This window comes from Cololabis saira, chromosome 3 (assembly GCF_033807715.1).
Source record: "Cololabis saira isolate AMF1-May2022 chromosome 3, fColSai1.1, whole genome shotgun sequence".
NCBI lineage: Eukaryota > Metazoa > Chordata > Actinopteri > Beloniformes > Belonidae > Cololabis > Cololabis saira.
Genome location: NC_084589.1, coordinates 1,828,391 through 1,899,919, shown reverse-complemented (window position 1 = coordinate 1,899,919; position 71,529 = coordinate 1,828,391). Strand labels below are relative to the sequence as shown.

General features: G+C 42.7%; 3 protein-coding genes across 3 annotated transcripts in view; all 3 read right to left on the bottom strand.

Annotated features, from left to right (window-relative positions):
• Positions 1–7,115, bottom strand: part of LOC133424767 (microfibril-associated glycoprotein 4-like) — a 12,628-nt gene extending 5,513 nt beyond the window's left edge. The window contains exons 1-2 of the mRNA XM_061715337.1: positions 7,097–7,115; positions 660–815 (exon numbers count right to left, since the gene is read on the bottom strand). Coding sequence (XP_061571321.1) covers positions 660–815; positions 7,097–7,102 — 162 coding nt within the window. The 5' untranslated portion in view covers positions 7,103–7,115. The remainder of the gene's footprint in view (positions 1–659; positions 816–7,096) is intronic.
• Positions 7,116–19,541: 12,426 nt separating this feature from the next.
• On the bottom strand, positions 19,542–36,081 carry LOC133424705 (dysbindin-A-like). The gene is made up of 10 exons (XM_061715334.1): positions 35,934–36,081; positions 34,032–34,085; positions 32,833–32,883; positions 30,851–30,911; positions 28,533–28,665; positions 28,084–28,216; positions 25,660–25,682; positions 25,431–25,577; positions 24,268–24,396; positions 19,542–19,886 (listed from the first exon to the last, which is right to left on the bottom strand). Exons 1-10 carry the CDS (start codon positions 35,987–35,989, stop codon positions 19,591–19,593), a joined length of 1,083 nt encoding a protein of 360 aa, XP_061571318.1. The 5' UTR covers positions 35,990–36,081; the 3' UTR covers positions 19,542–19,590.
• A 1,522-nt stretch (positions 36,082–37,603) lies between these two features.
• LOC133424596 (pituitary tumor-transforming gene 1 protein-interacting protein-like) lies at positions 37,604–58,942 on the bottom strand. The gene is made up of 7 exons (XM_061715287.1): positions 58,696–58,942; positions 58,449–58,495; positions 56,509–56,617; positions 40,713–40,821; positions 39,157–39,222; positions 38,887–38,933; positions 37,604–38,020 (listed from the first exon to the last, which is right to left on the bottom strand). The coding sequence occupies exons 1-7, from the start codon at positions 58,793–58,795 to the stop codon at positions 37,971–37,973; spliced, it is 528 nt and encodes a 175-aa protein (XP_061571271.1). The 5' UTR covers positions 58,796–58,942; the 3' UTR covers positions 37,604–37,970.
• Positions 58,943–71,529: the final 12,587 nt, after the last annotated feature.

The following is a 71,529-nucleotide window of genomic DNA, read 5'->3' as shown; positions in this document are numbered from 1 at the left end:
TCTAGTTGAATTATTTAAATAAGTTAACTTTTACACCATATTCTAGTTGAATTATTTAAATAAGTTAACTTTTACACCATATTCTAGTTGAATTATTGAAATAAGTTAACTTTTACACCATATTCTAGTTGAATTATTGAAATAAGTTAACTTTTACACCATATTCTAGTTGAATTATTGAAATAGATTAACTTTTACACCATATTCTTCACCTGTAGGTTATATTCTACATCTGGGCTGATGTGGACATACGTAGCATACCGTAGGAGGATATTTCAGTTGCTAGTATGGTTGGCTGTCTGTACAGTCATGAAAGTTTAATGCTATTAAAGCACTTTAAACTTTAAATCAAAGCATTTTGTTTTTTCATAAAAAATAAACACATTTCTATGCAGTTTAGAAGTTTTGGGGCTTTTTTGTGTCTCCTGTGCTGCTGAAATCGGGTGTCCCTTATTTCTATTTCTGAAAGGTGGCAACCCTAATCACAAGGTAGCCTATGCTAATCCAGCCCAAATAGCTAGCTTGTGGTAACCGCAGTGTTACCACAAGCTGAGCAGTACGAAGATACCAGGCTTCAAAAGGAGAGGGACCTGTGGGACCACAAGTGTGAACCCCCCAGATAATAATGTAAAAGGTGCTCATGGGTGGTGTGGATGGACCTGGACAGCAGACGTGGCTCCGATGGGGTAGATGATGTACACTCCACTGAGTTGGGTGGCATCACTGTTGTAGATGTCGCTGCAGTCCACCGGGAGGATGAGCTCCTGGCCACTGGTCACCATGGGAACCAGGAGAAGGAGGAGGGCCGAAAGAGGCTGCAGAACAGGAGCAGATTTGATATTGTTTCAGGGTGAATGTGAACGTGTCTCTTGGTGTAGCATCAGAAATTCAATTCAGTTTCACACAGCATCTACTACAACACAAGTTGTCTCCAGGATGATTCCAGAGACCAGATCATGACCCGTCGACCAATAATTTCATAAGCAACAGCAGGTAAAAACTCCCCTTTAGGAGGGAAGAAACCTGCAGGTCAGGATGTTAGTAGGCATCTAGCAGACATCCACACAGACAGGTGGAAGCAATCAGTGGGATGATTAAAGGGGGGGGGCTGAAGGTCAGCATGCAGCTCCTGAAGCTCTGGCCTGCAAACATGCACAGAAGAGAAAAGGAGGAGGGGGGGAAGACCAGCACAACAAACTACAAGAACGATGGACAACAATGATGGCTACGTGATACTTATAATAAATAAAAATGGAAGAGGAGAAGAGAAGAAGGGTGAGAGGCACCTGTTAGGTTAAAAAGTCATCAACATACATTAATTAACTTAGAAAAAGACACCGGAGACTTATGGAATGATTTTCAATGGCCTTCTGCAGAAGGTTGGACAGAAGTCTGAGGAGCTGTAGGGCAACACGGCCCTCTCTTCGAACTCGTCGGCCTTCTGACAACTGGCTATCTGCAGAGCTGGCGCTTTTATTGGTAAAACTGACAGGAAACTTTGACCATATTTGGAACAGTGAATGTATAGATAGACAATTGACAAAAACAGGAAACAGATGGTCACACAGACATGGTATCAGATGACAGTTGAAAAAGTCACACCTTATGACTTTTCAGTTAGTAAGTAACTTATCTGTGGTGTGCAGAGCAACAGACATCCTTTTAGAATTGGTCAAGGGGGTTTTGTTGTCATGAGATGGTCTTAAACCCTTAAAGACAATGAGACGGCTGTCAGACGACCCCCCTGAGTCTCTCCAAGGAAGTTTATCTGTTTAGAGCATGTGATGGGGGTCTTGGAACAGATGTGCCTAAAAACAATGGTCCATTTGACCAACCAGGAAGTCAGCAGTTTTAACCTCCTGCGTGGCAGGCGAGAATTCTACCACTGAACCACCAATGCATGTCATGAGAATAAACAGGTAGTTTTCTAATTCTGATTCTGGCAGTTTTCACAATGTTAAACTTGGATTAATCTCACATTTCCCTCCTTTTTATCATTTTGAAACTTCAACAGTAAACAAAATAAAACACTCCAGTGTCATCATAAACATACAGGTAATGAAAACACAGAACAGTACAAAGACAGTAATAGTCAGAATCGAAATCGTAATTTCAGTCATTATGTCAGCATGACTCAGTAGTGAAAAAGTTTCTTCCATTCCTCGGACTCCTCTCCTAGTTTGTTGTCGCAAGTCAGTTTGACTAGTCTTCTTCTTCAGGCTGGGCTGGCGAGATAGGCATCAGTTGATTACTTCGGCGGGCAAAGGTTGTGGAACCGCCCGACTTCCTGCACTACTCGAGCCTGGCACGTTTCTCCGCTAGCTTTCACTGCAACTGGTGAACGCAGTAGATCGTTCAGCAGCCTTTACTGCTGCCGGTGTCCTGATCTGGACAGCAAAAAGGACCCGTCCTGACGGAGTGATGACGTTTCACCACTCGACTCAGGATCCGGTTACCCAGTTTCAGCAGTTCCTGCTTTAGGAGAGGGAGAGAGGAAGAAAACAGCAGCGTACAAGAAGACGATTCTCATGTACAGTTCGACTAATGGCCGTCATTCAGGCCATGGTTTTCCTTGAGCCTTAACTTAACAGGCCATTAGTTCACTCCAAGAATGAAATCCATATGAACAACTTCAAATGGATAGGTCCTTTCATGTTGTATCTGCAACATGTCGGAAAGCTCCTACTAAAAAAATTTTTAAAGGGTATTTAGTATTTAATCCTCATGATGTATCATATGTACCCCTACATATTCCCACTCCCTCCTGTTGAGCCATAGAAACTCCCTATGGCTCAACTTAGCCACCAGGGGGAACAACTTCCTTGGAAGCACTGGTCCGCTTCACAGCATTATTTTGTATGCCGACAGGGGTGGGGGTTTTGTTGTCATCAGACCCCCTCCTTGTTGACTTCTCCCCGGAAGAGTCAGGCTGCCAGAGTCAGGCTCCCCAGATAAGTGGCCCTCCCACTTCTTGACCTTCGCACCCTGGCAAGTCTGCAGGTCTGACTCAATGATTCTCTAGGGTTGGATATCTATGTCCCTCAGAGATCCCCCCTCCCATCACCAGATTAGAAGGGGCAAAAACCTGGTAAATTCTGTCTCCCACCGTAGATTAGACTACAGAATTTCTCATTGAAAAACGTTCTTATTTCAACCCAAGTAGGTTATGATCTTATTAAAGTAACACCACACAAAAACTGTCAGTGCAGCAACTCTTCTGCAACGTAAACAGTAGTCTTCAGTGAACTTATATATATATATATATATATATTGTATACATATATATAAACAATAATTCATTGTCACAAAACGTCGGACTGAAAGGAATCATTCTATCAAATAATGCCTTCTCAACTGTTGTTGAGCTATATTTTCCCCAAATCAAAAAAGAAATGCCAGAAAATTGTCAGAAAATTGTCAGAAAATTGTCAGAAAATTGTCAGAAAATTGTCTCCAGATTAATCATATAGTCTTCAGGAGATTCCTAATCTTCTGTTTGCATGCTGCAACGCAAATGCATGCCCTTCTATGAAAACTCATAGAAGTATTTAAGAAAATTGTGGGATAAATTCCCATGTGTAAACTACACATAGACAAAAACCCACTAACATTAAACACACACTTCAGATCATCTGCATGTGGGTTTGTGTATCACTGCAAATGTGTAAATTACTTCTCCTCAAACTACACTAACTAAGCTCAATTGGTGCATTTTAAATTAACTCACAACCTAGATGGTAGCAACACTGATCACAAATGTACACATTTTCAGTGTGAATAGCTAGTATGCACCCAGAAGTTCTTCTTTTCTAAAAAGATTGTACAACGGGTTTGTTTCTCCTCCACACACCCCTTTCTGTGTAAAATGTCACTGACATACAAATGAGAGTAGGCTCATGAACACACCCTTCCACTGTATTCTAAAAATATAGCGGTGCTCATTTTACGGGACGAAACCCATCCTCTGAAGCTGTCAATCATCAGTAGTGATTTCACAACAGACAGAGTAAGGACAAATGATTGATTTGTTTTACATTCATGTCACAAACAACCCAATCATTTTATCTCATGCTCGCAAATTGCAGGAATCCCATTTCCATACAATCCAAGTCAAATACAGTGTTACAAAAGTAATCTGCAAATTAAATGGTGAATTAACCCAATTTAAAACTTCTATGATTCTATGCCTTCATTCAGGGCTTAGAATGATAGAACAACCTATATTTCTCCATTTTTCTATGTTTTTTCCAAGAGGAGAGCTGAACACCCCCCTTCTTCCCAACAAACACAAAAAGTTCTCCCTCAGACACAGAGCCTTACAGCCGCTCGTAAAGCGCTGCACCCACTGCTGGAGCACGCTTTCACACACACACAGAGAGTCACACACAGACACAGAGCTTTGGGCAGCTGCAGCCTGCAGCTCTCTCCCCTCCTCAGTCTCTTCATCACAGGTTGTTACTTTCTTGTTTTTTTTCTTCTAGTCTTAAATTAGTCCATTTACTTCTTTTTAAGTTCCCTATATTATTATTTTGCAAGATTTGTCTCCATTTTCTTAAGTTTGAGGACGTCTCCCCATCAATTAAGCATCTTTTGAGATACTTTAAGCATACATTTTCAGCTTAACCACGCCTCTGCTATTTTTCGTCAGTTATTTTCTTTCTTAAGTTTCTCTCAAGACACAAATTTCCTTTTTCAACAGTTTGGTTTTAGCCTGATCTTTAGTGAACAACTTAATTTTTTCCTCTCAATTTTGGAAACCCCAAACATTGAACAGACATAAACATCAGACAAACATTAGACAAACATTAGACAAACATAAAACACAACCATTAAAAATCATTTCCAAGAAACCTCTCCTCGTTATCCTGTACTTTTAAAGTCCCAGACTTCAAAAGCCGGTCCCCGACCGAGTTAGATGTTGGTCTTACGCACTGCTCTTTAGGCAGTATTTTTAGAGGCCCCTATGCCTTCTGTAAAAATCGGGTCCCCGACCCGCCGCCAAACACCGTTTTCGCTAACCTCTTGTTAGTATACACAGAAATTTAACTCAAAAGAGGTCTCTCACCAGTCTCCTAGTGCCCTTCCCTGGCTGGGAAATCTCGTCGTCTGGACTCTGGAACAGCGCAAGATCAACCTGGCCCCGTCCCTGAAGTCGGAACGCTGTCGACAGATTTAGATCGCCTGTTGAATCTTACGCCACCCCAATCGTCGCAGCTCGAGAGATCCCGGGTTTCGGCACCAAAATGTTAGGTTAAAAAGTCATCAACATACATTAATTAACTTAGAAAAAGACACCGGAGACTTATGGAATGATTTTCAATGGCCTTCTGCAGAAGGTTGGACAGAAGTCTGAGGAGCTGTAGGGCAACACGGCCCTCTCTTCGAACTCGTCGGCCTTCTGACAACTGGCTATCTGCAGAGCTGGCGCTTTTATTGGTAAAACTGACAGGAAACTTTGACCATATTTGGAACAGTGAATGTATAGATAGACAATTGACAAAAACAGGAAACAGATGGTCACACAGACATGGTATCAGATGACAGTTGAAAAAGTCACACCTTATGACTTTTCAGTTAGTAAGTAACTTATCTGTGGTGTGCAGAGCAACAGACATCCTTTTAGAATTGGTCAAGGGGGTTTTGTTGTCATGAGATGGTCTTAAACCCTTAAAGACAATGAGACGGCTGTCAGACGACCCCCCTGAGTCTCTCCAAGGAAGTTTATCTGTTTAGAGCATGTGATGGGGGTCTTGGAACAGATGTGCCTAAAAACAATGGTCCATTTGACCAACCAGGAAGTCAGCAGTTTTAACCTCCTGCGTGGCAGGCGAGAATTCTACCACTGAACCACCAATGCATGTCATGAGAATAAACAGGTAGTTTTCTAATTCTGATTCTGGCAGTTTTCACAATGTTAAACTTGGATTAATCTCACACACCGCCCAGCGGATCATGTCGGTGCCACCCTGCAGCAGAGGCATATCTACCACAAAACTATATTTGAGACTAACTATTATAGTCTTGTTCCATAGCTGCAACTATGACTACTGACTCTAACACACTAGAGTTTACACTAACTAGAGGTTTACTAAACACTAACTAGAGGTTTACTAAACACTAACTATAGGCTTTACTAAACAGAAAGGTTTTAAAGGTGGAGGTGGTGCTTAACCCAGATTGGAAGTTGGTTCCATAGTAATGGTGCCTGATAGCAGAACGCCCGCCCTCCAAATATACATTTGGATACTCTAGGAACTACGAGTAAACCTGCACTCTGAGAACAGAGAGCTCTGTTAGGAACATAAGGCACTATCAGGTCTTGCAAATATTGGGGAGCTAAGCCGTTTTGGGCTTTATAAGGAGTAATAATATTTTGAATTGGATTCTGAATTTTACGGGTAGCCAATGGAGCAAAGCGACTTCTCATCACAACAGCAAATACAAACTATCATTGCCACATTATAAGCAGAAAAAGCTTTTCACAGGGTTAATTGGTAATTTCTCATTTCGAAAAAAAAAAAAAAATTGGCTTTGGGGAATCATTTATTAATTGGGTCAAAATCTTATACACAGTACCCTCAGCCACAGTAATCACGAATGGACTAACATCACCACCTTTCACACTGCACAGAGGGACTAGGCAATGATGCCCAATCTCTCCTTTCTTATTCACCATCTTCATTGAAACTCTAGCTGCAGCTATTCGCCAGAACAATAACATTAAAAGAATTCAAACACCAAATAACCAACATAAAATGAGTCTTTATGCCGATGACATCTTGCTCTTTCTAGAAAGCCCCACTCATCCCTACCTGAAACAATAAAGCTAATAGACTCCTTTTTTTTAAATCTCCAACTACTCCATAAACTGGCATAAATCCTCTATACTTCCATTGCACATAAACAGCTGTGATGTGGCAGCACGTACTCCACCTATTCCACTACGTACCAGTCGCATTACATATTTACATATGTCTAGAAACAGGTTTTTGAGTAAAAGTTTAATTACTACGACTTCAAAAACCTGCGACTGATTTCAGGTTGATGGTTGTTTTGCCAAGTTGGTAGACCGAGAGGTTAGAAGTCAGAAACTCACCTTCATCGTCAGAGTTCTGCTGAAGTGATCCGATAGCAGCCGGCTGTTTTTGACCTGTATTTATTTCCCCGTCGTTAATAAATGACCGGACAGCTGCTGAATTCTCACCGATAATACTTTTCACTTCTGGGAATATTTGGCCACAGGTTTGACCCGGTTTGATTTTTTTCTTTTCTTTTTTATTTGTATAGCGTCTAATACAACAGATGTTGTCTCTAGACGCTTTCCAGAGACCCAGAACATGAACATGAACCCCCGAGCAATTATTACATAAACAATGGCAGGTAAAAACTCCCCTAGTGGGAGAAAAACCTTAAGCCAAACAGTGGCAAGAAAAACTCCCCTTTAGGAGGGAAGAAACCTGGACCAGGACCTGGATCATAAGGGGGGACCCTCCTGCTGAAGACCAGACTGGGGGAGTCGGGGACGTCAGCAGTTCTCCAGTTTCGAAGTCTGCTTGGGGGTCAAGACGGCCTGCCCCCCGGGGTCCCAGGACCATGCTTCCTCAGAAGGACCAACTATATCAAATAGTTGTATTTATTCTATAACAAAGGAAAACACCGTAGTTGTCTCTTCACAATATTCATGTTATATTAAATGTCAGTCCTGATATTTGATATAGCCCTGAGCCCTGAGCTGTAGGAGCGCTTTGCCCCCCACCTCCCAGTGTTTACTGTCGTATTGTGGAAACACTTACCATAGCATTTTTTTCCCTCTGGGACGGAACCGGGACGGAACCGGAGTGTCTAAGTTACCAAGAATAAGACTTGAGATGATCCACTTTTCAGTAGATTTAATTAAGTAAATGGGTCAGAACTTCCATCAGGTTTCTCGGTGCAGGAATGAGACAGAAGAAAGGATTGTAGCACCCTATAATGTAATAATTTCCTGAAAATGTAATAACGCCTAAAATGTAATAAAATTTGCATTTAACTCATTCAAAAATGTAATAAAATCCAATAATGTAATAACTTCACCAATAATGTAATAAGATATCCTGACTGATATTGTAATAACATTTTTACCGATAATGTAATACCTTATTACATTATTGGGAATTTATTACATTTTCAGGTGGGTCTTTTTTTTTCAAAACTGATAATGTAATACAAATAATGTAATATATATGTTAATTTTCAGTCCAGAGTTTTACATCTTGTGTTTTAAGAATCTAAAAATGTTATATACGCTGGATTTGAAACACCAGAATGACTATTGGGTTAAATTGCAGACTTTGAGTACCTTGTAATAAATTCCCAATAATGTAATAATGTATTACATTTTGGTAAAAATGTTATTACAATATCCGTCAGGGTATTTTATTACATTTTTGGTGAAGTTATTCTTGGGTTTTATTACATTTTCGATTGAGTTAAGTGAAAATTTCATTACATTTTCAGGCGTTATTATATTTTCAAGAAATCATTACATTATAGGGTACTATTTTATTACATTATTGGTGAAGTTATAACATTATTGGGTTTTATTACATTTTCGATTGAGTTAAAGGAGCTTGAGGCTCCTTTTAAGAAATGAGACTCTCTAGCGCCACCCTTCACCACGACGGCCGTTGGGGGTACTGCAGCCAACAGTGAAGCCGGCACGGGAGAACGGGGAGAACGCACATGCAGCGTCATGTGACGTCACATCCGCAGCCCAGCGCGGGAAATTCGGGACCGAATTGCAGCACATTTTGCAGCACACAGCCTGTTCAAGGCAACGGAGAGATACACTAGAGGGCTCATTCTTTTGGGTTTGGAACGCTTCATCTGACATTATTACTAGAAAACTTAAAATGTATACAGACTTTTTTCATAAATCCTGCCACAATCCGGCCTCAAGCTCCTTTAAGTGCAAATTGTATTACATTTTCAGGAAATTATTACATTATAGGGTGCTACAAGGATGCATGAGGATTTTAAAACATCAATGATGATTCATCCTTACGATTCTGATGATCAGACGTTTGTAAGGTCAGAGCTGATCTTTTAGCTTATCAGTCTGCAAACTCTGTACTCGGGCCAAGGCCACGTGCTCATAACAGTAGACGTGGACCAGCAGACCAGCGGACAGACGGAGACCTGAGGGCGCTAGCTCAGGGTCAGTGAGCGGTCAGCAGCTCTGGACTCTGCTGCTGTCGCTGATCAGGTCTAACGTTTTAAATCCAATTCAATTCAATTTTATTTGTATAGCGTCTAATACAACAAATGTTGTCTCTAGGCGCTTTCCAGAGATCCAGAACATAAACCCCGAGCAATTATTACATAAACAGAGGACATTAAAGGGGACCTATTATGAAAAACATGTTTTTTCTTGTTTTAACATATATAAAGTGGTTTCCCCTCACCCTGCCAACACAGGAAAGATGAAAAGGCACGTTACGTAACGACGGTAGCAGATTTCCATAGGTCGGCCTCCGCTGCTGAAACCACGCCCACAACTAACTCCTCCGTCCGGAGCGTCCTCCATTGTTCAGAAGCGGTGACTGTTTCTACAGCGAGGGACAGTTTTTGCATCGACATTTACCCTCATAAAAGGATCAGTACCAACAGTACGGACCCGGCAACTGCACACGAGTCAGCGGTAAGTGACGTTATTTTTTTTATGTTATTTATATTTGTCTACAAGTATGATCTTTGCATGGGCTAAGTATTTAGCTCCGGAGCCCCGGAGCCCCGGACCGGACCGGTGAGTGGCTCCGGTGTTCCCTAACGGAGTGTTAGGTAACACCGGAGCTCTATTAGTAAAACATTTATCTTCTGTTCATGGTTTCAGATGTTCCAAGCACCTGAAGCTGTTCAACGACACCTTCAGAAGACGCACGGTCCTTCCTTGAGCCAGCAATAGTGCATACATGTTATTTATATACAACTTATGTTTTATTTTTTTAACAATAAAGTTGCCATTTGTAAAAATTCAGTGTTGTGATTTCTTGTAACATATGAAATGATGATGAATCTGAGTAACTGTGGTGTACCTGTTTAGAATTCAATTAAATCTTCCTGTGTGAATTAGTGTGAAGACGAGGTGACTAAAGGCTGATTTATGGTTCCGCAAGCTTTAGATTGTTTTTAAAAGGAACCCTGGCTATTAAGACATGTAGGTCTTAAAAGATAAATGTTGGTATCAATTATAACAATGTGTTATAAAAAACCTTTTTGATGTCTTCATTTTTATAAAATTTGAAAATATAATTTAACTCGTAGGTCGCCATTGTTGTTTACATTCTGGCTCCCGGGCCAGTGCCCTCAGCCTCTGGTCTGTCATCAAACCAGCACCGAAGCCAGTTTTAGGGGGGGGCAGGGGTGGGCTATGCCCACCCAAACGTGTGTCCTGTCCACCGGCGTCTCCATCCCGGCGGCGGCGGCGAGAGCGGAGAGTGGATGGCGGAGCGCTGCGGGCTCTAAAGCCCCGGCTACGCCGTCTACGGCGTAGGCTACGGCGTAGCTTACGCCGTCTACGCCGTGGGCTATGCCGTCTACGCAGGAGCCTAATGCACTGGTAAGATGCGCACGACATTGATCATTTTTGCAGATCTCCCGTGCATCACAGAACTTTGATCCAGTTTGCCTGAACCGAGACGTCTTATGGGCTCCCTCGTCAGCCTCCACGGCCGGGAGATGCTGCTCATCTATGTTTTAGATACCTGTCCCAGTTAAACTAACGCGGCTTATCTTCCCAGAGCCACCAGACTACGTCATCGCCCCCAGAATGCATTGTGCAGGTAAAACATGGCGCCTCCCGCAGGTCAAAATATGTGATAAACATTGTAGATTTTTAAAGCAATTAGATTATTTTATGTGTTTCTAACAACATATTTTAGTATAAGAGAACAATTGTGGCTTATTAGGGACTACATGTCTTAATAGCCAGGGTTCCTTTTAAGACATTCAAGGCCTGTTTAAAATATACATTAAATGCCATAATAGGTCCCCTTTAAGCAATATATGAATGATCTGGGTCTTTGCGATACATGGCGTTCTCTCCACCCAACCCTCAGGGACTACACTGTTTTCTCAGCTGTTCATCACTCATATTCTAGGTTAGATAATTTTTTCGTCAGTAGCTCTCTGATGAGAGACATCTCAGAATCCCAAATTCACCCAATCAATATTAGCAGGAAAAACAGTAATGCGAGGTAAAATAATCTCTTTTTCCTCAAATAAAAAAAGGAAAGATAACTTAAAAACAAAAGAATTAGAATGCGAAATTAAAACGCTAGAGGAGGCCTACCAGACCTCTGCAGACGAACATATCCTTAATAGAATAAGGAAAACTAAAATAGAATTAAATAAAATAATTGATGCAAAAACGCAGTTTTTAGTACAAAGGCTCCGCCTGGAAAACTTTGCACACGCTAACAGATCGGGAAAATATTTAGCCAATCAATTAAAAATAAACAAAGAAAAAACAACCATAACATCCATTAAGGACCAATCAGGGGAAGTTACGCATGATCCCTGTTTAATAAATTCAGTTTTTAGAGACTTTTAGTATAAACTATACTCATCACAAATTGAACCATCTGACCAATCCATCAACGAGTTTCTTGGGAAAATTAATCTGCCGAAGTTACATCAGGAACAGGTTACGAACTTAGACTCACCGCTTTCAATAGGAGAACTTCATGAAGCTCTCCAACATATGCCGAATAATAAAGCTCCGGGCCCAGATGGTTTCCAGCTGAATTCTATAAGGAATTCTGGAGCATATTAGCACCAACATTTTATAAAATGATCCTTAATGTTAGGGAGAATAAAAGCTTACCCTTAAATATGAACTCTGCTAATATTAGTCTTTTATTAAAACCGGATAAGGATCCCTTGCTCCCATCGAGCTATCGCCCAATATCATTGATAAATGTGGACCTTAAATAATTAGTAAGGCTCTTACCAAACGTCTGAAAAGAGTCACCCCTTCTATTATACATCCGGATCAAACAGGTTTCATTAAAGGTGGACATTCTTCTACTACTATTCGTAGATTACTAAATATAATAGACTATCCTTAAACGCTGAAAAAGCATTCGATCGGGTAAATTACAAGTTTCTATTGGCAACTTTACATAAATTTGGATTTGGCGAATCTTTCATTGACTGGATAAAAATATTATACAGCTCTCCCAAGGCACGTGGAAGGACAAATGATCAAATCTCCTCAAGCTTTCACTTGGAAAGAGGCACTAGACAGGGTTGTCCTCCCTCTCCCTCACTATTTGCAATATTTATTGAACCTTTAGCAGCAGCTATTAGACTAAATCAAAATATTAAAGGTATACAATGCAAAGTATTAGAGCACAAAATAAGTCTTTATGCGGATGACGTACTCCTCTTCCTCCAGAATTCACAAACTTCACTATCACAGACGATTGGACTTATAGAGGGATTTTCATCTCTGTCTGACTATTCTATTAATTGGTCTAAATCCACAGTTTTGTGTGTTAACTGTAATTTTAGGAATATAGCCAAAACTAAATTACAATCAGGGAACATTAGATATTTAGGCATAAACATCTCCCCTAGGCTGTCAGAGTTAATAAAATTAAATTATGTTCAGCTTTTAAAGAAAATAGAAGATTATCTTTCCAGATGGAGCTCTCTCCCCATTTCACTCATGGGAAGAATTGCCACCATTAAAATGATGGTTTTACCAAAAGTAAATTATTTTTTCTCAATGATACCATTCAAACCCCCTCTTTCCTGGTTTAAATCATTGGACTCATATGTATAATACATTTTGTGGAAGAATAAAACACCACGTATTAGTTTAAAGACATTGCAAAAATCCAAAGAATGTGGAGGTTTAGACTTACCTAATTTCCAGTATTACTTCATAGCCAATAAATTACAGTATATTGTAAAATGGTCAAAAAATCATCCTTTACATAGTCAATGGCTGGACTCAGAGCAAGTGTTTTGCAATGGGCTAGAAATCTCAGAGTTACCATTTATTAGTCAAAGCATTAAACATCATCAATGTTTCAAAAGTATTACTATTAGCACAACTCTGACAGCCTGGTGGGAATTTCTTAAAGTAGCTAAAATTTCACTTTTTCCATGTGACCGTACACCCATATGGAACAACCCAGACATCCTGAAAAATGATAAACACACACACACACACACACACACACACACACACACACACACACACACACACACATAGCCACATAGACATACACACACACACACACACTCATGCGCACATACACATATATACATATTCATACATGCCACATACACACATAGCCACACATATGCATACACACACACACACACACACAGACACATTTAGCCACACATACATATACACGCTCACACACACACACACACACATATAGCCACTCAGTCACATACGTATACACACACATACACAGCCACACAAACATATACATACACACACACAGACACACACACATAGCCACACAGACATGTACATACACACGCACGTATACACACACACGCACGTATACACACACACACACACACACACACACACACACACACACACACACACACACACACACACACACACACACACACACACACACACACACACACACACACACACGCATGATCATTTACATACACGCACACACACACATAGACATACGCACTGGCTTGTTCACCGGCATACTTGCTCTGTAGTTTTTGGGGTTAGTTAGCGGTAGCTTAGCTCAGACTGTGATCAGATCTCGAGATTTGGGTCGATTGCTGCTCGTGTTTTGGTCGGTTCTGTGTCGGTTTTGTGTTTTGTTTGTGGTTTTTGTTGCAGATTTCCAGTGCTTGACGTGTGCCTCCGTGTGTTCTTGCTTCCTGGATTGGCAGTGGATGTCAACTGTCTGCTGCTGGGGTTTCCCCACGCAGTGAGTGTGCCCCGCCCTGAGGCAGTCGAGGCACATATTTTTCGTTTTTCATTTATTTAGCCTTATTTAGCTCTCAGTAACAAGCTGATTTAATTCATCATTTGTGTGTGAACAATTTTGTAATAAACAGGCATAACTATAAAAAATATCTTGACTTGTCATGTCTTGTCAATGCAATGCTTCATAATGAAACGTGTGTATGTGTTTGTAACCAGTATTTTGCTAATTGGAGAGTTAAAATTGCGCATATAGACACCCGTTCTGACCCGAAAAACCCCAAAATTTTGCGCAAGGGGCACCCCCCCAGCCATTTCGCACAGGGCCTCGCAAATCTCTACTAGACGGCTCTGGTCCTAGGCCATAACGAACTGCTCAATAGTGACAAGAGGGCCTATACAGATCTAAGATATAGTTTTCTCCCAGAACTCAGAGAAGAATCCACGTAGATTCACAAAGGAAAACTATGAAATGATCATGAAAAATGGAGAGAAGATACAGCAAACAAGGCTTCTATACTCACTTAGCTCAGACTCAGTCTTCTGTTTTCCGTGCAAACTTTTTGGAAAACAGGACAATGCCCTTACCAAAGAAGGATTTAGAAATTGGAAGAATCTGGCTGGTCATTTAAAAGAACATGAGTATTCAAAGCCACACATTACCTGTATGACAAGTTGGCATGAACTCCAGATGAGGCTCAAAACCAAGACAGCCATTGATCAGATCAACCAGGATTTGATGCACCTTTGAGGTGCAGCACTGGAGGTGTCATAAGCAGAGTCATTTCCATAATATGTCACCTAGCTGAAAGAAACCACGCTTTGAGAAGGCATACAAATGTCCTATATGACCTACACAATGGCAATTTCTTGTCACAGGTGGAGTTGATGGCACAATTTGATCCAGTCATGAATGAACATTTGCGGAGGATTCAAAACAAAGAAACAAAGGTGCACTACCTCAGTAGTCAAATCCAAAATGAAATCGTGCAGTAAATGGAGACAAAGTAATTGACGAGATAGTCAAAAGGGTGAAAAAAGTACTTTTCTGTCATAATGGACTGTACTCCTGACATTAGCCACACTGAGCAACTTTCGGTTGTCTTGAGAGTGGTTAACTGCGAGCCATCAGTTGGTGCGTCGATCTCTGAACATTTCGTAGGATTTGTTGATGTTCAAGATACCACTGGCAAAGGTCTGTGTGACACACTGTTGGAGAAGCTGGACAAGTTCAGCTTGAGCATTGCAGACTGCCGTGGGCAATCCTATGATAATGGGAGCAACATGATCGGACACAAACAAGGGGTTCAAGCAACAATATTGCAAATGAATGAGAAGGCACTGTGTGTCCCATGCAGTAGTCATACCCTTAATCTGGTTGTAGCAGATGCTGCAAAATCTTCAGTACTCTCCATCTCCTTCTTTGGTGTTCTCCAGAGACTTTACAATCTTTTTAGCTCCTCTGTGCAATGCTGGGCAGTTTTAAAGGACCATGTTAAGCAGTTAACAGTGAAGTCTTTGTCAGTGACCAGATGACAGGATTGACAGTGTTAAAGTGGTGCGTTTCTACCCGCGCGAGGTCATAGACGCTTTGTCTGCTCTCCAAACCCTTTCAGTGCAGAAGAAGGACTCGGAGATGATGTCCACAGCAACCAGCATCAAGGATGAACCCATGACATGGAGTTTTGTGCTGTGCACTGTAATCTGGTACAACAGATTAACCACGTCAGCAAGATTCTGCAGAGCCCCGGTGTTTCTCTTGAAACACTTAAAAATGAAACAAGCGCAGTGAGAGTGTATCTGGACAACTTCAGGGAAAGTGGACTTGCTGCCGCTCAGACTGATGCTAGAGAGATAGCAGAGAAGCTAGAGATTGACATGGCATTTCCTGAAAAAGGAAAGCAGAAAACAACCCGGCAGTTTCTCTATGAGGGCAGAGAAGAAACGCAGTCCACTCCAGACGAGCACTTTAACAGAGAGTTCTTTCTGCCCCTAGTGGACACAGCCCTTAACAGTTTAAGTGACAGATTTTCAAAAATGGAGGATCTTTATGGCCTTTATGGTTTTATTTTCTCAAAGGAAAACATGTCAAAGACTATTCAGAGTGGCAAACTTGAAGGCAGATGTAAGAAACTGGAGGAAACTCTACATGACATAGAGTCTGACGATTTGGTTTTAGAGATCAGGGCTGCTGTCCATGCCTTTCCTGATCATGTATCTTCCTCCCCAAGAGAGATACTTGATTACATTTACAAGGAACAGCTTCTGGATCTTTAAGGAAACCTCAGCATTGCCCTCCGTCTGCTATTAACTCTTCCAGTCACTGTGGCCTCTGGAGAGAGAAGCTTCTCTGCTTTAAAACTCATCAAAACCTATCTCAGGTCCACCATGTCCCAGGAGAGACTTTCAGGACCAGCTCTTATTTCAATAGAGCGCAATGTGCGAAGGTCTTTGGATTTGGAGGATGTGGTGTCAGCATTTGCACTCGCCAAGGCCCGTAAGCAGCACTTGTAGAATCAGTGCTTAAAGGTGCTAATGAGCATTGGCCTAATGTGGGTATTTGTTGTACTAAGTTTATTGTATTTTAAAGGAGCTTGAGGCTGGATTTATGAAAAAAAATTGTATACGTTTTAAGTTTTCTAGTAATAATGTCAGATGAAGCGTTCCAAACCAAAAAGAATGAGCCCTCTAGTGTATCTCTCTGTTGCCTTGAACAGGCTGTGTGCGGATGTGACGTCACATGACGCTGCATGCACGTTCTCCCCGTTCTCCCGTGCCGGCTTCACTGTTGGCTGCAGTACCCCCGACGGCCGTCGTGGTGAAGGGTGGCGCTAGAGAGTCTCATTTCTTAAAAGGAGCCTCATGCTGCTTTAAGCTATCTACACTGTTATATTCTAGATATTCTATATGAATATAGATTTGGATTCGAGCACATACAGTAGTGTCAGCATTTGTACTAGCACTATTTTGTTCTGTTTATATTCTTTGTTACTTAAAGTATTTTTATTGTTATTTTTATTGCAGTATTGTTATTGTACTATGTTTATTGTATTTTTAAGCTATGTAAAGTATTTTATTCTATAAGTATATATATTTTGATTTGAGCACATACAAAAGTGTCAGCATTTGTACTAGCACTATTTTGTACTGTTTATATTCTTTATTTAAAGTATTTTTATTATTTTTATTGCAGTATTGTTATTATACTGTTTACTGTTTATATTCGTTGTTATTTAAAGTACTTAATTGTTATTTTTATAACAGTGTTGTTATTTACATAAACTTTACTGTGAACATTTGGAATAAAAAACGAAATTTCATAAAGTTTTTGTTGGTGTCAGTTTATTATAACATAACGGTGATGAACGCTGGTTTGAGGGGCCCCCTAGAAATCTTTGCCCAGGGCCCCAACAGACCCTAGAATCGCCGGGATGAGATCTTGGAGCCCCAGATGGAGGGAGATTATCAGTGTCTTGTATGTCTTCCATTTTCTAATAATTGCTCCCACAGTTGATTTCTTCACACCGAGCTGTTACCTGTTACAGATTCAGTCTTCCCAGCTGGTGCAGGTCTACAATTTAGTTCCTTTGACAGCTCTTTGGTCTTGGCCATAGTGGAGTTTGGAGTGGGACTGTTTGAGGTTGTGGACAGGTGTCTTTTTTACGGTGGCCGAGACCCGCCATTGCTGAAAATAAAAGTAACGCTGCAAACAGAAACAAACGCTGCTGCAAATTAAAGAAATGCTGCAAATAAAAAGAAACGCCGCTGGAAATAAAATAAACGCTTTGCAAATAAAATAAACGCTGCAAATAAAATAAACGCTGCTGCAAATAAAATTAACGCTGCAAATAAAATAAACGCTGCTGCAAATAAAATAAACGCCACTGCAAATAAATAAAAAAGACGCAAATAAAAAAGCCACAATGGATGTGAATTACCGGGGACTATTTTTGCTGATGCACCGGTGTTTTTTACGTGAGAGGAGAAGAAGAAGACGAAGAGGACATAAGTGAAAAGGAAGAAATAAGAAGAGCGAGGAATAAGAAGAACAACGAACGAGAAAATAAGTGAAAAGGTTAGTGTTCAACGTCGCTACGTGTCATTTTTAATGTGAAACACCGGTGCATCAGCAAAAATAGTCCCCAGTAATTAACTTCCGTTGTGGCTTTTTTATTTGCGTCGTTTTTTTATTGTATTTGCAGCGGGGTTTATTTATATTTGCAGCGTTTATTTTATTTGCAGCAGCATTTCTTTTTGTTTGCAGCGTTTATTTTATTTGCCAAGCATTTATTTTATTTGCAGCGGCGTTTGTTTCTGTTTGCAGCGTTACTTTTATTTTCAGCAATGGTGGGTCTCGGCCACCGTACTTTTATACTGATAACCAGTTAAAACAGGTGCCATTAATACAGGTAATGAGTGGAGGACAGAGGAGCCTCTTTAAGAATCTTTATTTAGATTTTTGAGATTTTATCATCTCAAAAACATCTCCAAAAGAGCAGTGATGATTCAAACTGTTTCCCATTGAGATCAATGCCAGTTCAAAGGTTTTCAGAGGCTCTTTATTGGACGTACCAGTTCAAGCTTCAGCTCAACTCGGTTGATCGCTGACATTCTTCTGACGCCAGGACGGCCCGCTCACTTGATTGACAGGTAGACTTTGTGTTGAGTCATGTTTACACAATAAACTACAGAAATGTTAAAGGACTCTCCCTCTGGTTTATATTATAGTTTTAACTGTTACTGTCTTTGGGTTAAAATGACATAATTCTCCTGTCCTTCTTTCCTCCTGCTCTCTCCTTCCTTCTTCCCTTCCTCTTTTCTTCCTTCCTTCTTTCTTTTAATGACTTGGATTTATATAGCGCCCTTCTAGGCACCCAGAGCGCTTTACAGAAATCATTATTCATTCATACACATTCTCTCTGGTGGTGGTAAGCTACGTTTGTAGCCACAGCTGCCTTGCAGACTGACAGAAGCGTGGCTGCCATATCGCGCCTAACGGCCCCTCCAACCACCTCCAACATTCACACACATTCAAACACATTCACACGAGGCAAGGTGGGTAAGGTGTCTTGCCCAAGGACACTACGACAGCAAACTGGGACGGAGCGGGATTCGAACCGCCGACCTTCGGATCATTGGACGACCCGCTCTACCACCTGAGCTACTGCCGCCCTTTTCTTCCCTCGTACATTCTTTCCTTGTTTTCTCCTTTCCTTCCTTCCTTCTTTCTTTCCTCCCTTCCTTCCTTTTTCCCTTCCTTCCTTCCTTCCTTCTTTTCTCCCTTCCTTTCTTCTTTCCTTCCTTCCTTCCTTCCTTCTTTCCTCCCTTCCTTCCTTCTTTTCTCCTTTCCTTCCTTCTTTTCTCCCTTCTTTTCTTCCTTCCTTCTTTTCTTTCCTCCCTTCCTCCCTTCCCTTCCTTGACCCGAAGACAGCACAAGGGTCCCAATTTCCTGAAGAGGTGAAAACCAACGGGTTTTGGTCTATTTTCTGATCCTTAACTGCCAGGTTGGATGGCTGATGAGGTTCTGTACCGTTTTGGGAGTAAAACAACTGAAGACAAACAAAGCAAACATATGAGAGGTTGTTTCTTTATTCAGGAGGAGGTTGGGGGGGGGGACAGAGGGGTTCCAGACTTCAGAGAGCCTCCAGGGCCCGGCGGTCCCGTCCCCCGGCAGGTCTCTCCCCCACACAGTCGCTCTCGTCGGACCCCCAGGTGGCGCCGTCGTCCTGCAGGCCGGCCAGGGACGTGTCCGCCGTGACGTCCTCCTCATCCGACTGCACCTGCAGCTCATCGCTCTCCTCGCTGGCCTCGTCCTGCTGCCAGGCCGGAGTCTGGCCGGACTCTGGACCGGACTCCAGACCAGACTCTGGAGCGCTGCTGGGGGGGGCCCGGCTCAGGGAGTCGGAGGAGGGGGAGTCCGGGTCTGGACCTGTTGGAGGAGAGGATTCATCAACTCCAGCTGACCCCCCACACGGGGCACAGGACAGAAACAAGACACGCCTTTATATACACACACAACAGCCAGTTACAGCAGCCACTCCCAGCTCCGGGCAGAGCCGGGGAGGTTATAGAACAAGTTAGTCTCAAACATAGCTTGGTGGTAGATATGCTGCTATAGGCTTATGCTGCAGGGGGGCACCGACATGATCCACTGGGCGGTGCCTCTCACCCCTCTTCTCCTCTTCCCTTCTCCATTTCCATTTTTATTTATTTAAGTATCTCATAGCCATCATTTTTGTCCATCGTCCCTGTAGTTTCTTGGGCTGGCCCCCCTTTTCTTTTCTTCTCTTTTTTCTCTTTTGTACATGGTGCAGCATCCTCTGCCGGTGGCGAAGAGCATCTCTGAATGCACAACACCGGATCTTGCAGCGTGGGAGTGAGAGGGGCAGGGTAACAGCCCGGTCAGGCAGGGGAGAGATTTGTCCGTCAAGACTCTCCCTGGCCCTGCCCCTTCTCAACCTTTCCCCGACCCTGAACCTAACCTGGGGCTTGCTGATTGGGCCGGAGCTTCGGGAGCTGCATGCTGGCCTGCTGTCCCCACCCCCGGTCATCCCGTTGCTGCTTCCACCTGCCTGCGGTCCCCACCCCCGGTCATCCCGCTGCTGTTTCCACCTGCCTACGGTCCCCACCCCCGGTCATCCCGTATCTGCTTCCACCTGCCTGCTGTCCCCACCCCCGGTCATCCCGCTGCTGCTTCCACCTGCCTGCGGTCCCCACCCCCGGTCATCCCGCTGCTGTTTCCACCTGCCTGCGGTCCCCACCCCCGGTCATCCCGTATCTGCTTCCATCTGCCTGCTGTCCCCACCCCCGGTCATCCCGCTGCTGCTTCCACCTGCCTGCTGTCCCCACCCCCGGTCATCCCGTTGCTGCTTCCACCTGCCTGCGGTCCCCACCCCCGGTCATCCCGCTGCTGTTTCCACCTGCCTGCGGTCCCCACTCCCGGTCATCCCGCTGCTGCTTCCACCTGCCTGCGGTGCTGTTGACGTCCCCGACCCCCAGTCTGGCCCTCGGCAGGAGGGTCCCCCCTTATGATCCAGGTCCTGGTCCAGGTTTCTTCCCTCCTAAAGGGGAGTTTTTCTTGCCACTGTTTGGCTTAAGGCTTTTCTCCCACTAGGGGAGTTTTTACCTGCCGTTGTTTATGTAATAATTGCTCGGGGGTTTATGTTCATGTTCTGGATCTCTGGAAAGCATCTGGAGACAACTTTTGTTGTATTAGACGCTATATAAATAAAATTGAATTGAATTGAGATTCACCCCTCCCTGTCCACCGTCTCCTGACCCTGTAACCGGCCCAGCTGAACTCAATAATAATGAATCAATTCTTAATTCACAAACCTAAGTCTTCTGGTGTTTAAGGGTTTTTTGACACCTGTCCCGTTTGGAGCAGTTGTTCCGGAACAGGGAGTGTTTCCTCCTAATGATCGGTTGGTTTTGGTATATGTGAACACAGCAATCACGCTGGGATGCGGCACAAAATAAAGCGAGCCGAGATCTCCTAGGAGAGGTGGTCTCTGCTCACTTCCATTCCAGACCTGGAGCAGTTCATTTTTTTTATTTGTAGTGAGAACATAATCCACACAGCAACCGATACAACTCCATTCATTGTGTATGTGCGACCGCGGTTCAAGGAGAAGAGTCGGCGGAGCCTCCACCCCCTTCTCTCCTATTGGACGTGCCGAGATGTCGTCCCAGTGCGGCACGGTGAAATTAAACAATGTTCAATTTGGGCAGGGTTTGCGCAGCAAAAACCCAGCGGCAGGCGGCCTCTCGTCCGCCGCTGAGCTCGACAGCAGAGCGGTCCGCTCTTGCGCCGGTAGCACATAAATGAATGGGAAAGCCGGCGGCGGTCTGCCCTTTGCGCCCTCTATGTGAAAGTGGTTATAACCATTGTTGTTTTTCCCGGGGTACGGAAGAGGAAACTCCTTCCACGTTCAGTTCTGACCAATGAGAGAACAGTTGGTTCATGACATTTGTTATCAGCTTTGAACCGCTACAGACAGTAGCCTTGTGAACACAAACACTACAAACGAGAAACTAAACAACTGTATCGATTTAGCCCCTGAATCGGAACAAAACAAACGGGCCACAGGTGTGAAAGCAGCCTAAGAGAGACGCAATAGAAACATTCCAATCCAGAGATGATGGAGTAATAGTGGGGAAACCAGCGAGAGAGTTCCTGAATATCAGCAGATTGATCGTCACGGTGACGGTAACCAGAAGTTAATCTCGTGACATTCCAATCATCTCCCCGGTCTCCCCGGTCTCCCCGGTCTCTCCGGTCTCTCTGGTCTCTCCGGTCTCTCTCTCAGGTCTCCCCGGTCTCTCAGGTCTCCCCGGTCTCTCCGGTCTCTCTCTCAGGTCTCCCCGGTCTCTCAGGTCTCCCCGGTCTCTCCGGTCTCTCTCTCAGGTCTCCCCGGTCTCTCAGGTCTCCCCGGTCTCTCAGGTCTCCCCGGTCTCTCCGGTCTCTCCGGTCTCTCCGGTCTCCCCGGTCTCTCCGGTCTCTCCGGTCTCTCCGGTCTCCCCGGTCTCTCCGGTCTCTCCGGTCTCTCCGGTCTCTCCGGTCTCCCCGGTCGGTCTCCCCGGTCTCTCAGGTCTCTCCGGTCTCCCCGGTCTCTCAGGTCTCTCCGGTCTCTCCGGTCTCCCAGGTCTCCCCGGTCTCTCAGGTCTCCCCGGTCTCTCAGGTCTCCCCGGTCTCTCCGGTCTCCCCGGTCTCTCCGGTCTCCCCGGTCTCTCCGGTCTCCCCGGTCTCTCCGGTCGGTCTCCCCGGCCTCTCCGGTCTCCCCGGTCTCTCCGGTCTCTCCGGTCTCCCCGGTCTCCCCGGTCTCTCAGGTCTCCCAGGTCTCCCAGGTCTCCCAGGTCTCCCAGGTCTCCCAGGTCTCCCTCTCCGGTCTCTCTCTCCGGTCTCCCCGGTCTCTCTCTCTCAGGTCTCCCCGGTCTCTCTCTCAGGTCTCTCCGGTCTCTCAGGTCTCCCCGGTCTCCCCGGTCTCTCCGGTCTCCCCGGTCTCTCCGGTCTCCCAGGTCTCCCCGGTCTCTCAGGTCTCCCCGGTCTCCCCGGTCTCTCCGGTCTCCCCGGTCTCTCTCTCAGGTCTCCCCGGTCTCTCTCTCAGGTCTCTCCGGTCTCTCCGGTCTCCCCGGTCTCTCTCTCAGGTCTCCCCGGTCTCCCCGGTCTCTCCGGTCTCTCCGGTCTCCCCGGTCTCCCCGGTCTCTCCGGTCTCCCCGGTCTCTCAGGTCTCCCAGGTCTCCCCGGTCTCTCTCTCAGGTCTCTCCGGTCTCTCCGGTCTCCCCGGTCTCCCCGGTCTCTCCGGTCTCTCCGGTCTCTCCGGTCTCCCCGGTCTCTCCGGTCTCTCAGGTCTCCCCGGTCTCCCCGGTCTCTCCGGTCTCCCCGGTCTCTCCGGTCTCTCAGGTCTCCCCGGTCTCTCCGGTCTCCCCGGTCTCTCTCTCAGGTCTCCCCGGTCTCCCCGGTCTCCCCGGTCTCCCCGGTCTCCCCGGTCTCCCCGGTCTCCCCGGTCTCTCCGGTCTCTCCGGTCTCTCCGGTCTCCCCGGTCTCTCCGGTCTCCCCGGTCTCTCCGGTCTCTCTCTCCGGTCTCTCAGGTCTCCCCGGTCTCTCTCTCCGGTCTCTCCGGTCTCCCCGGTCTCTCCGGTCTCTCCGGTCTCCCCGGTCTCCCCGGTCTCCCCGGTCTCCCCGGTCTCCCCGGTCTCTCCGGTCTCCCCGGTCTCTCCGGTCTCTCCGGTCTCCCCGGTCTCCCTCTCAGGTCTCTCCGGTCTCTCCGGTCTCCCCGGTCTCTCCGGTCTCTCCGGTCTCTCAGGTCTCCCCGGTCTCCCCGGTCTCCCCGGTCTCTCCGGTCTCTCCGGTCTCCCCGGTCTCCCCGGTCTCTCCGGTCTCCCCGGTCTCCCCGGTCTCCCCGGTCTCTCCGGTCTCTCCGGTCTCTCCGGTCTCTCTCTCAGGTCTCTCAGGTCTCTCCGGTCTCCCCGGTCTCTCCGGTCTCTCCGGTCTCCCCGGTCTCTCCGGTCTCTCTCTCAGGTCTCTCAGGTCTCTCAGGTCTCCCCGGTCTCCCCGGTCTCTCAGGTCTCCCCGGTCTCCCCGGTCTCTCCGGTCTCTCCGGTCTCTCCGGTCTCTCCGGTCTCCCCGGTCTCCCCGGTCTCCCCGGTCTCCCCGGTCTCCCCGGTCTCTCAGGTCTCTCAGGTCTCCCCGGTCTCTCCGGTCTCCCCGGTCTCCCCGGTCTCTCCGGTCTCCCCGGTCTCTCCGGTCTCCCCGGTCTCCCCGGTCTACAGTCCTGTCTCTAGTCCAGTAGTGAGACAGGTGGACGTACCTGAGGTCGGGGAGGATGCGGTGCTGATGTCACAGCTGCTGGAGTTGAGGAAGTTGTCCAGAGCCTCCAGGTCAGACGTGTTGGTGACCATCACCTGGTCCAGACTACACAGATCAGCTCCAGCCGACCCTGGAGAAACACAAACACTTCCTCCTTTACCATTTCAGAAGAAAGACGTATATAGAAATGTTTGAACTGATCATTTTGTGGCTCAGACACAGACATGAGACGACCACCGTGTTGGAACATGTTGGGACAACCAATCAACGTCCACTTCAAGGTGGGACTGACCGTTGTTTTCCACTCACAACTCAAGCACAAGAAGCCCACCACATAAACACAGATTTCACAATAAAGGCAACATCTCTTAAACTGGATGGTAGACTCACCACACCAGAACTTGTATCCCTTATTAGGGCCCGAGCACTTACAGTGTGAAGGCCCTATTGTATCTGTAGGAATTCTTCTTTCTTTCTTTATTTTTCCAACGAAATGAGGTTCTTTTTTTCCCCCTAAACATGCCCCAAAAGTCACCAAATTTTGCACCAAGCCAGGCCTGGCGAAAAATTTTATATTTAATGGTTTTCATTAATGGGCGTGGCCTAATGGCTCAACAGCGCCCCCTAGAAAACTTTGAGCCTCAAGCCCCACAATACGGTTTGACGTACATGCACGAAAATCGGTACACACCTGTATCATGTCGCAACTTAAAGAAAAGTCTCTTGGCGCCAAAGCCGAAACCAAACAGGAAGTCGGCCATTTTGAATTAATCTTGTCATTTTGGCGAAATATATGCCATTCCTTCGGCAGTTAATACGACCCGAACTGTAACGTGCACCCAGGTGTGTTATACATCAAAATGTGTGTCTCCATCCTGCGACGATGGGCATTACTTTTCTCAGTCAAAAGCGTTACCGTGGCGACGATAGACGCCAAAAACCACGCCCCCCCCTATCATATCTGATAGTTCCTACTTTCTGCCATAACTATTGAATGGTTTGATATAGAGAGTCGTGGGTGGTTTCATCCCCTAAATGTCCAGGCCTGAAGAATCTACATCAAGTCATTCAAGCTTCCACTGCAGCCTGAACTTGCACAAGGGTGGAGGACCGTTCATCGCTGCTTACAGCTTTAATTTTGAGCTGGTGTTTGTGTAAACGGACCTCTGTGCTGCAGCTGTCCGGTGGAGAGATACTGCTGCACGTCCTGGTTGAAGGCGTCCTCGTACACCTTCTGCCTCTCTCTCAGCTTCTGCTGCAGAACCTGCTCCAGCTCCGCCAGCCTCTGAGCGTGCTCCGTGTTCAGCTCCTCTGCAGACCCAGACACAGCCGTCAGACCTGGACGGAGCAGCCAACACTAGTACCACACGAGGACATGTGCAGAGAAACTCACCCTCCAGCGCATCCACCTCCTTCCTGCAGAAAAGCACAAACAAGTCCCATGATCCAGGCAGGAACAAAGATCTGAGCAAGCATTTGCTGCCATCTGTAGTACGAGTGTAGCACTGGTACAACTATGGTGAACACGGACCAACAAGTTCCCCCGGCAACCATGGGAAATAATCGGACCACAGTGAGTGCGTTTACATGGGAAGTTTAATTCCTCTATAATTCAGAATTAAAATTAAATCCGATTTAAAATGAGTAAAAATTACCATGTAAACACTTAATTCTGAATGAAAATTCTGAATGAAAATAGCCATTCCGAATTAAACTTAATTCCGAAGTAAGTGACTGGTTTATTCTGATTTTAAATCTGAATAGAATAATTCCACGATCATGTTTATACTCATTCCTCTTTAAATTAATCCCGGTCTTTCTTTCTGCTCGTTCCCTCCCCCGTCTGTCTCCATGATCTTATATTCCACGCTGGGCTGGTTTTCCAAACAAAGTTTCAAGATGCAGCAGCAGTAAACGCTGGTCAAGAGCAGAGACCATTTATTTAATAAATAGAAATCATTAAAAGAACAGATGGAAACAGGAAACTTCAAAATTGTGAGCTTTTCAAAGTTGTAGCAGCTAAGTTAGTTTTTCTTCCGGTAGTTTAACTTCCGGTCCCCCCCCATCCAATCAGAACCTTCCCAACCCCCAGACCTGGAGAGGAATTGGAGAAAGACCAGCAAACGTGTTTTCCATGTAAACCTCAATTTGCAATTACTATTTCCATGTAAACTCGAAGGAAAACAGTTTAATTCCGAATTATTTAATTCGGAATAATTAATTCCGAATTAAAAAACATCATGTAACCGTGGCCAGTGAAACGTCAAGCTATTTAAGGGGTTAAAAGTTGCCACAACCGTAGCAGCTAGGCCGGGGGTCGTCAACCCGCGGCTCTTCAGCGCCGCCCTAGTGGCTCCTGGAGCTTTTACAAAAATGTTTGAAAATGGAAATAGATGGGGGAGGGAAATATATTTTTTGTTTTAATATAGTTTCTGTAGGAGGACAAACATGACAAACATTCTTAATGTTTTTCAATGCTGTAAAAAATGCGTAGAATAAATATTAAATTTCAACATTTCTGTTAACAAAGATTTGCGTCGGAGCCTGCGACACATGTTTCTACCAGCAGGGGGCGCCAGGCAGGTGGCTGTTGGAAACAAACCGGTCAAAGGGATTGTTTCCAAAAGGAAAAAGAGAAAAATAACTGAGGAGAAAAGAGGATTCAACGTTTCTTGGACCGAATCATTTGCATTCATTGCCTGAATGTTTGCTCTGTAGCCAGACGTTGTCCAATAACAAAAAAGAGTAAAGTGGAGAGACATTTGTTTGCAGCCGAGTTCCCAGTTGGGAGTGAGAGAAAAAGTGTGATTGCATTACTTCTGGAGAAATTAGAGGGGGGCGCAAAAATAGTTTCAAGAAGTGGATTGCATCTTCAAACTCCACTACTGCTGCAAGTTTTGTTGCAACCGGGGAGATAATAAAGCCTGGAAAACCGTTTGCAGACCTACTTGCAGACTTGAAAAACAAAACCGAGATAATCCAGACTGTCTCCGCTAAGACAGTGAAGGAAAGGGCCGTTAAAACGGCAGCAACATCATCGATCAGCAAATCAAGGACAGACATTCAGCGCCAGCTACTCAATTATTGTGTTGAGTCGTGTAATGTGATCGATTTTGAGACTGCGCTTTTATGCAGGAATGTGAACTCTTATGTATTTGTAGCCAACTTAGTCATTTTGATAGTAGGCTAATATAGATACATACAGCATGTGTTGCCTTCATTCTAAGGCTTATAATAATAAACTTTATTTCTATAGCACCTTTCATATGAAAATCGCAGCTCAAAGTGCTTCACAGTAACAGTACAAACATGTCAAGAACAATGAGAAATAGAGAAACAAACAACAGCAAATTAAACAAAAAACACAAATATTTAAGTGCAGTGATATAATATATATATATATATACATATATATTTTATATATACATATACACATAACCCTGACAAAATTCAGTTCCAAATTCCTCCACAGAACTACTAAGATAGGATAAAAGCAATGTTGAATATAAAAAGGTAAAAATACTGCACTGAGTCGTAGGCAAATGAAAAATAAAGAGATAAAAATATCAACAAATAAGAGTACAAGATAAAAATTATCATATAAAAACATTTAAAAGTATAAAAGTAATGCAAACAGTAAAAATCAATGGTATATAGATAAAAGGAAAGTGGCAACTAAGGCGCGGTTTGTCACCCGGATATCTCAGGCTCAGATATGAGCATGTGTTCTGCTGCTACTTCCTGTACCAGAAATCCTCATCAGAACACACCTCAGACAAAATATATGGATACTCTTGATAACAAAAGCATGTCCTACCTTTTCTTCTTCTTGTAGATTTCCAGTTGGTCCATGTGGTGTTTTTTGAAGGTGTGTTGGTCACACTGGGAGCACAGCGTCTCCAGGTAAACCAGCCTGCTCTCCATCTCCTCAAATTCTCCTTCCAGATGAGCTGGAATCACACCCACATACACACAGATTTTTTTGCTTCTATTGAGAAGATAAATCTTGTCCCATTGGCAGATTTTTCTACTTATTTCAAGTGAAAATTTACTTGAAACAGGGGAAAATTATCAAATAGCAAGTTATTTTTCTGGACAATTACTCTTGTTTTAAGTGTAATGAGATTTTTTGACTAAAAATGAGACATTTTAACTAGAAATAAGACAAATATTCCTGGTGAGATTTGGAGTTTTTGCAGTGCTTGCCCCGATCATGTTGCTGGCATTGATGGCAGGTATTAAAGAGAAATTAAACAGGTTGTTTACCAATGCTAGCAGTGATGGCATCAAATTCACTGATTAAATCTGGCAGACTTTCAAATTGTTCGTGCAGTTGTGTGAGAGCGTCTCTCCTCCTCTCCCAGTGAGCTGAAAGCATCACGATGTCTCCGTCCACGGCCTGGAACACAGAGACAAAGCTGCAGGTCAGACGGAGAACATGGAGCACCGTAAACACCTCACCTGACTTTAATGAAGTCAATTCCACCGCAGAACAACACAGGACATATATCACATTATTTATTGAATAAAAACTATTAACATGAACAGTAGCTCTCATTTTGCAACATTCAGAATCAATTCACAAATACTAAAAAACACCCTCTCATCGCACCTTTTATTTCAGTACATCGGAGGAGGATCATGATGAAGACAGTTACTGTTTAAAGTAAATTTTAACTTGAAATAAGTAGAAAAAAATCTATCAGTGGAACAAGAAAATCTTGTTCAACAAGCTGCACACAGCACATCTGTCCCTTACTGGTGCTCGGCTTCATCTCTGGGATTTGGTACAAGGACCTGCTTGGCTTAAGCAGCCTGCTGTCCAATACGGGTGAGTGTTGTAGAGTGAGAATTCAGACAGATGGGGTCCCAAATGTCTGAAAACAAACAAATGTTCCAGAACAGCACTGAGGACGGGAGACAACGAGCTCTGGTGGAGTAGCAGAGTGTCATTCTAGCCACATCACCAGCAGCTCTGAGACATGGACCACTAGACTGAAGCTGCAAACTGTGGGAATGGCCCAGTCACACATCTGTTTGGCCCTGTCCCAATACTCCCACTACCCCTAGTTTTCAGCACTACCCCTAAATTTTGCGCGTTCCTGTGAGGGTAGTGGTGTCCCAAATCCTCTTTTCACCTAGGGGTAGTGAAGAAAAGTAGTGTAGTGGATATGATACGTCCCTACGGATCGAGGGATTTCCGATGCTCACTAGTTTTCTAGGGCCAAAAAAATTTCCCAGAATGCTTTTCGTCGTCATTTGCGGACTGAATAAAAAAAAAAAAACACGGCGGACATTTCTTATTTTTTAGTGAATAAAATCAATATTTTGAGTTAGTTTCTGCATAAAAATGCGTTTTGATTACATTTCTAGCGAGAAATATATATTTCACTTTCATAATATTCACTCAGTGAATGTATATAATCACCCGTTGTTGCGAAGATCATGCCAGAATAAAGGCTGATTTATGGGTCCACGTTACACCAACGCAGAGATCTACGGTGTAGGTTACGCGGCGGCGCGCGCCGTACCCTACGCCGTAGGCTCTGCGTCGATTTAACGCGGAACCATAAATCAGCTCCGGAGCCGGCAGGCAGAAATCCCGACATTTTCGGAGCAAATTTCTTAACAGGCGGAGCTACAACTGTTAGATTTCATCTATTAAACCAACATTTATCTTCCTAAATGATTTATTTCAGCCAGCAGTAATTCTCCACAGAGCTGCAGGTTTCTCCCCGGGACGACGGCAGGTCGACCTGGCGATCACGTCTGTACGTGAGCTGCTGCTGCGCCCCGGACCGGCGGCTCTTCTCCGAAAACATCGGGTCAAATTTCTTAACAGGCGTTATTTGGATAAACTGAGCCCAGGTTGGGGATCTTAACGGTTACTTTTACGCCTGAAAAAATATTAAAACTTAATAAAGTGGCATATTAACGGCGCTACAGCGGAAATTAAAACAGCTTTTGGCTCTCAGCTTCCTGATTTTAGGGGTGGTGCTGAAAGTAGGAGTAGTGGGAGTATTTAATTCAATTCAATTCAATTTTATTTATATAGCGTCTAATACAACAGATGTTGTCTCTAGACGCTTTCCAGAGATCCAGAACATGAACATAAACGTAAACATAAACATAAACCCCCGAGCAATTATTATATAAACAATGGCAGGTAAAAACTCCCCTAGTGGGAGAAAAGCCTTAAGCCAAACAGTGGCAAGAAAAACTCCCCTTTAGGAGGGAAGAAACCTTGAGCAGGACCTGGATCATAAGGGGGGACCCTCCTGCCGAAGGCCAGACTGGGGGAGTCAGGGACGTCAGCAGCACAGCAGGCAGGTGGAAGCAGCAGCGGGATGACCAGAGGTGGGGGGGGGGAGACGGGCCCCTGGGAAGATTTCGAGTGCCCTAAAATCTGTGGCTTCTTTTTTAGGGCTAGTGGTAGTGAGGGAGGGCTAGTGGTAGAAAGTAGGGCTAGTGGAAGAAAGTAGGGGGTGTATTGGGATTGGCCCTTTGTCTGCTGAAAATACACACATTTGACCCAGAAATGCATCTCAAACATGGTAATATTGGGAAACGGGACCGGTCCATACCTCCGCCGCCTCACCACAGTCTTTAGTCCTTTTATGAAGCAGGAACCAGCTCTCCTCGTACCTGCAAACATGTCCAAGCACACCTCCAGTTAACGGAGAACGCTTCAGCTGCGCCTGTGTGTGTGTGTGTGTGTGTGTGTGTGTGTGTGTGTGTGTGTTCTGTAACGTTACAGTTGTGACCAAAGGTTTAAAGCACCTTTCTACAAAGAAATTTACGTTTTACGTCTCATTTATTCATTCACAAAATAAGAAAAATAGAGAAACATATTCTCTCATTAACAAAGCATATTTTACATTTTTATACATTTATACATTATACACATAAAACGTAAATTTCTTTGTAGAAAAGGCGCTTTATGAAAATAAGTCAATTTACTTGTATTAGTTTGCAGCCCAGTCTTGCCACATCCAATATGGCGGCGACGTCAGTAGGCGATGCAATGTGTTGATTGGCTCTCCAGAAACGCTTTGAAACCCGTGCCAAAGATCTCTGATTGGCTCTTAGTTTTGGCACGTCAAAACAGTGCCATAACTCGTAGTTGTAAAAAAAGTTTGTAGCTTTTGAAAAAAAGTTTGTAGCTTTTGTAAAAAAAAAGGTTGTAGCTTTTGTAAAAAAAAGGTTGTAGCTTTTGTAAAAAAAAGGTTGTAGCTTTTGTAAAAAAGTTTGTAGCTTTTGTAAAAAAAAGTTTGTAGCTTTGTATCTACAAGTACAAATATTTTTTGCAAGTGCAAATATTTTTTTTACACGCACAAAATATTTCGTCATGATTGAATCAGATAAACCTTGGAGACAACTGAATGCTTTCAATATGATTGATTTGCAACTATGGAGTATATACTGTATATATGGTTTACGTCTGTATTAACTTCAGTAGCCAGGAGGAAGCTGACACTTATGTTAAAGGGGATCTATTCTGAAAAACAGGTTTTTTCTTGCTTTAACATATATAAAGTGGTCTCCCCTCAGCCTGACAACTCAGAGAAGGAGGAAAGCAACCAAATTCTGCAGTGTCTGTACAGCCGCCCGGATGAGCCGTCCAGTGTGATGTGGATCTACGAGCCAATAAGATTCTGCTCCTCTCGTTTTTTCTTCCTTTTTCCTTTCTAATCTCAACATTTCGACTTTTTTTTGACATTTCAATTTTTTCTCAAGATTGTACTTCAACATTAATCTCGACATTTCTACTTTTTTCTCGACATTTCTACTTTTTTCTCAAAGTGCATAATGAAAAACAAAATCTTCCCCCAGTTATATCTAATATAGCCACATACAGCATGTGTTGCCTTCATTCTAAGGCTTATACAAGACTTTTCATTTGTTGCGGCTTCAGACATATTTGTTTTTGGTCCAATATGGCTCTTTCAACATTTTAGGTTGCTGACCCCTGTGTTAGAGGGAGCACAATCTTTGACGCTACGCATTTTCAGCTTCCCAAGTCCTGCGAGGGAAGCCCTGTACGTGTGCAGGGGCCTCGTCTGGCGGGCGTCAGGGAGGTCGTTGTTCACGTTGTCACAGTGGATCCAGAACTTTAGGACGACTCGTCCAACTCTTCTGAGTGGCGTTGGCCAGAACGTCCTCTGGTTGAGCTCCGACATCGAGACCAAGGAGACACATCCTACACAAAAGATGATGGGCTCTTTTTGGCAAATCGCGACTGGGAGATGTGGAAAAGGGGTTTCCATTGTGGTTTGGTGAAGTATTGGTTTGCAAGTGGCCGTAAAATAAAATAAAACAAAACAAAAAACACCTCATGGGAGTTTTTGCAAAATTGACATTTTTGCATTAATCTAATTTTGGATTTGCAGTTAGGATTTCTGCAACTCCTTAGGAAATGAACACAGCTCTGAAGAATAAGCAGTGAAGCGGTGGCAGCTGTCAGACACCAAACCTGTACCATGGCTGAGAAACCTCCGTCAGTAGGGACGGCTGAGTCCTGAATGAGTGTTGGTGGATATAATATAGATAATATATAATATAATACCTGCTCAGGACCCCCAGCCCAGCACTCAAGTGAGGAAAATTCTCTTCAAGCCTGAAAAACAGAGAGACGAGGCTTTAGTTGCAACTCCACGTCCCAGGACCCATTCACTCACTCATTTACAGAACTGTCCCACTAAGCTTTTGTGATTAATCTAGTTCTGATGATGCACTTGTAAAAGTACGGAAGAGTATTAGGGTCATGTAGGAGAAAAATATTTGAGAGGGGAACATTTTTTTTATTGTGCACTTTGAGAAAAAAGTCGAAATGTCAAGAAAAGTCGAAATTTTGTGAATAAAGTCGAAATTTCGCTTTTTTTCCTCAACATTTCAACTTTATTCACGAAATTTTGACTTTTTTCTCGAAGTGCATAATGAAAAAAAAATCTTCCTCCTCCAATATATTATTCTTATTTTTCTCCTGCCTGGCCTTAATTCTCTTCCGTAGTAAAAGGCATACAAATTTACGTTTGTTTTTTTTTCTCAAAATACATTTTTGTTCTAAGTAGAGAAATGACTGACTGTTTTAGGTAAGTTATAGTCCAGCAATGTCTGAGGTAAAGGTGAATGTTCCTGGCCTCAGCCCTGCTAGGAACCTTCATTCACTACAGTTGATGATTTCAGGCAGAATTATGTCTAAATCCACCATATCTGCTGCTGATGTCATCACAATCCCAAACGCTCATGTTGTATCACGGATTTTAACTAAAACTCCAAAAGGGTGAGCAGTGCAAAAGGCTTTGTGGAAGCGGTGATGGAGCTCTGCTGTGGTTAACCTTAGTGTCTTTGGGTCAAAATGACCTAACTCTCCTGTTCCTTCTTTCCTCATCCTATCTCCTTCCTTCTCCCCTTCCTCTTTCCTCCCTTCCTTCCTTCTTCTCTCCCCTCGTACATTCTTTCCTTCTTTCCTGCCTTCCTCCCTTCTTTCCTTCTTTTCTCCCTTCCTCCCTTCTTTTCTCCATTCCTTCCTTTCCTTCCTTCCTCCCTTCCTCCCTTCTTTTCTCCCTCCCTTCCTTCTTTCCTCCCTTCTCCCCTTCCTTGACCTGAAGACAGCACAAGGGTTAAGAAGGCAGTTGATCATCAGCTGAGAGAACGTGACTGGGATTAGCGTTTTTAACTTTAAAGAAAGATAAGAATCCACAAAGTAACTTAAATGTAAGTTCTATAGCAGGACTTTCAGAAACAGTGGAGTTTTCTGATCACCTTGATCTCCTCTTCACTTTGCCGTCTCTTGAGATGTCTCCCAGAGTCTTGAAGCTGCAGACAGAAAGAAAGAAGATGGTCGAGTAGAGGACAGAAATGTTACATTTTATATAATAAAAATAAAGTCTACAACTACAACATTGACAAAATCCCAACAAAAATGTCATCATTTCACCGCCAGGCCTTCCTATCATGGTCTCTCATCTTCAAACACAACTTCTCTCCCCATAAATATATTATATGGAACACCAAGGATATACTCTTTAAACACAAGTCCCTTTTTATTGAACATTGGTTTAAAAATAACATAATATTTGTGGCTCAATTGTTTGACAGGGTTGGTCGTCTCTATTCTTACAATGAGTTCTTAGGAGAATATAATATCCCTATATCACCTGGAGACTATGCTAAGGTTTTTGGAGCAATCCCATCTGGAGTGTGCATGTTATTTAAGTCTCAAATTAGCATGGAAACCCCACAATTGGCCTTGCTACCTTTGATTGATACGACAGTTGGCAAAATTTGCCTATCCTTCAACCATAATGAGATTAAGAAAACAATTATAACTTTATTTAAAAGGGATATCTCTTCAGTTCCGAATGTTATCCCATATTGGAATAAATATGTAGAAAATATTAAATAGAAGAAGGTCTGGCTCTCACCCAACCAATACCTGCTGACAAACAAAGTTAAAGACATTTCATTTACGTTAATTCATACATTCTATCCTACAAATGATCACATTGTAAAAAGATTCAAAATGTACTTTTTGTTCTGCAAATTCTGAAACAATGACTCACTTATTCTGGCTGTGCCTCATTGTTCAAACGTTTTGGCGTGATATGTGTCATTTTGTGTCAGAAAGCAAGGATGTGTTGTTTGGTGTTTTTGACCATGTAACGATTAGAACAAAGCCAAAAGAAACATTTATTATTAATTTGTTGATTATCCTTGCAAAATTCCACATCCACAAATCCAAATTCTTACACAAAAAAAACTCATTTTTTTACTTTTCATTGGGAATTCAATCAGTATCTGGATTCTATTAAGTTTTTCTACTAATTCAAAAGCAATCAAAACCATAAATGTATGTAAATGTTTTGGCTTTCTGTTATAATTTCATCCCCCCTGGTTGGTTGTGCTTTTTGTTTGTTTTTTTATTTGATTCAACTCTTTATATGTTATCATTCAACTTGAATTTGCATAATGTGAAGATTTGTAACCATTGTACTTTTTGCAAATGTTAAAAAAAATATATATATTTTGATTTTACCCTTTAAAAAAAAAACAGCCTTCGGAGAAGCTCGTAGCCCCGCCCCCTCGTAGCCCCGCCCCCTCGTTGCCCCGCCCCCGGCCGCTGCTGCTGCTGCTAAACGGATGTAAATAACACTAACTATATAACGACAATTAACTAAATAACGCGTTGAAAAGTGCAAATTATCTCAGTTTCTGCTTCAGTTACATTTCACAGTTCAATTGCTTTTTTGTGGTCCATTTGCATGAGTCTTATCGGCTCTTTTACAGTTTATACGACCGAAAAAGCCTCATCACATGACAATCAGCTGACCGTAATGACCAGGAAATAAAAGCCGCTTTAACTGCAGCCTCGGCGGCTCCCGCTCCGTCTTCACTGTCAGTGCTGTGGTTTCAGTCCCGGCTCACTTAGAGTATCCGTATTCATACATTTGATGGTGAAACACAGCAGATTTAAAGGCTGATTTATGGTTCCGCGTTACACCAACGCAGAGCCTACGGCGTAGGGTACGCGTCGCCGCGTACCTACGCGGTAGGCTACGCACGTCGATGTAACGCGGAACCATAAATCAGGCAGTAAGGTTTGGTGTGCGGAGCAGCGTCGCGGCTCAGCTGCTCCAGAGCCTCAGAGGAAGGAACGATACCAACCTGGTGGAAACATCCTGCTGCACCAGCTGCAGCTTCTCTCTGAAGTTTTCAAACATGTTGCTTCATTTTAAACTCCCAAAATACACTGGAAACAGCTGAATGCACTGGACTGCTGCTTCTGCGGGGCGGTAGCTGCGTCTAGTCGGGCCGACGGGGGCTCAGCGCCCCCTGGCGGCCGGAGGGGGGAGCACAAGCTCCCCAATTTCTGCTGCTTTGCCAGAAAATGCTACCTAATGTATTTCTACCTTTTGTAGAGCTACAATTCCACTGTGTTTTACTCAGTACTCGAATTGAGGGGGGATGAGGGGATGGCATCCCCCCTGAAATAAAAACGGTCCAAATCATCCCCCCTGTAAAACTGCCATCCCTCCTTTCCATCCCTTATGTCATTTCATCAATGAATGTGGTTTTACTGCTATTTCAACATTTAGTCATCACCAGAAAAATAACACCAGAAAAATAACTGATTTGACAATTTTCACCTGTTTCAAGTAAATTTTCACTTGAAATAAGTAGAAAAATCTGCCAGTGGGACAAGATTTATCTTCTCATTACAAGCAAAAAAGCTGATTTTTCTACTTATTTCAAGTGAAAATCTACTTGAAACAGGCGAAAATTGTTGTTTTTTCCAGTGATGAGTCGTTTTAAGTGTAATGAGATTTATTTACTAAAATGAGACATTTTAACTATAAATAAGACAAATATTCTTGTTAAGATTGTGAGTTTTTGCAGTGATCCATGTTACTTATCCTGTGAAGGACAGAGTCATATTGATAAGTTCAGAAAAGTGTTTTTTATTGTTGTGTTTTGATGTATTTGATGTAAGTCCAGTGGATATTTAAAGCTTACAGAAGGCTGCATTTAACTGCTGCTATGTCATTCCTGCAGTATTTCTGCAGCCGTTTTGGTCACTGCTATTATTTGTAATATATTATATTATTTGTAATCAGCACAAATTATCTGTCCCCATATGATCAAATCCACCATCCCCCCTGATTTCTTTTTACTCGAGTACTGGTTTTACTCCCTAGCCCACTTATTTTTCCCCCAAGTGATCCTTGTCTCTTACCAGGCCGTCATTGTAAATAAGAATGTTCTTAATGACCTGCCTGGTTAAATAAAGGTGAATGACTGAATGAATATCAAATAAAGCCATAGAATAGTTTTTTTTCTCTCATTATCGTATAATGTTCACAAAGTTTAATGCGATTCATGTCATGGGTCGTGTATTTAGAAAGGATCAAATACATCCCATATTATCAATTTTATATTGTGCAAGAAATGATGGTGATGGAAATCAAACTTTGAAAATCGACTATGCGTGTGCGCAGAACCACAAAGTAGCATTTCTCAGCAGGGAGCATGGATTGGTAGAACAAAACAAAATTTGATTTTTGGGCCTTCCATTACTGCCAATAATACTGATTATTGATCATTCACACACCCACTATAAACTTATTTCACGGCTGCTGGCCTGTCCCTTCAAATCTGTCAGGTCCCGTCAATGAGACGGAGTCATCCCGTCTGTCATCCCGTCTTTCGTCCCGTCTGCCCCCCCAGGACAAGGACAATCAGTCAGTGGAGGGGGTAAGGTGTGGGGGATGTGGAAACCGCCCCCACCTCCATCACAGGCTCTCATCACAACATTCTGACACCAAATCAAACCAAAACATGTTTATTACAACTTTTAATTGTGTGTGAACACACCAGCGCTACAACCAGAGCTGTAAATCAATAATCAATACTCAATAAAGTGCAAACACTGATAGTAAAGTTGAATTCCTAAAAAGAGAAGCTAGAAACAAGATTTCAAAACACAAGTATAAGAAGGATTTTTAAAAAAAACAATCTTTCACACCCCTCCGCCTCCAGACGACAGAAGGCCACAGAAGTGAGCGGAGGAGACAGGACAGGTCTGTAGGGGGAGGAGAAGACGGGTCTGGATGGACGGGTCTGTAGGGGGAGGAGAAGACGGGTCTGGATGGACAGGTCTGTGGACGGAGGACTAAAGAGGAGCCGGGACAGCGGCTGTAGGCTTCACTCGTTCTCAAACTTGCTGTAGGGGTGGTCTGCGTCCCCGATGAGACCTGAGGAGGAGGAGACGTCAGAGAGTTCAGGGTCCAACACGTCTGGATTCATTCTGGAATAACTCAGTACGTTTACATGCAATTCAATTCAATTCAATTTTATTTATATATCTAATACAACAAAAGTTGTCTCTAGGATCTTTCCAGAGACCCAGAACATAAACCCCCGAGCAATTATTACATAAACAATGGCAGGTAAAAACTCCCATAGTGGGAGAAACTCCGAGAACGGAGAGCTCTGCCAGGAACATAAGGCACTATCAGGTCTCTACATGCAGCAGTTCAATCGGATTTCTGATCGTGTAAGACATCGTTCAGACTTTTAAACTGCATGTAAACACCTCAATCCCATCTGCTTCGGACCTATTTCGGACATTTAATAATATCGGATAGGAACACCTAGATAACTCGTTCACAGTCGGAATGTTAACTCCATGTTTACGGAGACATCAGATATTGCAGTCTGCGCATGCTGGAGAATTTCCTCTGGGGCTTCACCCGGAAGTGAAAGGAGATGGCGCGTGTTAAATAGTTGTTTAAACACCTTTAAAAAGATCGCGAAAGAAAAGAAAGCTTCATCAAGACACCGGAGCAGATCAAAATAAAGTGGAAAAATATACGGAAGGCGTAACATTGACGCCAAACAAAACAACCGTCAACCGGAAGTGGCTCTTTGTTGAAATGGTTACCATGGTTACAGCGCCACCTAGCGTCACGGAGTCAGCCATGCTCTGGAAATTTATCCCATTCTCTGAACGGCATGTAAACTCAGATAAGTGATTGAGTCTTCTGGATGTTTATCTGATACAATCAGAAATCTGAGGGATGTTTCAATCAGAGCAGAGCAGAGCAGGATTCATACTCACCATACTTCTTGCGGATCTCATCGTGTCGCGTCTTTCTCTCCGTCTTCCTGTAGGAAAAACAAAAAGACAAACAGTTCAAACACACAAAGCAAACACGACTCAGAACCCCTGAAAGTAGGACCTTCAGTCTGACAGCTCGTCTCTCAGGATTTCAGGAGAATCAGAGGAGTTGAGCGGCAAACAGATGCATTGTGTCAGACGGGGACAGAAACCATCTCTGGTCCATCATCATCAAACTACAGGATCACATTGGTGTTGTGGGAACCTCACCGCTCCTCGGCACGCTGCTTCATCTCCTCCCTCTTCCTGGTGTAGCGCTCCTCATCTCTGTCAGGCCTGGGGGAGAGCAGACAGGAGGAGAAACATCCTGATGAGCTGGATCTGAAGGAAGGATGGAGCTTCTCCTCTCTTCTTTGGAAGCAACACAACGTCAGTAGCAAAGATGTGAAAGAGAGGCTGAGAAACTAAAAACATGTCGTAACGAAAGAAGAAAAGAAAGTCCCCCTGCTCCTCGCCATGGCGACAGAGACAACTGGAGGACGTTTGCTTTTTAACTAAATCTGGTTTAAGGGGGCAGGGCTGCCCCGTGTGATCTGTGATTGGAGTTTAGAGGATCTGCAGATGAACTCATTCTCCTAATGATCCTGCGCCATTCCAAAACTTTAACTTACTGCTTAGTCAATCATGCACCTCTTAAAATGTCAGCTGGATGACCTGAAAACTGCATTTATTAATGCTCTAAACCTCACATTTCAAGTTCTCTGAAACATGATTCCTATTATTAGGGCCCGTGCACTTACAGTGTGAAGGCCCTATTGTATCTGAAGGAATTTTCCTTTTTCTTTTTTCTTTCTTCCGACGAAAGGAGGGCCTTTTTTTCCCCCTAAACGTGCCCCAAAAGTCACCAAATTTTGCACCAAGTCAGGCCTGGCGAAAAATGTGATATTTAATGGTTTTCATTAATGGGCGTGGCAAAATGGCTCAACAGCGCCCCCTAGAAAACTTTGCGCCTCAAGCCCCACAATACGGTTTGACGTACATGCACGAAAATCGGTACACACCTGTATCATGTCACAACTTAAAGAAAAGTCTCTTGGCGCCATGGCCGAAACCCAACAGGAAGTCGGCCATTTTGAACATTTTGAATTAATCGCGTAATTTTGGCGCAATTTATGCCATTCCTTCTGCAGTTAATACGGCCCGAACCGTAACGTGCACCCAGGTGTGTTATACATCAAAATGTGCGTCTCCATCCTGCGACAACACGTATTACTTTTCTCAGTCAAAAGCATTACCGTGGCGATAGATGCCGAAAAGCGCGCCCCCCCTTCATCTGATTGGTCTATATTTGATAGTTCCTACTTTCTGCCATAACTTTTGAATGGTTTCACATAGAGAGTCGTGGGTGGTGTCATCAGACTCGGTATTGAGTACTTGAACATAATTGGTGCAAATTAGCCCCGCCCCTTCTTCTGATTGGTGGATATGTGACAGTTCCTATTTTCTGCCATAACTTTTGAATGGTTTGATATAAAGAGTCGTGGGTGGTTTCATCCACTAAATGTCCAGGCCCGAAGAATCTACATGCAAGTCATACAAGCTTCCACTGCGTGCGAGGGCCCATTCATCGCTGCTTGCAGCTTTAATTATTATTGTTTTGTCAGTTGTGCACCACATGACACGCAACAAGAAGGGATGGAAATGAATGCAAGGTGCTGCAGATCATTTCTTGAACTTATTTAAGTCAGAAAAAAGACAGAATATGAGAGGTTTTTAATTTGGGCCCCAGTTCCTGCTCCCCCTGCTCAGGTGTGGTGTGATCTTACTGTGAGGAGCGTTTCCTGCAGCAGCAGCAGCAGCAGCAGCAGATGGCGATGCTGATGATGATGACTCCTCCCACCACGGCCAGAGCGATGATCAGAGCCTCGAAGTTCACTGAGACAACCGCACACAGACACAAGCATCAGCATTCATGCTCTGCCGTCCAGGACGTCACATGCTTCTTGTCACTTTGAAACCTCCCTTTTTCCTCAAGCGTGAAACAGAAACAGCAGCCCTCTCAACTCTCAACTGAAGTGAAACCACAGCGCACTGCCGTTTCCACAGAAACGAAACTTAAAAGACCGTTTAATCAGCTTCAACCATAAACTAGATTCTACCAGCTTCCTGAAGCTGAAACACTTTACAGCCTTCACTTCATCGACACACTCGGAGCAGCTTTTATGCTTCAACTCAAGCAGAGCTCAACACATTCCCAGCAGGATTAACCAGATTTTACGCCTCATTCCAGACTGATTTTCAGATTCTGTTTGAGGTTAGCTATCCTAAAGGTTTGAGGTTAGTTAGTTATCCTAAAGGTTTGAGGTTAGTTATCCTAAAGGTTTGAGGTTAGTTAGTTATCCTAAAGGTTTGAGGTTAGTTATCCTAAAGGTTTGAGGTTAGTTATCCTAAAGGTTTGAGGTTAGTTAGTTATCCTAAAGGTTTGAGGTTAGTTATCCTAAAGGTTTGAGGTTAGTTAGTTATCCTAAAGGTTTGAGGTTAGCTACCCTAAAGGTTTGAGGTTAGCTACCCTAAAGGTTTGAGGTTAGTTAGTTACCCTAAAGGTTTGAGGTTAGCTACCCTAAAGGTTTGAGGTTAGCTACCCTAAAGGTTTGAGGTTAGTTATCCTAAAGGTTTGAGGTTAGTTAGTTACCCTAAAGGTTTGAGGTTAGTTAGTTACCCTAAAGGTTTGAGGTTAGCTACCCTAAAGGTTTGAGGTTAGTTACCCTAAAGGTTTGAGGTTAGTTACCCTAAAGGTTTGAGGTTAGCTACCCTAAAGGTTTGAGGTTAGTTATCCTAAAGGTTTGAGGTTAGTTACCCTAAAGGTTTGAGGTTAGTTAGTTACCCTAAAGGTTTGAGGTTAGTTACCCTAAAGGTTTGAGGTTAGCTACCCTAAAGGTTTGAGGTTAGTTATCCTAAAGGTTTGAGGTTAGTTACCCTAAAGGTTTGAGGTTAGTTACCCTAAAGGTTTGAGGTTAGCTACCCTAAAGGTTTGAGGTTAGTTACCCTAAAGGTTTGAGGTTAGTTACCCTAAAGGTTTGAGGTTAGTTAGTTACCCTAAAGGTTTGAGGTTAGCTACCCTAAAGGTTTGAGGTTAGCTACCCTAAAGGTTTGAGGTTAGTTATCCTAAAGGTTTGAGGTTAGTTAGTTACCCTAAAGGTTTGAGGTTAGTTAGTTACCCTAAAGGTTTGAGGTTAGCTACCCTAAAGGTTTGAGGTTAGTTACCCTAAAGGTTTGAGGTTAGTTAGTTACCCTAAAGGTTTGAGGTTAGTTAGTTACCCTAAAGGTTTGAGGCTAGCTACCCTAAAGGTTTGAGGTTAGCTACCCTAAAGGTTTGAGGTTAGTTATCCTAAAGGTTTGAGGTTAGTTACCCTAAAGGTTTGAGGTTAGTTATCCTAAAGGTTTGAGGTTAGTTACCCTAAAGGTTTGAGGTTAGTTACTCTAAAGGTTTGAGGTTAGCTACCCTAAAGGTTTGAGGTTAGTTACCCTAAAGGTTTGAGGTTAGCTACCCTAAAGGTTTGAGGTTAGTTACCCTAAAGGTTTGAGGTTAGTTACCCTAAAGGTTTGAGGTTAGCTACCCTAAAGGTTTGAGGTTAGTTACCCTAAAGGTTTGAGGTTAGCTACCCTAAAGGTTTGAGGTTAGTTACCCTAAAGGTTTGAGGTTAGTTACCCTAAAGGTTTGAGGTTAGTTACCCTAAAGGTTTGAGGTTAGTTACCCTAAAGGTTTGAGGTTAGCTACCCTAAAGGTTTGAGGTTAGTTATCCTAAAGGTTTGAGGTTAGCTACCCTAAAGGTTTGAGGTTAGTTAGTTACCCTAAAGGTTTGAGGTTAGTTATCCTAAAGGTTTGAGGTTAGTTAGTTATCCTAAAGGTTTGAGGTTAGTTATCCTAAAGGTTTGAGGTTAGTTACCCTAAAGGTTTGAGGTTAGCTACCCTAAAGGTTTGAGGTTAGTTACCCTAAAGGTTTGAGGTTAGTTACCCTAAAGGTTTGAGGTTAGTTAGTTACCCTAAAGGTTTGAGGTTAGTTACCCTAAAGGTTTGAGGTTAGTTACCCTAAAGGTTTGAGGTTAGTTATCCTAAAGGTTTGAGGTTAGTTACCCTAAAGGTTTGAGGTTAGTTACCCTAAAGGTTTGAGGTTAGTTATCCTAAAGGTTTGAGGTTAGTTATCCTAAAGGTTTGAGGTTAGCTACCCTAAAGGTTTGAGGTTAGTTATCCTAAAGGTTTGAGGTTAGCTACCCTAAAGGTTTGAGGTTAGTTAGTTACCCTAAAGGTTTGAGGTTAGCTACCCTAAAGGTTTGAAGTTAGTTACCCTAAAGGTTTGAGGTTAGTTAGTTACCCTAAAGGTTTGAGGTTAGTTACCCTAAAGGTTTGAGGTTAGTTACCCTAAAGGTTTGAGGTTAGTTATCCTAAAGGTTTGAGGTTAGTTACCCTAAAGGTTTGAGGTTAGCTACCCTAAAGGTTTGAGGTTAGTTACCCTAAAGGTTTGAGGTTAGTTATCCTAAAGGTTTGAGGTTAGTTACCCTAAAGGTTTGAGGTTAGTTACCCTAAAGGTTTGAGGTTAGTTATCCTAAAGGTTTGAGGTTAGTTACCCTAAAGGTTTGAGGTTAGTTACCCTAAAGGTTTGAGGTTAGCTACCCTAAAGGTTTGAGGTTAGTTAGTTACCCTAAAGGTTTGAGGTTAGTTACCCTAAAGGTTTGAAGTTAGTTAGTTACCCTAAAGGTTTGAGGTTAGCTACCCTAAAGGTTTGAGGTTAGTTACCCTAAAGGTTTGAGGTTAGTTATCCTAAAGGTTTGAGGTTAGCTACCCTAAAGGTTTGAAGTTAGTTACCCTAAAGGTTTGAAGTTAGTTACCCTAAAGGTTTGAAGTTAGCTACCCTAAAGGTTTGAAGTTAGCTACCCTAAAGGTTTGAGGTTAGTTACTTTAAAGGTTTGAGGTTAGTTACTTTAAAGGTTTGAGGTTAGTTACCCTAAAGGTTTGAGGTTAGTTATCCTAAAGGTTTGAAGTTAGTTACCCTAAAGGTTTGAGGTTAGTTACCCTAAAGGTTTGAGGTTAGTTATCCTAAAGGTTTGAAGTTAGTTACCCTAAAGGTTTGAGGTTAGTTACCCTAAAGGTTTGAGGTTAGTTACCCTAAAGGTTTGAGGTTAGTTATCCTAAAGGTTTGAAGTTAGCTACCCTAAAGGTTTGAGGTTAGCTACCCTAAAGGTTTGAGATTAGTTACCCTAAAGGTTTGAAGTTAGTTAGTTACCCTAAAGGTTTGAAGCTGCTTCCTGCTGTTAATGTTTGTCAGACCTGTTTTACATTCCCTGATACAGTCTCATCGTCTCATCAGTAAAAACCACTGTAAACATGGCCGACTATAAACCTTAGGACTTCAAATTTGCATCAAACAAACAGTTGTTGCCAAGCAACCACCTGAAATAACACAAGTGAGGTCATTTCTGGTGCAACCGGATTTGAATAAAGCAGTTGTGAAGCTGGAAGTTTGCATGGCCTGCAGTGCACCAACCAGCCATGAGCTGCGTCTGAAATCCCATACTTCCACCCTAATGAGTCGCAAAAACAGTATTTAGTGCATCCGAAACATTAGTATGTACACAATAGTATGCGCTATCCATACTCATTCTGGAGAAATGTATTAGTATGGATTGATGGACACTAGCTAAGCAGAAACTTCCCACAATCCAGGTTTCTTCCTCCTAAAGGGGAGTTTTTCTTGCCACTGTTTGGCTTAAGGTTTTTCTCCCACTAGGGGAGTTTTTACCTGCCATTGTTTATGTAATAATTGCTAAGGGTTGTATGTTCTGGGTCTCTGGAAATATCCTAGAGACAACTTCTGTTGTAATAGACGCTATAGAAATGAAATTGAATTGAATTCATCTGGCTCGAGGAACCGGTTTGGTTCAGCTTCTCAGCCAAACCGAAGAGGAAGTAGGTGAAACTCCGGGACTGACACGAGCAGCCTTCATGCTCTTTTAAAGTCGGCAAGTTAGAGGAACAGAAAGTTGATGCAGAAGAGGAGAGAAAAGAAAATGAAAAGAAACCGGTTTATTTATTTGAATGATTGATGATATTTGTAGCTTAATGAAACGTTTGTTTATTTATTTGAATGATTGATAATATTTGTAGCTTAATGAAATGTTTATTCATTTGAATGATTGATACCCTAATATTTGTAGCTTAATGAAACATGTATTTTTTTGAATGGTTGATCACATATGTAACTTAATTAAACAGGTTAGGAAAACAAATCTATTTCCTGTTTGTTACTGTAGCGTAGCCGAGCGGAATAGAATATCTCCCGTTGCTGAGTCGTATCTCAGGTCCGTCCTAGTTCCTGGAGAATCAACACTGTGTCCGTTGCATAAGGACTTATGGAACTAATGATTTCAACTGAAAACACATTAAAGCATGAATAACTGATTTAATATTTATGTTTTTTGGTAAGTGACCTTGGTATAAGTGAGATAATGCCCTTCCAGGTGGACATTAACATATGGACCTCGCAGGACGTGAAACGTCCTCCACTTCGCGTTGGACGGTTCCATATAAGTCCATATATTTATGTTAATTGACACCTGGAAGGGCATTATCCCTTACTTAAACTTAATCTGCAGCTGCGTTGCAGCAGTCATGTTGTGGTTTTGAACAGAACTGTTGCTGCTCTGCCAGCTGACGGCTCCTTAAACCCCGGCGTCATTCATACACAACGTCAGCATGACGTCTTGAAGCTGCCGCGTGTACGACCAGCAGCTTCCTGGTGGGATCTTCCAGCCTAAAACAACGTCACTGACGTCCCAACCATTCTCCACCTGGAAACCCTGAACAGGAAGCTGCAGGGGTAGCGTCGCCACCCGTCCCTTCAAATACGGAATCGTTACTTCATTGGGAATTAAAAGTTGCGTTCCGTATTGAACCAATACGGACACATATTATGCTCTTATTTATTGATGTCATAATTTTGAATATATTGCAACACTTCATTCGTAGTAAATTCAACTAAAGGTGAAACAAATATATTATTTCCCACTACATTCAAAGTGAGATATTTCAAGCCTTTATTAGTTATAATTTTGGTGATTGTGCCTCACAGTTTATGAAAACCCCAAATAAAAAAATCTCAAAATATTTGAATGTTTTATGAAATCAAGAAAGAATTTGATCAAAATTGTAACAAATAAAGGTTTAACATATCTTGCTTTGCATGTAAGACTGTGAAACGATGTAATATATTAGTTTCACCTTTTAAGTTGAATTGTTGAAATAAATGAACTTTTACACAATATTCTAATTTTCCGACCTTCGCCATAGGCTATACAGGACTGTCTCAGAAAATTACAATATTGTCATAAAGTCCTTTATTTTCTGTAATGCAATTAAAAAAACAAAAATGTCATACATTCTGGATTCATTACAAATCAACTGAAATATTGCAAGCCTTTTATTATTTTAATATTGCTGATTATGGCTTACAGTTTAAGATTGAGATTCCCAGAATATTCTAATTTTTTCAGATAGGATATTTGAGTTTTCTTAAACTGTAAGCCATGATCAGCAATATTATAATAATAAAAGGCTTGCAATATTTCATTTGATTTGTAATGAATCCAGAATGTATGACATTTTTGTTTTTGTAATTGCATTACAGAAAATCACAATATTCTAATTTTCTGAGACAGTCCTGTATTTATATTTACCATAGGAGCATCGGTTATTTCAGTTACTAGTATGGTTGTCTGTCTAAACAGTCATGCAAGTTCAATGCTATTAAAGCACTTTAAACTTTAAATCAAAGCATTTTGTTTTTTCATAAAAAATAAATACATTTCTATTCTGTTTAGAGGTTTTGGGGATGTCCCTTTTTTTGGCGCCTGCGCTGCTGAAATCGGGGCGACCCTTATTTCTATTTCTGAAAGGTGGCAACCCTACGTAGGGGAGTGTTATGCAACACCCGTGCTAACTTTCAGAGCAACAGAGCAGAGCTGTGATTGTGTTTGTGAAATCACCTGGTGACATAAATGCTCCTCCTATTTTCAGCAGTATCTCTGGTTTCTGTCACGCTCAGAATGAGGAAGCGGCTACAAACAATTCTACTTTTAACCACGACTGTCTGTTGAACAGCACTGATAACTCCCATGGCCCTGTGGTTGATTACTTTCTTTAGTGATGCCAAGATTCTTTATTATCTCTTAATGTCTCAAAGACAAAGGACATGTGTATTGATTTTAGACCGTCTCAGCTCTCCGGATAGGACAGTGATTAACGGACAAGATGTAGAAATTGTAGAGTCCTATAAGTATCTGGGAACTATAATAGACAATAAGCTGACATTTGAGAGTAACACCAACTTAATTTACAAGAAAAGTCAGCAGCGTCTGTACTGTCTTAGAAAACTGTCCAAATTCCATGTTGATGGGTCAATGACGTGACGCCTAGATTTTCCAAAAAACTGTTTTTTTTGCCAATTCAAAAAAGGTTTAAATGGATAAAAAAAATACCATATATATGACCTACCTGTCCCACATATGGACTCACTTGAATTTTACAAAAAAATACTAATTATTTGGGATTTTGTTGTTGTTTTAAGCGTCAAAATGTCATGTGGTGCAATGGTCCGACCAGGACTCTGGTTTTTAAATCAATCTTCTGCCCTATCTGGCATGATTTCAGAACTGTCTTGTAGTGTGTAAGATTGCAACACATTTGTATTTATATTTCCATCATAATATACAAACAAAGTTTGACTGATGTCCATTTTATGAAATATCATGTGGCGCGACCATTAAAATAACCATTTTTGTATAATACTGAAAAAAAAAAAAAAGATGTCAAGATGTTAAGGAAATACATTTATTTTAATGAATATGAATCATGGTTGCACCACATGACTTTTTTAAGGCTAGTGCCAATTCATCTTGACAAAAATCACTTAATTTAAATTTTTTATATACATTTATGTGTACACAACATTTTTAATGTTTGAACTACTGCAATAGATATTCTTTTTTTTATTATTTTAAAATTGACCTGTTGGAAATTCTTATTCGTCATTGACCATGATTCATCCTTGATGTCCATGTTCTATCGTTCTTTCATTGAGTATGTATTCACTTTTTCCTTCAGTTGTTGGTTTTCATCACTTAGGGCAGGGGTGTCCAAAGTGGGTCCTCGAGGGCTGCAATCCTGCATGTTTTAGTTGTCTCCCTGAATCAACACACCTGATTCTAATTAACGGTCGTCACCACCTTGTCATCAAAGTCTGGATAGTTCTGTTGATGACCAAGCTCCTTGTATCACGGTTTGATAAAAAAAGGGAAACATCTAAAACATGCAGGACTGCGGCCCTCGAGGGCCGACTTTGGACACCCCTGACTTAGGGTAAAGCAGAAAACTGTTCTTACCAAGGTGGTTAATGTCTGTAGTAAAATAACTGGCTCTGCTCAGGTGACTCTACAGGACCTGGATAACAAACAGCTGTATAGGAAAGTTTCAGTTTCTCCCATCGGGTACATTGCTCAGACTTCCACTTGTCAAAACTAACAGATATAAACATTCTTTTGTACCCTCTGCATCTCCCTTCTCAATTCCATGAGGAAAAGGAAGCTGTTGTGGGGCTTGGTTTTTTAGATTTAAACTCGTTGTCGTTTACTATGTGTAAATGTGTATATATTGCTGCAAAATGAATTGCTCCATTGGGGACAAATAAAGTTATTGAATGATTGATTGATTGATTGACATCAACTTCCCCTTCCACCACCCCAACATCCCTGAACCGCAGAACCCAGATAGCTGGGAGGGAATTCATGGAAATCGTGCACTTGGTGACAAGTTTTTGATATTTGGCATGGTGTTAGTTATGGACATAAGGTTTTTAAAACCACCGCAAACAAATTGGGACAGCCCCCTAGTGGCCGGTTTGCAGAAAATTCTAAATGAATCAATCAGCAATAAGGCGATAGAGGCGGCATTGTAGGTGTTAAGTGAGTTTAAACATGCACAGCTGATGTTTTTGTGTGTGTTATTTTAATAAAATCAAATTCTTTCACTGTGACTTAGTTCTGAGGTTCTGTTCATATTATGGCTGCGTCCCAATACTCCCCCTCGCCCTCGTTTTCTTCACTAACCCTAACTTTTGCGCGTTCCCGTGAAGGTAGTGGTGTCCCAATTCCTCTTTTCACCAATGGGGAGGGGGCATAACGAGGGCTAGGGGCTGAGAATATCCCCTTCAAATCGAGGGATTTCAGATGCTGACTTGGCGAGAGAGGGGGTATGAAAATTTCCCAGAATGCTTTTGGCATAGGCTCTGCGTCGATTTGACTCGCCGACCGAAGGCAAACAGGCAGACTCGTCTCAGAGAAATAGAGAGAAATAATCCTGTGACTCGTCAGATTTGTTTTGGATGTTTCTGATATAATAGTCTTCAGAAACCACAAAGTAATCCAGCTGTTATCTGGGTAATTTACACACTTTCAGATAAAGTTGCGGAAGATCACGCCAGAATAAAGGGATTTATGGTTCCGCGTTACACCAACACAGAGCCTACGTAACCTACGCCGTAAGGTCTGCGTCGATGTACGCGGCGACGCGCGCCGTACGCCGCACCCTACGCCGTAGGCTCTGTTGATTTAACGCAGACCCAAACTCCGGAGCCGGCCGACAGAAATCTCTAAATTTCGGAGCAAATTTCTTAACAGGCGTAGCTACAACTGTTAGATTTCATCTATTAAACCAACATCTTCCTAAATGATTTATTTCAGCCGGCGTAATTTTCAACAGAGCTGCGTCCCAGAGAGAGTTTCTCTCCCGGGACGACGGAGCAGCTTGACCCGGCGGACACGTCTGTTTTCGGGCTGTGAGCTGAGGCTGCTCCCCGGGGGCGGCGGCTCTTCTCATCTCCGAAAACATCGGGTCAAATTTCTTAACAGGCGTTATTTGGATAAACTGAGCCCAGGTTGTGGATCTTAAGGTTACCTTTATACCTGAAAAAATATTAAAACTTAATAAAGTGCCATATTAACAGCGCTACAGCTGAAATTAAAACAGCTTTTGGCTCTCAGCTTCCTGATCAGGTTAGGGATGGAAACGAGGGGGAGTAGGAGAAATGGGACAGGCACCTGGGCCAAGTGCCCTAGATCTCAAGTGCCCTAAAATCGCCCCCTTCTTTTTTAAGGCTTAGGGAAGAAAAGAAGGGCGAGTGGAGAAAAGAAGGGCGAGTGAAGTTGAATTGAGATTGGGCCTAAGCCTGAATGAAGGCCACTGTTCTCACCCAATCAGATTATTGATACTACAGCGATAGTGACCTGTCCAATAAACAGAAAATTGCATTCCTTGGTGGTGAAAATAGTGGCCTAGTGCCCTCTATAATCTTTCTTTTTTTTTTTTAAACTTTATTTTTAAAGATTTTTATATTTTCGACATTACAAGTAAAATGTAACAATGACATAAAATTAAAAGCAAAGCAAAATAAAAGAAAGAAAAATAACAAAAGTGCACAGATTGTAACAACAGGTCAGGTCGGTGAGCCACTCTGATATCAACAGCAAAGGAAAAGCCACATGGCAAGCATTAGAAGTTCACCTCCATCAAAAGTCCCAAACATAAAGTCCCAGGCCATCAGTTACACATACATATATACCGACAGAGAGGGATGTGAAAAGCCTGTTTATCTTCATAACATTATCACAAAGATGTACACACAACTCCACACCCTCTTCTTCACCCATCAAAATAAGATGACCACTTCCACCAGTAAGAATTAAATTTACCCATATTGAGGTTCAAGGAGAAAGTTATTTTTTCCATGATATATATCTCATTCATAATTCCTGTCCATTCCTCTTTTGTCGGGGGCTCTTTGGTCAGCCACCTCCTTGTTAGAGCTTTTTTACTGGCTGCTAACATAATTTTAAACAGGTATTTGTCACTCGGGTCAAGTGAGGCAGGGATATTGCCAAGATACATTATTTTGAAATCCTGTGTGATCTGCAAACCCAATATTGAATTGGTTATACTTATTATATCCCCCCAGTAGGGCTGGATCGTTGGGCAGTCCCAGAAGATGTGGAAATGATCTGCCTGGGGGTTTCCACACTCCCGCCAGCATTGTCCACTTCCTGGCTGATTCTGTGGATGTTTCATTTTTGGAGTGATAAAAAATCTGACCATGTTTTTCCACGCAAATTCCCTCCATAGTCCCGAACTCGACGTGCTCAATTGGGTTTTACAGATGTTTGACCAATCCTGGTCTGATATTTCTATTTTAGTTTCCTTCTCCCATTTATGTTTAATATAAAGTGTGGAGTTCCCAATTTGAGATTGTAAACATGCGTATAGTCTAGCAATCATTTTTCTGATGGACTTGGATTTATATGAGTTGATCAAAATATTTATTAGATCTATGTTACACTCTTCTGTTGTTTTTATATTACTGTTATAATGGGCTCTAACCTGAAGGTACCTATAGAAGTCATGTTTTTCTAAATTATATCTATCTTTTAGTGTTTGGAAACTTTCTAATACTCCTTTAACAGAGATGAGGCAGTATGTAGTTATTCCTTGAAGGGACCAGTGTTTGTATCTCCCATCCATCTGAGCAGGTTTAAAATCTTTATCATGTGTCACCCATCTTAATAGTTTTATCTGTTTTTCCAATTTATGTTTGCGACATTCCCCAAACCATATGTTTATGGGCGTTTTTGTCCAGCAGTTTAATTTTCCTTTTTGTTGTAGGTATTGAGTTCTGTCTCCAAGCAGTGTCTGGAGGGGGATGTCCAGTTGGGACAAGTCTAGGTCCTTCCATTTAGCGCTGTAATTTGGATCACACCAATAAATCAGATATCTTAATTGTGCCGCTTTGTAGTAGTTCTCCATGTTTGGCAAAGACAGTCCCCCTTCTTCTTTAGTTAGTTGCAAAGTGTTATATCTAACCCTGGGTTTTAGGCCTCTCCATATGAAAACAGAGAACATTCTTTTCCACTCGATAAATTGTTTAAGTGGTATTTCTATGGGTATTGATTGGAAGAGAAAAAGTAAACGGGGTAAGATGTTCATTTTAATGATGTCTATCCTGTTATGCAGGTCTAATGGTAACAAGGTCCATCTATTTAAATCTGTTTTAATATCTTTAGTAATTGTCAGGTAATTTGTAGCATAAATGGTGGATAAATCCTTTGGAATTTTAATTCCCAGATATTTAATGGTGTCGTTATCCCAATTGAAGTTATAAAGGGTGTAGATATGCGGTGCAGGTCTGTAATTGTAGGAGAGGATCTGTGTTTTGTGTGTATTTAGTTTATACCCAGAGATACGACCAAAGGTTTTCATACAGGACATTAATTTGGGAAGGCTCAAATCTGGCTGGGAGAGAGTGACCAGTATGTCATCTGCAAAGAGGCAAGTTTTGTATTCAATCCCTTGAATCCGAATTCCTTGGATTGATTGATCTTCTCTGATTGCCTGCGCCAGTGGCTCAATGAATAGAGCGAATAGGGCCGGACTCAGAGGGCATCCCTGTCTGCACCCTCTTCCAAGTAGTACATGGTTAGATAAACTGCCATTTATTTTTATTCTTGCAGTGGGTAATTTGTACAGTTTTTTAAAAATTAGGATTACTGAACTGTTAAAACCAAATCGTTGCAGCGTTAAGTATAAATATTTCCAGCTGACAGAATCAAATGCCTTTTCAGCGTCAAGGCTCAGAGCAATAGATTTATCTTTGTTTTTACTCATATGGTCAACTAGGTGTAAGGCCCGTCTTGTATTATCATGTGTTTGTCTATTTTTAAGAAATCCAGTTTGATCTTCGTCTATTAAATCTGGAATTATGTTTTCCAATCTTTTTGCAATTATTGAAGCAAACAGTTTGTAGTCTAAATTCAGAATAGAGATTGGTCTGTAGGAGCTGCATTCAAATTTGTCTTTACCCATCTTTGGGATTACAGTAATGATTGCTTGTCTCCAGGATGTGGGCGTTTCTTCCCCTTTAAGGATAGAGTTAAAGCAATTCAGTAATGTTGGTGATAGAATTTCCCTGAACGTTTTGTACCATTCCGCTGGGTATCCGTCCACACCCGGCATTTTGTTTGTTTTAAGTCTCGAAATGGCATCATCCAATTCCTGTTTTGTTATTTCATCCGTCATTATTTTATTCTGTACTGTACCAATGGATGGCAGATCCAATGAATTTAGAAAGTCTGTAATGTTTGAACATCCGGCATCCTCCGGTTGTGCGTACAAGTCTTTATAATAATTTTCAAAGGAATGTTGTATTTCTTCCAGTTTATGGCATAATCTACCAGACTGTGGGTCTTTGATTTTGTAAATGGATCTTTCATCTTGTTGCTTTTTTATCCTCCAGGCTAATAATTTCTTAGCTCTCGGCCCGTTATCGTAATATCTTTGTTTAATGAATTTAGCTTTCGTCTCCTCTGAACTAACATATATTTTATTTAAGCTTTGTTTGGTCAGGTTTATCTGGTCCAGGATTTGTGGGTCGTTCGTTTCCATATGTTTGATTTCTAGAATTTTCAATTTGTGTAATAGATCGTTTAATTGTTTTTGTTTGGCCTTCTTTTTAATGGAAGACCACATTATGAGCTTCCCCCTGATCACTGCCTTAGCCGCATCCCAAACATTACTTGGAGACACCTCATCATTGTCATTGTATTCTAGATATTCCTTAAATTCCTTTTCAATGTATTTTATACACTCAGGGTCATTTAATAGACTAGTATTAAGCCTCCATGTCGAAGTTTTAACTTCAGTGTCCAGATGTAGGGAAAGATACACACCTGCATGGTCCGATATATCCTTGACCCCTATTTCGCAGGTTATAACTCTATGTCTGTCCGAATGAAACAAAAAAAAATAGTCAAGCCTTGAATATACACTGTGTGGGTGGGAGAAAAATGTGAACTGTCTTTTTGTTGGATGGATTTCCCTCCAAATATCCATCATACCAGCTTCAAAAAGGAACTTTTTGACAGTGATTGTCTCTGGGTTTATTCTCTTTGTAACGTTGGTAGAGTCAAGGGAGGGTTGCATTTGTATATTCCAGTCCCCACCACAAATAAGAACCCCCGAAGTCTCATCAGTGATTATATTAAATATTTTCTTTATAAGCAAAGTATCGTTACCTGGGGGTCTATATACGTTTAACAGTGTCACTGGTTTATGATCGATATATCCATTTACTATAACGTATCTTCCCTCTGTATCTGTTATCTGTTTTGTTAATTGGAATGTTATTTTATTCGAAATTAATATTGCAACACCTCTAGCTTGACCGTGCTTGTAAGAAGAGTAGAAAGTATTCTTAAATCCAAAGAGCTTCAGCTTCTCATGTTCCTTATCACTAAGATGAGTTTCCTGCCAAAAGATTATATGCTGTTTCTCTCTTTTCATCTTAGTTATTAATTTCTTCCTTTTGATGGGGTTTTGCAATCCATTAACATTTAAAGTGATTACACTGTACTCTTGATATGGCATTCTATCCCTTAAAACCACACACATTATGCTCACCTAATGACCTGGAAACGAAAACAAAAAACATCTGTGCAACACAACAAGACATCTGAACAAAATAGACCTCCAAAAGTGAAGTAATAAGATAACTTCGGAACAGGGAGAGGAAGCCTCTTAATAGAGGGCCCCTCCAAACGCGCTCTGACATCCTCATTTGAGTGTCGTCAGAACACATAGTGGCCGCTAGTGCAGTCTTTGTCACCCAGAATATGCGGTCTTAGAAATATTTTTCAAAGTTACTCCAAAACTAAGAACATTCAACTATTTTAATCATATTAAAAATGCACACTTAAAAAAAAAAAAAGGTATTGATCAGGCAATGCTTATCTGCTGAATGTCTTTTCAATAACTGATAATTTAGTCTCATATGGACCGGTGAGTTGTTCTTTGTCTTTAATTACTCACGGGTACCCCTCAGGCTGTCTCCCCCTCTCGTGCAAGGGTATTTCGAAACCTCTGAAGCTTCTCCCGGGCCCGCTCAATGTCCGCGTTGCGGCTCCGGCGTCTCGTGGGTCCGCGGAGCTCCCAGCTGTTTCCCCCTGGGCTCCTGCGGGGCGCAGCCGCTGCGCGCGTCCGCGGCGCGCCGTCGGCTGCTGCGTCCTGGTTAGATCCTCCATCAGCTGGCAGTAACCCCCTCCTCAGCAGGTCCTCCGTTGCCTCTCCAATGTTGTTGTAAGTTATGGTTTTTTCTTCATAAAAGACTCGGAGTTTTGCAGGTGCCGGTGTCTGAAACCGAAGTCCTTTTTCTTTTAACACCTTTCTCAGCGGTGCGAACTCCTTTCTTTTCTTCATAATTTCAACCGGGTAGTCGTGGTCGAAATAAACTCTCTTTCCGTTGAGAAGAAGTTCTTTTTTCCTCCATGCGTTGGTCAGAACCAGTTCTTTGGTTCTATAAACTAGGAAACAAGCGATCATGGATCTGGGGGCTGCTTGCGGGGGAGGCTTGGGCCCGAGCGATCTATGACAGCGTTGTATTTTCAGATCAATGTCTGTGAGGGATAATTCGGACTTGATAAACTTCTCCAGAAACTCACAGGCATTGTCGCCTTCCACCCCCTCAGGAACCCCAAAAATGCGCAGGTTGTTCCTCCGGGAGCGCGCTTCTAGGTCTGTTAATTTAGATTGGATGCGTTCTTGCTCCTGCAGGACCTGCAGCAGCACATCCTTTGAAGCTGCGCTCCACTCCTCAACTTCAGCCACGCGTCTCTCCGCCTCATCCATCCTGGATTCCGTGTTTTTCAGTTCGGCCCCAATCTCACTCAGCTTCTGGTTGACTTCTTTTCTAAAGTCCCCCAGCTCTTCCTTCATGTCTCTTTTAATAGTTTCGCGAAAAGAGTTCAATTCCTTCTTCATGTCCGTGTGTCCTGCTTTAATCTCAGCGTGAATAGCACTGATGCTGGCGGTCAGGGCATCCATGGCGGAGCGCTCGGTAGCTTCGCACGTGTCGACGTCTTCATCAACTCCTCCTGTTGCCATTTCTTGTTTTTCTCCGCTGTTTTGCTTTGTTGTGTTCCTAGATTTTCTCATGTTGTATTTCCCCGTAAATCTTTAGTGGAAATAGCCGGTATGAAACCTCTAAAATGGGGAAATTTTCAGACCTTTCTGGGAGCTCTGAAACTATCCGACTGCTCGTCTCGCCGCCATTACCGGAAGTCCCTCTATAATCTTTCTATGTGACTTCATTCTAGAGATATGGAGTTTTTAGGGCAAAAAATGACCTTGAAAATTTTAATTTGACCATCAACATGACAGGAAATTTATCTCAGAATTGAATTCCTAGCACTAAAAAGTACAGAAAGTGACAATATTCAACAATCTAGGACTAAGAGAAGCTGAGATATGACCTTTGGTCTTTTCGGCGGGAGCCATTTAGAATTTTCTGCAAACTGGCCACTAGGGGGCTGTCACAATTTGTTTGCGGTGGTTTTTAAAAACCTTATGTCCAAACCTAACACCATGCCAAATATCAAAAACCTGTCACCAAGTGCACAATCTTTATGATTTGTGACATATTCCCTCCCAGCTAAGACGGGTTGGAGGAGACAGTAGAAAGGTGGAGGACTCACGCCAGCAGACGCCCCAGCGGGCCTGGGCCAGCGGGCAGAGCGAGGGCGGGGGCAGCAGCCAGGTCACCGGGTAGTCCGAGCAGTTGCTGCTGCTGAAACACCACAGGCACTGGAGACACCACACACACACAGGGCCAGAGGTCAGGTTAACGGCTTAACAGGAATGCTGCCGGGACAGAAGTGGAGATGAGCTCTGATCCCAGTCCAGACCAACCACGGCCTGGATTCTGGACCGGTTCTCCTCTTGGTGTCGAGCAGCTGGACCCTGTTAGGTAAATGTTTTAATGACACTCTCCTCTGCAGGTGAAAGATATTCGGTCTTCTAAATATATATAAAATATTGACTGTGTTTCCATGCATCAATAACCCTTTTCTAACCGGAATATTAGCAATAACCCGCTTTTGCACGGCCATGTAAACACCAATAACCCCTTTGAATAACCAGAATTTGCTCATATTGGGGTTTTTAAAAACCCCAATATGAGCCCTGGGTTACTCCTTTTAAAACCTGAATATTGGGTCATGTAAACACCAAACAGAATATCCCCATCAAACGGAACATGAATTTGTTTTCTGAACATGCTCTGTTCACAAGGAATCCTGGTCTTTTGAGTCCAGGAAGTTCTTATAAACATGGAGAAACCAAGACCAGGAGGAGACTAATCACTTCATAAATGTAATGAAGGATATGAACATTTCTGCATTTGTAGACGGTACAAAGTACCGGGATAGAAGATTTACAAGAAGGTGAGTGAAGCAGCATTTGTAGGAACGCCAGACCAGATCCAGCTCCGCTGGAAGACGCTGGAAAAGGAGAACTACAGGGTCGAGAAACAAAACGCTACCAGCAGGTCTGATTATCCACCGTGCTGCTGTTATTGTGTTTGTTTTGGATTTGGATACAGGAAGAAGAAGTGGAAATGACAGTAATTGCGTCATGACGTCCTCCGTGCGTCGCTGGTTTGATCCAGATATCCTGACTGATTAATCACCATGTAAACAGGGATAACCCTGTTTGCTCACGCATGGAAACAGATTATTCCCAATGTTTCAGTAACCGGAATATTGACCGTAACCCTGATTTTGACTGCATGTAAACATAGTCATTGTTTTAGACACATTTGTTGACAAAGAGTCCTTCTGAAGGACTTTCATGGGTTCTGCTTTACGACCAAACCATCACTCATCTCCTTACGAAGAAAACGATTTTTTTTGTAGTTCTTGGATGTAAAAATGGATGTTAACAAAAGAAAGAACCGAATTTACAGAAAAAACAACTAAGTATGTCGCATGTTTAACCTGAATTATGGTTCTGCGTTAAATCGTCGCAGAGCCTACAGCGTAGGTTACGCGTCGATTTAACGCAGAACCATAGCTCAGCCTTTAGGCTCAAACCACTGCGTACGGAAGAGTATCAGGGCCAGGCAGGATAAAAATAAAAATAATATTTTAGAGGAGGAAGATTTTTTTTCTTCATTATGCACTTCGAGAAAAAAGACGAAATGTTGAGAAAAAAGTCGAAATGTCGAGAAAAAAGTCGAAATGTCGAGAAAAAGGTCGAAATGTCGAGAAAAAAGTCGAAATGTTGAGAATATTGTTGAAGTACAATTTCGACAAAAAAGTCGAAATGTCGAGAAAAAGGCGAAATTTCGACTTTTTTCTCGACATTACGTCTTTTTACTCGAAGTGCACAATAAAAAAAAAATCCTCCACTCTCAAATTTTTTTTTCTTGCCTGGCCCTAATACTCTTCCGTAACTGCGAAACAAGTCCATGTGCACGTTTAACAACAGAGGTGTGTCCTGCTCGTGCATAGCTGCTCGTGCACAGCTTACTCGTGCACGGCTGCTCGTGCACAGCTTACTCGTGCACAGCTGCTCGTGCACAGCTGGTCCAGCTGGGGTCACAGTGGGGTCTGCATGGGTCTGATCGTGCACGTACCTGTGCGTGTGGGACGCAGGCGTCGCAGCTCCTGTGGGCGGAGCAGGCTGAGGAGACACGGAGAAGAGACGCGTGAAAAACACGGGACGACGTTTCAAACACACATGCAGGGGCATTAAAGCCTGATTTATGGTTCCGCGTTACACCAACGCAGGCCTACGGCGTATGTACGCGTCGACGCGTACCCTACGCCGTAGGCTACGTGCGTCGATTTAACGCAGAACCATAAATGAGGCTTTCGACTCACGCGGAGGGGGTGGGGAGGTGGTCTGGCTGAAGGCGCTGCCGCAGAGCAGCGCGGCGGCGAGGACGCTCCAGACACGGCTCCAGGGCGGGGAGGCAGACATGGTGGAGGACCAGAGGACCGGTGGGGGGTCGACGGTGTGTGTGACCCCGATAAAAGCCCGCTCGCTCCTCAGAAACGCCTTGTAGTCGGATAGGGAAAACCTTCGCTGCTCTGTTTTGCTTCTTCTGGAACTTCCTGGAACGAGAGTAGCGGGGGCGTGGCTAGCGCGCTGGGGGCGGGGTTAATGCGCTGGGGGCGGTGCTAGCGCCCTGGGGGCGTGGATAGAGCCCTGGGGGCGGGGTTAATGCGCTGGGGGGCGGGGCTAGCGCTTGATTCATATCAGAGTAGGGGATAAAACAGGGTGGCGACATTTCAACAGAGGTGGGTAGAGGAGCCAAAAATTGTACTCAAGTAAAAGTACTTCAGTACTTCTGTTACTTCAGAATAATATGACTCAAGTACAATTAAAAAGTAGTCATCCAAATAATTACTTGAGTAAAAGTAAAAAAGTACTTGGTGAAAAAACTACTCAAGTACTGAGTAACTGTTGAGTAACGTCTGATTTATTTTTTTAACACAACCATTCAAACAGACAAAAGTACAAAATAATCATCTTCAGGCAAATTAAATCAATAAAATAAATTAAAATTAATAAAAAATAGCTTAAATTAAAATAATTTAAAAGTAAATTCAAGTACTTTAATAAATAATAAAATAAATAAAATAATAACAGAATAAAAAAATAAATTAAGCACAAGTAGCACAAAATTTCAAGTCTTTGTACTTTTCTTTTTTAACCAGCAGAACTAGAACAAACATGAACTCATAGAAACTGTGTGTGTGTTTGAGTCTGTGTAAATGTGACAAAACATGCAAAAACAAACATTTTTCCCAAAGAATCACCCAGTGATGTCATGAGATTGACGCGTACGTGGATAAAAGGGATAAAAGAAAAGTAACAGCTCAACGTAGCCTAATGTAACGGAGTAAGAGGAACAGTTTCTTCTTCACAAATCTACTCAAGTAAAAGTAAAAAGTATAGTGATTCAAAACTACTCCTAAAAGTACAACATTTCCCAAAACTTACTCAAGTAAATGTAACGGAGTAAATGTAACTCGTTACTACCCACCTCTGCATTTCAATTCAATTCAATTTATTTGAACACACAAAAATCAACAGATTATTAAAGTCAGTTTCTGCAGATATTCCTTGGGAAGACGAGGATCCTGCTCCCTCTCATCCTTGATCTGCAAATAGAAATATAGTTTATTTTCCTGCTCCACTAACACAACTAATCATCATCATACCATGGTATGATCACTGTTCTACATAAAATAATAAATGTAAAAAAAAGCGTGTCAGACCTCACCTTGATTATTATTAACATTTTGGATTGACTGTGAGCACTGCAGTTGTTAAGTAATAAAATTAAACCTCAAAAATATAACTTGCCTAATAAATTGTGCACACAGTGTAGATGAATACTTTGTAGTGGTGTATATATTTAATTGACACTTTTGTTTTGTTGGCATTGATGGCAACAAAACATCAATAGTGAATGCTCGGATGCTAGATTATTTTTTCTCATTCTTTCTGTTTCCCACTTGTTTGGTTGATGCACAGATGATATTGCTAGAGCAGTGGTTCCCAAACTGTGTGCCGCGGCACACTGGTGTGCCTTGAGGCAAGTCCAAGTGTGCCGTGGGATTTTGTGACAACCATAGCCTACTGCAATATAGTATACAACTAGACAAAAATAATTATTTTAATTTACTATATACTACTTTGAATGCACTCATTCCATAATACAGAGGCAAACTCTTTATCTAAAAACTATTTTAAAAAATCCTCAAGAGGATCCCACATTTCGCTGTTCGCGCAGTTGCGCAGGTGGGAATTTTAGACTGTGACACATCAAAGGCAGTAGGTCAACACAACATTAAAACATAAACAAGAAGGAAAATGGAGCTTTGCGGAGCAAACCACCAACCACCAGTGCAGAGACTGCCGAGTCCGACAACCCACCGAAAGAAAAGAGGAAAAAAACTGTCAGCCGACAGTATCATGACAGTTACCTGTCTTATGGCTTCAGTTGGACCGGGGATGTCAACATTCCTCAGCCGGAGTGCGTCCTCTGTCGGGAGAAGTTAGCTAATGCTAATATGGTTCCAAGCAAGCTGAAGAGGCACTTGGAAACCAAACATCCCTTCCACGCTGGGAGAAACCTGGCCTATTTCAAAAGAGCGCGGGATCTGAACCAGAGGCAGCAAGACCGTCTGTTGGATTGTGTGAAAGTGTCAGAAAAGGCAATGGAGGCTAGTTACATGCTAGCAGAGCTTATTGCAAAGCAAAAGAAGCCGCACACAATAGCAGAGACACTCATCCTCCCGGCTTGCAAAATAATTGCTGGTGTCATGCTGGGTCCAGATGCTGCAAATGAGCTATCCAAGGTGCCGGCATCTGATAACACAATCAAAAGAAGAATCGATGACATGTCAGAAGACATTGAACAACATTTAACAGAGAAACTGCAGGCGAGCGGCAGATTTTCTCTTCAAATAGATGAATCGACCGACATAAGTGGGGCTGCCCAGCTCCTGGCAAACGTCAGGTATGTTGACGGCGACTCTATTAAAGAGACTTTTTTCTTCTGTAAAGAAATGGCAAGCCACACAACGGGAGAAGAAATATTCAAGGTAACTGATAACTACTTAAAAGAAAACAATCTGTGCTGGAGTATGTGCGTCAGTCTGTGCACGGATGGTGCGGCATGCATGACGGGGAGAGTGAGAGGCTTTATTGCAAAGGTAAAAGCACAAAATCCACAGATAGTGACCAACCACTGCATTTTGCACCGAGAGGCATTAGTTGCCAAAACCAGTTGACTGAGGTGCTGAATCAGGCTGTGCAGATGGTGAATTACATCAAATCAAGGCCCCTGAAATCTCGCCTTTTCTCCCAGCTGTGCGCTGAGATGGGAGCCGACCACCAAAGCCTGATCCTCTAGACAGAGGTACGGTGGTTGTCTCGGGGGAAAGTTCTATCCCGGCTGGCTTACCTTGCAGACAAATTTGGGCATCTCAACGAGTTAAACGCCAAGCTTCAGGGCAGGAATGAAAACATTTTATCATCCACAGACAAGATTCGGGGGTTTATGGGCAAACTGATCCTGTGGCGTGAGGCTTTGGAGCAGGGCTCCATGAACATGTTCCCGCTGGCATCAGCTGCGCCACAGCCAGCCAGTGAGCGCGCTATATATGCCGAACACCTTCAGACCTTAAAAGAGAGGTATGAGCACTATTTTCCACGTGTGGCCGACATCGAGGACAATGACTGGATCCGATACCCATTCAACCAGGAGTCCGAGTCCTCAACCGAGAAGCTCACTATGAAGGAGAGAGAGGAGAGCGCAGAGCTCCGTGCGAAGAGATGAGAAAAACCTTAAGCCAAACAGTGGCAAGAAAAACTCCCCTTTAGGAGGGAAGAAACCTGGACCAGGACCAGGCTCATAAGGGGGGAACCTCCTGCCGAAGGCCAGACTGGGGGAGTCAGGGACGTCAGCAGCACACAGCAGGCAGGTGGAAGCAGCAGCGGGATGAGAAGAACAGGACCAGGTCACGGCTCTCTGTTGAGCAGGACTTGCGAGTGGCCCTCTCCTCAGTGCCACCAAGGATTAAAAAAATCTGTGCGCCCCGACAGGCACATGTGTCCCACTGATTTTTAGTAGGCAGAATATTTACAAAAAAAGTCTGATTCTAAATGTTACAGTTATAATTTGTGGGTCAGATTCAGGACCATGGACAGAGCAGCTTTCTCATGGACAGGTCTCTGCTGAATTTCTGTTTCCTTTGCCTCACCTGTCTGGTTGAAATGGGTGTGTTTGATGAAGCCCAATTTGATAAAGTTTAAATATTTTTGTGAAGTATTTTGTTAATAAATATTTCATAAGTAGAATAGCTGTCTTTGTCATATATTATTTGGCATTAGTAAATAATAAACTTAACAGATAAACAGATGATATTAGTGATAACACGTGTTATAAGGCTATTTTGCACAATAGGTGTGCCTTGAAATTTTTATTTGTCCTTTGGTGTGCCTTGGGTACAGAAAGTTTGGGAACCACTGTGCTAGAGGATATTGTAATAAAGCCAACTTTTACACCAGATATGCCTCTTTTTTCAAATTGTTCCCCTTTGGAAAAGTCAGAGTGGGTCAAACACTACACTGATGAGCAGGACGTGGCGTCAGGCACTTTTCACAGTATTCTAATCAAATATATGCTCATATTCTCTGTAAGTGTGTAAAAGGAGCTTGTGTTCCACTGTAAGAAATGTAAGACATTTCGTAGCCCCACCTTTGTTCTGCTGTCCTAATGCTGGAATACAGTCTCTGTTAAATAAAATTCTTCTGTAATGCCAAACATATTTTTCTGTGATTTAAGAGCCTTCATACATTGTCTTTTAATTATTTTACTTGTTCTCACAGACAGGCACTTGCTCTTATTGTCACATTCATCATTTAAATACATCAGACTGTATTTGTGTCTGATTCCTCCCCAGCAGATGCAGCATAAAACACACTGACCACAGACTGATAAACATGTGCAGCATCGTACTACAGATAAATAGATCTGGATCATCAAATATTTAACTGAAAACCATCATTTATCATTGTCCAATGTAAGGGAGTATTAATAAATCGCTTACATTAATCTCATGTAGCTACACAAGAGATGCATTACCAGATTACAGTTCAGTTGCTAATTTATCTGCAATCCATGAAGTAAAGTTTTCCCTCCCCCCAAAACCACACAGAAAAGCTTGTCTAATTACGCTTTTAGTTGTCATCCAGCCATTCAATACACGTAACTGACAGTGATGCATTATCAGCTGTAAATGTACCTGTGTACGGATTATTTTAATATTTACCGTCCAAAAGTGAGCTCACTGCTGTCTGTCCCATAGACTAAGGTCCAGTCCCAATCCCCCCTAGTCCTACTTTTCAGTCCTACCCCTACATTTTGCGCGTTCCCGTGAGAGTAGTGGTGTCCCAATTCCTCTTTGCACGTAGGGCTAGTGGACATAACGAGGGCTAGTGGACATAACGAGGGCTAGTGTGTATGAATCTAACCCTTCACAGCGAGGGATTTCAGATACGGACTCACCGACCGAGGGCCAGAAAAGTTTCCCAGAATGCTTTACGTCATCATTTGCAGACTGAATCAAACAAAAAACATGGCAGACATTTCTTATTTTTTAGTGAATAAAATCAATATTTTGAGTTAGTTTCTGCATAAAAATGTGTTTCGATTACATTTCTAGCGAGAAATATATATTTTACTTTCATAATATTCACTCAGTTAATGTATATAATCACTCGTTTGCTCGTTTTTCAGATCTCGCCAGAATAAAGGCTGATGTATGGTTCCGCGTTACACCAACGCAGAGCCTACGGCGTAGACTCTGCATCGATTTAACGCAGAACCATAAATCAGCTCCTGAGCCGGCGGCTCTTCTCATCCCCGAAAACATTGGAGCAAATTTCTTACCAGGCGTTATTTGGATAAACTGAGCCCAGGTTGGGGATCTTAACGGTTACTTTTACGCCTGAAAAAATATTAAAACTTAATAAAGTGGCATATTAACAGCGCTACAGCAGAAATTAAAACAGCTTTTATCTCTGGGCTTCCTGATATGGTGTGACGTTTGTGCAAACGTAACTACACAGTCGCTTACGTACCCGAACGTAAACCACGCAGTGACATAGCAGCAAAATTTAGGGGTGGTGCTGAAAAGTAAGGGGAGTGGGTGTGCCCTAAAATTTGTGGCTTCATTTTTAGGGCTAGTGGTAGTGGGTGAGGGCTAGTGGTAGAAAGTAGGGGGTGTATTGGGATTGGCCTTAACATGACGGCGCGGCTTTGTTTTGGAACTTTCGGGGCTTCCATGAACCACGTGACCGCTCTGGCGGCGAGAACAAAAGGGCCAGGCAAGAGAAAAATAAAAATAATATTTTAGAGGAGGAAGATTTTTTTTTTCATTATGCACTTCAAGAAAAAAGTCGAAATGTCGAGAATAATGTTAAAGTACAATTTCGAGAAAAAAGTCGAAATCTTGAGAAAAAAGTAAAAAATTTAATGACGATATTGATTTGAAACACATATCACACATATGCAGTTGCATAACTTCAGAAACGTCCCCTTAACGTTCCACTCCAAGGATGTTAGTTAGTTAGTTACAGCTGCATAGGCGTCAGTCGCTCTCATAACTGGATTTGATGGAAGAGGACACATTTCCACTTTAACTTTAACTTTATTCTCGAAATTTCGACTTTATTCACCAAATTTCAAATTTATTCTTGAAATTGTATTTCAACAGTAATGTCAACATTTCTGCTTTTTTCTCAAAGTAGTATTTCAACATTAATCTCAACATTTTGACTTTTTTCTCAAAGTGCACAATAAAAAAAAATCTTCCCCTCTCAAATATTTGTTCTCCTGGCCCTGATACTCTTCCGTACGCTGGAGATTGGGGGCGTTGGGGGGGTTTGAACCATTTCCACAGCGTCATTCACATCTGCGGGTCATTTTTGGTAACATTGTTTCCGTGTTTGATAAACAGAAAAGTCATGGTATTCTGAACGGGGTCTACCAAGTCAGATGACATATTTCTGGTGGAATCGCCATTATTCTCTGAAAGACAGTTGCATTATTTCCATTCAGAGAGCCAGATCATGAGCCCTGACCCCGGTGTGAAGGGATGAACATGCTACAGCCATGGAGGGGTGATGGTGGACGGGGCCGTGTTTTGATTGTGAAGCCTGGGAGGAAACACTTCTTTTGAGTCTCTCAGTGCCATAATGCCTCAAGACTTGAAACAGCTTGTTGTTGGGAAGGGTTGAGTCCATTAGAATTCTTGTAACCCTAAGCCTGCATCTCCTGATGTAAATGTCCTGGAGAGTTGGAAACACGGACCTGCAGAGGTGTATAATCCATGTATATAATCCAGGTGCCATAAAGTAAAAATCCTGTCCGGCAGTTGTTCCAACCGGTCAAATATCATCTTAATGTAAAGAAAATTATTTGACTAATGATGCTTTGAGACAGGGCCGCCGCAAGGGGTGTGCGAACCGTGCGACCGCACGGGGCCTCGCGCCCCAAGGGGCCTTGCGCTATGGGCCGTTTTTTTTTTTTTTTTCGGGCGGCAGTAGCTCAGGTGGTAGAGCGGGTCGTCCAATGATCCGAAGGTCGGCGGTTCGAATCCCGCTCTGTCCCAGTTTGCTGTCGTAGTGTCCTTGGGCAAGACACCTTACCCACCTTGCCTCGTGTGAATGTGTGTGAATGTTGGTGGTGGTCGGAGGGGCCGTTAGGCGCGATATGGCAGCCACGCTTCCCTCAGTCTGCCCCAGGGCAGCTGTGGCTACAAATGTAGCTTGCCACCACCAGAGAGAATGTGTATGGATGAATAATGATTTCTGTAAAGCGCTCTGGGTGCCTAGAAGGGCGCTATATAAATCCAAGTCATTATTATTATTATTATTATTTTTTCTTTTTTGTTTTTCGTTTTTTCCCCTTATAAATATCAACAGTCACATTCCATTACAGACCTAAATGTGTACTAGTCTGTGCATATCAATAAATATATGTGCAATGATGCGCGTGTCTGTTGTTCAATACAACTGATCAGACCAAGCGCAGACACAAGCTGCTCTGATCCAGACGGGTGGAGTTGGAACAAACTGTCACACAATGTCGAGAGAACGAGACAGATTCAAGAAATTTCCATCAGGGGATGAAAAAAGAAAAAAACTAAAGAAAATGGAAGAGTTTAATGCCTCTCTGAAAGGCTTGTTTGATAAATTTGTTACAAAAATCACCGATCCGACCGGGTCTCAAGCAGCCGCGGGGCCCCGCGTCGAAGCAAGAGATGGTGATGATGAGGCAGGGGAAGGTATCCAGTATTTTGCTAATTGGAGAGTTAAAATTGCACATATAGACACCCGATCCGACCCGAAAAACCCAAAAATTTTGCGGCCCCCCCCCCACCATTTCGCACAGGGCCTCGCAAATCTCCAAGGCAGCTCTGCTTTGAGACTGACACCATTTCAAAATGGGTCTTAATTTAAGATTGATTCAAAACTATTTTTGATTTTGTAAAAAAAAAAACAACAACATTAAAGCACATTAAAGAGGTGTATAATCCAGGTGCCATAAAGTAAAAACCAGGGTTCCTACACATTTTTCAAGGTCAAATTCAAGCACTTTTCAAGCACTTTCAAGGGTCATTTTCAAAATCTTCAAGCACCTTAATCGCTGGGGTAAAATATCTACAGGAATATATACACTCATAATTATTTTTTCCGCTTTTTAATCACAATTATGTACATTGTATCGTGCTGTAAACATCTAGTTATTTTTAATCTTACTGATTTTATGTCTCCTTGTAATAACTAAACTATACAGTCTGATCCCAATTTTGTGAAAGACAGTTATAATTTCAAGCACTTTCAAGCACTTAAACTAAAATTCAAGCACTTTTCAGGCCTTGAAAACACAACATTGAAATTCAAGCACTTTCAAGGATTTCAAGCCCCCGTAGGAAACCCTGAAAAACGCTGCCGTGTTTCTGGATCAGCCAGTACATTTAAAACAGGTGTTTTCACTAACAACCATCTACCTGCAGAGGAGCTGCTTTAGTGATTGGTTGGAACAACTGCTGGACAGGATTTTTACTTTATGGCACCTGGATTATCCACCTCTGCTGACCTGCAGCAGTGTTACGCTGTAAGGATTTCCCTCTGGAAGGTTTGGAAGTCCTGCACACATGTGTTTCCCAACCCGGATGTTGTGCTCTCCACACGCCGGCATGGAAAGTCTTTCAGACCTAAGAGACCCCACACTTCCTCAGCCGTCTCAGGTGCTGCTGTTTTGGTCTGAACATGGATGTGCTCAGACCATATCAGGCCCTTGTGAACGCCCAGGTACTCAACTTTATTCATAAAGCACTTTAAAAACAACACAGTTGACCAAACAGAAACATGGGTTAAGAGAAAAACATAAAACATACAAAAATGTAAAGCCAAGATGTAGGACTGAGTTGAAAGTATAATTTTTAAAAGAGGATTTAAAAATAATATATGAATCCATCGGCCTGATGTGTAACGGTAGCTCTTCCACAATCTTGAAAAGCGTAGCCACCTCTCAGCTTCCTTATGGTGCTTTTCCACTAGGCAAGGCAAGGCAAATGTATTTATACAGCACAATTCAACACAAGGTAATTCAAAGTGCTTTACATTGACATTAAAAGCGGCAAGACATAATTAGACAGTAAATAACAAATAAGATTGAATAAGATGATAAGAAAAGAAGTAAAATAATAAAAAGCACAAGCTGTTAAAAATAAGGGCAGTAGAGTACAGCAGGTAAGTATTTAATTTAAGAGTACGCTTGAGTAAACAGTAATGTTTTTATCCTGATTTAAAGGAACTGACAGTTGCAGCAGATCTCAGGTCTACAGGAAGTTTGTTCCACCGGTGAGGAGCAGAATAACTGAACGCTGATGAACCTTGATTGGTTCTGGTTCTGGAACCACAACAAACCAGATCCAGATGAAGCTCAGGGGTCTGGGAGCTTCATAGGAACTAACAGATCCAGATGAATCTCAGGGGTCTGGGAGCTTCATAGGAACTAACAGATCCAGATGAACCTCAGGGGTCTGGGAGCTTCATAGGAACTAACAGATCCAGATGAAGCTCAGGGGTCTGGGAGCTTCATAGGAACTAACAGATCAACCATGTATTTTGGTTCAAGACCATTCAGGTCTTTGTAGACCAGCAGTAAGATTTTAAACTCTCTCCTTTGACTCACTGGAAGCCAGTGTAGTGATTTCATGACTGGTGTGATATGGTCCAGTTTCCTGGTGTTTGTAAGGACTCTGGCGGCAGCTTCTGGATCAGCTGCAGCTGCCTGATAGATTTCTTGTTAAGGCCTGTAAAGATGCCTTTGCAATAATCCAACCTACTGAAGATGAATGCATGAACAAGTTTTTCCATGTCTTGTTTAGACATCATCACACTACAGGCCACCGATTGGTCGGGGGGTTGGAGTCAGACGTCTGAGTCAGGAGGAGGAAATCAGAGAAAGAGACTCTGACAGATTCTTGTTTCATGATCCAACTCTGAGGGTCAGATGTTCATAAACCTGGTGCTGAGGAGAGAATTAAAAAGGATCTAGACGGAGATAAGGAACGACCAGATCTACCAGGAGCTCTGTCTCTTCATAGCTGCTCACGCCTCCAGCTGACTGTTCAGCAGCACCGAGACAAACAGACAAAAATTAAAACACGTCGCCGCTTGAAGCTTCTCTCTCTCTCATTTTTAAATTAATATAGTGCAGCAGGTTAACTCATTTTTTCAAGACGATACTTCACTTTGGTAAAGAAACATAAAATTTGGCACAGATACTCTCCAAGGTCTACTCTTTAGGAAAAAGGCATGTGCCACTCAAAATTCCATTAAGACAACCCTCAGGTTGTCTTAATAGTAAGTAAGCCGACTGGAAATATCAGGTTATGAGAGTAACATTTTCATAAATCCATATTCTCGTCACATCAATCAATCTTACAAAATTCTCACTTTTCCGGGATACAAGTTTCTATATGTTGTATCTCAAGAACTGTAATGGATACATACATGCACTTGGTACCAAAATGTCCACAATACCCAACTTTATATTAAACTTCAATATATTTATGTGGCTTAAATTCAAGGCATTTGGAGTTATAAAGAGGGCCGCCCTCTTGGAATTTTGAGTGGCAAGTGGCTTTTTCCTAAAGAGTAGACCTTGGAGAGTATCTGTGCCAAATTGCATGCTTCTTTACCAAAGTGAAGTATCGTTTCACTAATCTGCTGTACTAATATGGAACACAAGCCACAGATCCAGCAGCACATCTATCATCTCCTCCAGGTTCTACATCTTTAGTGTTGTTGTCTTCTTCCTTTAGATACACAATCAAATACGTCACAGCAGCTTCTCCAACCTCCTACTTCTGCTCCAGGTGCTGGATTGTTATGGAAAAGAAACCAGGCCGAGTTGAGTGGAGCCGAGTAGGTGCTGGTGGAAAAGTGCCATAAGATGGTTCTACCAAAACCACAGCGAGTCTAAGCTGCTGAATCCGGTCAACACTGAAGGGCAGAAACCATCTGGTGCAGCTCTCTCCCCCACAATTACTGACATAACTGACACGTTACGTTAGACTGCTGGAAAATATCCCAACAGCCTCCCTGAACGACTAAAATCTGTTAGGACTGTGGCGTAACGGGCAGGCCGGGTTACAAGCAGGAACAGCAGGAATATGATTCAACTAAAATTAAGTTTATCAAAGGCACAAAAGCCTCAGATGATGCGTGTCTGTGTCACACTGTTCACTGATCCTGATGAAAATCATCCATCCATCCATCCATCCATCCATCCATCCATCCATCCATCCATCCATCCATCCATCCATCCATCCATCCATCCATCCATCCATCCATCCATCCATCCGTGAAGGTGGGAGCCCAGATTGACCGGTAAATGGATGTTCGGCTCAGCTCCTTCTTCACCACAACGGTCCGGTACACCAACCTCATAACTGCAGATGCTGCTCCAATTCGTCCGTCAATCTCACGCTCCACCTTTCCCTCACTCGTGAACAAGATCCAGAGGTCGCGTAGTCATAGTTGCAGCTATAGAACAAGGCTATAATAGTTAGTCTCAAATATAGCTTGGTGGTAGATATGCTGCTATAGGCCTATGCTGCAGGGGGGGACCGACATGATCCACTGGGCGGTGCCTCTCACCCTTCTTCTCCTCTCCTCTTCCCTTCCTCTCTTCTCCTTTTCCATTTTTATTTATTATAAGTATCTCATAGCCATCATTTTGTCCATCGTTCCTGTAGTATCTTGAGCTGGCCCCCCTTTTTCTCTTTTTTGCATGTTTGCAGGCCGGAGCTTCAGGACCTGCGTGCTGCCCTCCTAAAGGGGAGTTTTTCTTGCCACTGTTTGGATTAAGGTTTTTCTCCCACTAGGGGAGTTTTTACCTGCCATTGTTTATGTAATAATTGCTGGGGGTTTATGTTTATGTTTATGTTTATGTTTATGTTTATGTTTATGTTTATGTTTATGTTTATGTTTATGTTTATGTTCATGTTCTGGGTCTCTGGAAAGAGACAACATCTGTTGTATTAGACGCTATACAAATAAAATGGAATTGAATTGAATTGAATAGATACAAACTCCTCCACCTGAGGCAGGACTTCTCCACCCACCCGGAGAAGGCACACCACCCTTTCCCGGTGGAGAACCATGGCCTTGGTTTTGGAAGTGCTGATTCTCATCCCTGCCGCGTCGCACTCGGCCTCAAACCGCCCCAGCACATGCTGAAGGTCCCGGTCCAGGTCCCGGTCCAGGTCCAGGTCCAGGTCAAACCCAGCACATGCTGAAGGTCCCGGTCCGATGAAGCCAACAGGACAACATCATCTGCAAAAAGCAGAGATGAAATCCTGAGGTTCCCAAACCGGATCCCCTCCGGCCTCTGGCTGCGCCTAGAAATCCTGTCCATAAAAATGATGAACAGGACCGGTGACAAAGGGCAGCCCTGCCGGAGTCCAACATGCACCGGTGTCGTGCCAAAAAGTGATTGCCTGCCAGAATCTGATTTCTCCCCTGAAAATGGGTCTTTTTACCTGCCAAAAATTGATTGAAGGCCAAATACAATTAATGAAAAGTTGTTTCTACCTAAATATGCTTTGATCTCATTC

What these genes read in the sequence shown, in the direction of transcription:
- LOC133424596 (XM_061715287.1), bottom strand. Translation starts at nt 58,795, where the DNA reads ATGTCTGCCTCCCCGCCCTGGAGCCGTGTCTGGAGCGTCCTCGCCGCC. An exon ending in CCGCTGGGGCGTCTGCTGGC is followed by an intron (nt 40,822 to 56,508) that starts GTGAGTCCTCCA and finishes CGGTTGTCTCAG; the next exon opens with TGAACTTCGAGGCTCTGATC. An exon ending in TGAGATCCGCAAGAAGTATG is followed by an intron (nt 38,021 to 38,886) that starts GTGAGTATGAAT and finishes CCTCCTCCTCAG; the next exon opens with GTCTCATCGGGGACGCAGAC.
- LOC133424705 (XM_061715334.1), bottom strand. Translation starts at nt 35,989, where the DNA reads ATGTTTGAAAACTTCAGAGAGAAGCTGCAGCTGGTGCAGCAGGATGTT. An exon ending in CAGCAGGATGTTTCCACCAG is followed by an intron (nt 34,086 to 35,933) that starts GTTGGTATCGTT and finishes TTCTGTCTGCAG; the next exon opens with CTTCAAGACTCTGGGAGACA. An exon ending in TGCCATCACTGCTAGCATTG is followed by an intron (nt 28,217 to 28,532) that starts GTAAACAACCTG and finishes GTGTGATTCCAG; the next exon opens with CTCATCTGGAAGGAGAATTT.